General features: G+C 37.7%; 2 protein-coding genes across 3 annotated transcripts; one reads left to right on the top strand and one right to left on the bottom strand.

The window, feature by feature from the left end:
* Positions 1–4,346: 4,346 nt before the first annotated feature.
* On the bottom strand, positions 4,347–25,119 carry LOC104232688 (uncharacterized). Its single transcript, XM_070168594.1, has 5 exons — positions 24,599–25,119; positions 6,599–6,678; positions 5,186–6,083; positions 4,722–5,094; positions 4,347–4,638 (listed from the first exon to the last, which is right to left on the bottom strand). Exons 4-5 carry the CDS (start codon positions 5,037–5,039, stop codon positions 4,546–4,548), a joined length of 411 nt encoding a protein of 136 aa, XP_070024695.1. The 5' UTR covers positions 5,040–5,094; positions 5,186–6,083; positions 6,599–6,678; positions 24,599–25,119; the 3' UTR covers positions 4,347–4,545.
* Positions 25,120–28,252: 3,133 nt separating this feature from the next.
* LOC104232687 (phosphoglucomutase, chloroplastic) lies at positions 28,253–57,183 on the top strand. 2 transcript variants are annotated; one of them, XR_011406178.1, is made up of 23 exons: positions 28,253–28,595; positions 28,692–28,757; positions 28,846–28,890; positions 28,974–29,066; positions 29,169–29,221; positions 29,738–29,789; positions 29,865–29,933; positions 30,149–30,217; positions 30,425–30,547; positions 30,616–30,668; positions 40,501–40,579; positions 40,668–40,732; positions 40,814–40,881; positions 51,557–51,675; positions 51,750–51,824; positions 51,903–52,018; positions 52,486–52,627; positions 52,775–52,856; positions 52,936–52,982; positions 53,064–53,141; positions 53,585–53,690; positions 53,766–53,896; positions 56,894–57,183. XR_011406178.1 is itself a non-coding variant. In XM_070170997.1 (22 exons), exons 1-22 carry the CDS (start codon positions 28,371–28,373, stop codon positions 53,831–53,833), a joined length of 1,893 nt encoding a protein of 630 aa, XP_070027098.1. In that variant the 5' UTR covers positions 28,253–28,370; the 3' UTR covers positions 53,834–54,081. The 2 variants fall into 2 exon arrangements, 1 of the variants encoding a protein (XP_070027098.1); XM_070170997.1 differs by lacking the exon at positions 56,894–57,183 and having other exon boundaries at positions 53,766–54,081.
* Positions 57,184–72,089: the final 14,906 nt, after the last annotated feature.

Below are 72,089 nucleotides of genomic sequence, written 5' to 3'. Positions count from 1 at the left end.
TAACATAGTTTATTAGAATTGCAAGGCAAGGATTAATACTTCTTTTTTCCAAATAATATCATGGGTATCCATTTATGTCTCAAGGCATATATGAAGTTCAGTCCACAGAGAGAAATACTAAGTAAAGCATGCGCAAGCAGTACCGAGGGACGTACGGCCCGATCCAACATAAAAGTAAATTGTGCACTGCCGAGAGTCGAACGGATCGAATGCATCTATTACCCCGCTCGCGAATTTCACGTGCGATGCGGTCAAATATAAATAAGCTCATTAACAAGCAGACAATAATGTATGTATCTGAGGAGTAGTTATTCAGAGGAATGTCCAAATTTTCTTTTAAAATATCAAATAGGATAAGGTTCTCACACTAGTCTCATTTACTTTAATCAACGTAATTTATACGAATCCGATTTTAACATCAAGTTGCAAGAATATCACGTAGAGTATGCTTTTGGGTCTTAGACTACCCGAACTTAACATAATAGTCGCTATGCACGAACTCTCATCAACTAGTACGTACGTTGCCACCACATATAATAGTAATTAATTCAATTATTACACCTATGGGGATAATTCCCTCTTACAAGATTAGAAAGGAGACTCACCTCGCTCCAAAGTGCACTTCCAATACCAAGAACGAGTCAAAGCCCTCAATTCGGAGCCGAACGATCCCAAACTAGTTAAATGAGGTAAGAACTAGTCAATATAGGTTCAAAAGATCAAATTCTAGCTATTTAAGCAATTTTCCAACCTTTAACACAAGATTCCTAAAATCTGACCCCGGGCCCACGTGCCTGGATTCCGAAATTTTTCGAAGAAGTTGTTCTCTATAACCTAAGGATCGATAATATATGATTTCTAATTTATTCCATAGCAAATTTCGTGGTTAAATCTAACTTTTACTAAAACCCTACATTTTTACTCTAACCTCATGATTTCACTTTAATACTAGTGTTTAATCTACCTAAGACATAATTTTTAAACTAGGAATAGGTAGAACACACTTACCTCAAGATGCTAGTTGAAGATCTTCTCCCAAAAGCTCTAAAATCGCCAATGGAAGAGTGAAAAGTGATAAAAATGACTTAGAACCCGTATTAAATGAACCTCACTACCTCAGCGATTTTCGCATCTACGGTCCCGCATCTGCAAGAAGAGGACCGCATATGCGAAAGAGGCTAAATTGGCTGGGACCGCTTATGCGGTATTGAAACCACATCTGTAGAACCGCTTCTGCGGCTTGGGAGCCGCTTCTGCAGTTCCTGGCCTGGCCTGCCCTGGGCCGCATCTGCGATGAAAGGACCGCTTCTGCGGTCTCTCACCTGCGGTCCGCCAACCGCATGTGAGGTTATGACAGAAGCAGCAACTTCAGCTCTTCTCAAAAATTTCCACTTCACTCGAGCCTCGTCCGATTGATGTTTGGGGATCCCGGGCCCCGCCCGAACATGCCGACAAGTCTGAAATCACGAGACAGACCTACTCGAACCTTCGAAACACCCGAAACAACGCTAAATCTAGGATTCACCCCCTAAAACCAAATGAATCAAACTTATGAACTTCAAGTTCTTAATTTTCCTCTAATGGGTCAAAATGCCCTTAAACTACTAGGATTGACTCCAAATTTTACAGGCAAGTCTTAAATGATATTTCGGACCTGTACCGGGCTTCGGAACCAACATACGAGCTTGATACCTATGAAATCAATCACTAATTAGTTTTTTTAAATCCTTAAAACTTCAGATTAACAATTTCTAATAAAAATTCATTACTCGGGCTAGGGACCTCGGAATTCGATTCCGGACATAAGCCTAGGTCCCATATTTTCCCACAGACCCTCCGAGACCGTCAAATCACGAATCCGGGTCTGTTTGCTCAAAAATGTTGACCAAAGTCAAACATAGTCTTGTAAGAAAATTCTAAGGAATCAAATGGGCATATTTCACTCCAAACTCTTCCAAATCCCGAACCAACCGTCCCCGCAAGATGTAAATTAGCTAAAGCAAGCATGTGGAGTTTTATTTAAGGGAACGGGGTTCTAAAAGGTAAAACGACCGGTCGAGTCGTTACAATACTAAATCGCAATTAGAGACTTGAATAATTATTCATAACTATGGGTATGTTTGGTACAAAGGAAAATATTTTTCGTGGAAAGTATTTTCTTAGAAAATATTTTCCAAGAAAAATGAGTGGTTTTATCACTTATTTTCCCTTGTTTGGTTGGTGAGTGAAAAACTTTTTCCGAACAATATTTTCTATTGTTTGGTTAAAGAGTATAAAATATTTTTCGGAAAATAATTTTTTATGCTACTCTCATCAACCCACCTTCCCCAAAATCCCCATGTTTCCTGTACTCCTTCCCTCTTCTCCCTCCCCCCGCCCCCGACTTTATTTTCTTCAAGAATTTAATTATTCTTTTTAAAATTCACACAAACCCAAAGGAACGGTTTAAATTTGAGCTCGATAACTAAAAAGTATTTCGTTGAAAAAAGTATCCTTTCTACAACATGAAAAAGAAATTACTCATTTTGTTGAATGAAAGAAAATACTTTTTCTACATCAAAATTGGCAGCGCGGTGCTCTTTCTACGTCATGAAAAGAAAATACTCAATTTGTTGAAATAAAAAAAAATACTTTTTCTATATCATGAAAAGAAAGTATTCTTTTTTTAAATGAAAGAAAATACTTTTCCTATATCATTAAAAGAAAATACTTGTTTTCTTGGGAAAAAAATACTTTTTCTATTTCAAGAAGAAAATACTTAGTTTGTTGAAATGAAAGAAAATACTTTTTATACATCATGAAAAGAAAGTACTCATTTTTTTGAATTGAAAGAAAAAATACTTTTTCTACATCTTGAAAGAAAGTACTTATTGTTGGGAAAAAAATACTTTTTCTATTCAGAAAAAGAAAATACTTAGTTTGTTGAAATGAAAGAAAATACTTTTTCTACATCATGAAAAGAAAGTACTCGTTTGTTGAAATAAAAGAAAATACTTAATACTTTTTCTATATCCTAAAAAAGGTACTCATTTGTTGAAAAAAAATATCTTTTCTATTTCAGGAAAAGAAAATACTTAATTTATTGAAATGAAAGAAAATACTTAATTTATCGAAAAAGAATTTTGAAAAATGTTTTCCCTTTTGATAGGAAGAAAATATTCCTCAAATTGGAGAAAAATGAGTTCCTGAGAAAAATATTTTTCAAAATATTTAAGCTAACCAAATATGAGAATTGAAAAATATTTTTCGAAAAATATTTTCCTTTGCACCAGACGCACCCTATATCTCCATTTTTTCTAGTAACATTCTGCAGACAAAGGCCATCACAATTCAAAAGTATTACCAAAAAAATGTGTTTAATTGGCTAATAAGCTAACCCCAATAGAACAACGAGTGCTGCGTAGTTTGTTTTTATTTCTATACGGCAGGATAGCCTAAATGACACCTGTACTTCAATCACTTTGTCATGCCGGTTCCCAAACTTAGATATTTGTCAATTGAATACTTATACTCATTCAAAATGTGAATAATAAACGCTTATCCAACGTGGTTGCTCCTATGTGTCATATGTGGCTTCAGTGAGTGATTCACACGCTTGTAAGGGGCGTGAAGACAGCTAAAAAAGCCCTAACGGTAATAATTTAGCATATTTAACAGTTATCTTCTTCTTTCTACCTTATTCTCCATTGTTGAACATTATAGAAGCTAATTTCTATTCAATTTTTGCCATCTCCTTTTGTTTTGAAAGTTGATTTTTTTCTTTTTCTCCTGCAACAAATAAGCTACTGCCACATCTTCTCCTTCAACAATGAAGAAGGAGCCTTTGTGTTATTGTGGATTTGCTGCAGATCTTAAAATGTCACGAACACCCACCAATCCTGGAAAAAGGTTCCTGGGCTGCCGAAGATATGAGATTGGTGAAGGTTGTGGCTTTTTCATATGGGTTGATCCTGCGATTGAGGAAGAACATTACAAGACTCTTCTTGCGGCGAGTGATCGATGCCATTGTCAAAGAAGACAAGGAAGGTCGAAGTTCAGAGTTGTTGCTATTATAATTGCGGTTATAGTTGTTCTAATGTTAACTATTATGTTATTTGTTTAGGATTGATAGTGTAGTTTCTTATTTCCTGGGTTTAGGCAACATATTTTATGTTGATGTAAAACTTTGTTCATGGAATATATTGATAAGGGCTTCATTACAGCAATAAGTACAAATATAATAACATGTGTTATAGGTAGTTAATGAAACATCCAAAATAGGGAAATTGGTTTACAAAATATTGCCAACTATAGGCAGTCAACAAAAACATACATAATGAAGTAGTTTTACAAAATATTGTCTACCACAATCAACAAAAACATACATGATTAAGTCTTCAAAATATATAAATATCAGTTGAGCACTTCAATTAATGTTTGTTGTGGCTTGGCTGCTTGGTGTGGATTGTGTAACTGGTGTGGCTTGAGTGGTTGTAGCAGAGTTTGCCCTTCTGTAACTCTGTTCTTGCAGCTGCCTTTGGGTAACTGCAGATCGACCCTTCCACTTTAGTCTAGGTGGTTTGAACCTAAGTTCAATGTTGGTAGGGCAGAACTTATGAGTGTAGAAGGATTGTGTACCACTCTGTCAGTAGTTTCAGACTGCACAAAAATAAAATGTTGTGAGTGAGGGATTATGTAGTAAACCTTATATGTTGATTTTGTAATTGAGTGGAAATACTTACCCTTTGTGTAACAGTGCCACTTGAATCAAATAGCACACCATATCCTGTTGTCTTTGGTCTCTTAGACCCTACATTTGCACCACCTCCTCTAGGCTCATTGGTCTTCCTTTTTGGACCTCCTGCAACATTAGTTGATTGTTGTGTACTTGGATCAGTGATTGGTGGATTGAAGGTGCCACTTTCCATAGTTGAAGGTGATGTTGCTGATCCAGCTGTTGTTGATGATCCAGCTATTGGTAGATGCACTTCCAACTGTTGCTGATGCACTTCCAGCTGCTGGTACTGATGCACTTCCACCTGTTGCTGTTGATGAAGCATTTTCAGCAGTTTCACCTCCAACTGAATTAGTTCCAGCCCTTCCCCCTTGGTTTCTCTACATACACATAACATAACTATCACTAGTAATTGAATTCTTTAAATATTAGTAACAAAACAAACATTAATACTTAATGCTGATGGACAACCTTTCTTGTTATGTCCAAGAGTCTTGCACAAAGAATATCTCATTTGTCTCCCTATCCTTGTACCCTTCCCACACTTCTTCTTTGGTTTATCAGCAGCTTTTCTCCTTTTTTTCTTTGGCCTTCCTGGCATTGCATTTATAACAGGTGGCTCAATAGCTGGCAGTGTACTTTTTGGCCACAAATTCATACTAGTTAAAGGTTGAATGAATCTGCTATATGCCTTAAGGTAGGTATCCTTTCTATACCAATGGTCAACATATGGCTCAACCTCATAGTTCTTATAATGCATTGCTGTAATTGCATGTGCACATGGAATTCCTTTGAATTGGCATGATCTACAAATACAGGAACACCTCCTAAAGTCAACAACATGTTTATATGGCCCATCCTGGATCTCATACCATGTTTCATCATTAAATTTGACTTCACATTTGGCTGCCCTTTAAGCATTCTCTCCAAGTATTTCCATAGTCATGGGTGATATATCACCTACCCATTTTTCAGAAAACTCTCTTATGATATTCATCCTCTCCATACACTTGATTCTAATTTCCTCTAACATAGTAATGATAGATTTGTGCCTAGCTGCCAATAACCAACTATTGAATGTCTCACACATGTTGTTCTCCACTGCATCACACTTACTATGTTCTTTGAAGTATGCCCTACACCATGTTTCCTTGTTGTATTTCAGTAAGTCTTGAACAATCTCCCCCCAGCTGGTCCATTTCATCCAACTTCTTGCTAAAGTAAACTTCAAATGTAGCTCTTGCACACTGCCATAATTTTTTCCTTCTTTCCTCACCAGGCCAAGTTTGCTTCCAATTACCCAGATTTGTCTAGCACACCATCTCTTCTCAGCATTTGGCAATAACTGAATTATTGCTAGATGAAGACCCTACAATCAACAACATTATATTGTTATAACTTAAACATAAATGAAAACAGATTCTAATATTTGAAGGTGATAGGATGAGAAGTTATTACCTTCACCTTCATCTGATTCTTCTATCTCTTCATTTATATCTGCCCCTTACCCTTATCTTTGTTATTTTCAGTCCTATTTATATCATAGTTGTGAGGTGACACATCAGCCCTAGCATTTAACCCACTGTCATGCCCATCTGTTTGTATAGTGGGGTCTAGTTCAGTTATGTCCTCAACAAGAATAGGCTCACTAATTTTATGGACAATACAAACATCAACAAAGTCACTACCTTTCAATGTATTAAGAAACTTTAACACATCAACACTGTTTTTAAAATGTAATAGCCACCCCTTTTGTTAACTTTGCATCCAAACAAATCTACTTCTAAAAATCCTAAGTCACTAGCAAACTTGTGAAACAACATAATATGTAGCTCATCAACATCAACTGTAGCTAATTGAGGACAAGTTAGTGGATTTGCATACCTTAGGTCAGGGTCCGATACAAAATTACCATTGTGGTGGATTTGTAGGTTAACTAGGCTTGAAGCATTTTCTTTTCATACCTGCAAAGTAACAAAAAAGACAGTGTTATCAATGACTATTTGTTATCAAAAGTTGCACCTTTACACAACTCCATAAACAAACCAACAAAAAAGACAGATTTTTTAAGTAAAAAAGCTTTCAAGATTCCTTTTCCGTCCCTACAATACCTTATAATATTCAGAAATACTCTGGTGGGCCATTAAAAAGGAAGAGTGGACCACTAAAAAGAAAGAGACCCAACAAACTTCACAAAAAAATGCATAAATCTAAGATGAAATTCTACTTTGATAACAAAAATCCAAAACACTAAACGGAATAACCAAATATGCCATTACATGCATGATACTACATTAAAAAGGATTTTCACTCTAACATGTAACAAAACACAACAAAAGCCCCACATATTAAGGGAGAATAAATAACAATTACGACCTAACCCAGCCCTTCCCCTTAAAACCCCTAAACAGAGCAAAAGCCCCATAAATTGAGGTAAATGAAGAACAATAAAGACAAAATATGAACAACAAATGAAGAAACTTACCCCACAAACTTCGATAACAACTATACAGATGAAAATCCCGACAACAACGACGGAGAAGAGAGGAGAGACTCGCTGTTGTTCGATACTATCTAAGCCCTAAGTACGCGGGTAATTGTAAAATGAGTGGAAAATGTGGGTTTGGGGGGGGGGGGCAAATAATCCTTTCCTGATTTTTTATCCTATGTGGCTATAATATATGACTTGGAGCCTATGTGGTTTTATTTTATTGACGTGGCGTCCTACGTGTTGGAGATTGTATTACACGCACTGGCAGCCTCCTTGGATAAGCGTTTATTATTCACGTTTTGAATGAGTATAAGTGTTGAATTGGCAAATATCTAAGTTTGAAGACCGGCATGACAAAATGGTACAAATACAGATGTCATTTAGGCCATTCTGCCATACTTCTTTTTTAAGTTTCACCTGAAAGCTGATTATGCTTTGAAAACACCGAGTACTTGTTTAACGAATTCACATATACTCCCTTGATAATACACAATTTAATTGTTTAAGGAATCTAAGATGTTAATATGAACTTCTTTTATTTACAAGTAGCAATATAAAAAAATATTAAATACAAGGCAGACAGTTAGTTAACATATATAATTGATCGATAAAATAAATCTAACTACTGTAATTTGTAAAGTTGTATTATATTACGCGAACTTTACTCCTATCTTGTCCATCAAGTTGTATAAGACTGTTAAATATTTACGCTGGTGTTCACAACACAATATGTTCATCTATTATGATTAAGTGATCCAATGAAGTGTGTATATACATATATATATACTTACTATATTAAAAGCACGAAGGCCCTTAACGAAATATCGTTCGCCTTTTTTACCCCTTTAAAATATAATTAATATTAGACAAAATAATTATTTGATTATCCTAATATTTAGGACCTAAAAATTCATTAAAATTTGGTTATTAAATCTTTACTTATTTAAATTAGGTACCTAAAATATAGAACTTTAAATTGATTAAAATCTTACCTTAAATAAATAATTAAGAAGTTAATTATTTGGATCATTAATACAAAATTTGTAGCCGTTCTTTTGAAGTAATTTCTATACGCAATTGGAAAATGATAGTACTTTATCATGATGAACAAAATAGTTTTTTAACATCAATGAGTAATTTTTTAGAGGAATTTTTTTTATTTTCACTTAGTATTTGCAACAAATATATTAATATTTTAGTAATTATGTAATAAATAAAAGTAAAAATTACTAAATATATAGGAAAATAAAGTTTCACTTAATTTTGTCTTCTTCAATCAATCCACATTATTATAAAAGTACGAAACTTAAATGCAAAATTAGTCGACCTTTTTATCATATAAAATAAATTTTACATTGGATAGAATTAATGCTTAATTAATATTTTTAATATTTAGGACGTTAAAGTTAACTAAAATTTTAATTATTTTTTTTTTATTTGAACTATATAAGAACTCCTAATATTTAGGAATGTAATCCCAATAAGATTATTTATATAAGTTGATTATATTAATTTTCACAAGAATAGTTAAGGAATTGTTATTTCACCTGGAATAATAATAATCAAGGTGACATTAAAAGTCTTCCACTTCAAGAAACTAAGAGATGAAAACTTAAAGCAAAACTCTGGAGCTCACAATTATTTTCAAATTAGCTAAAATTTTAAAGATATAAGGTGAATAATGTCAAAAATATTAGCTATTTCAAACTATTTTTTTTAAAATGTTAATAAAACATTATTCCAAAGGTGTTGTCATAGAGTTTCATAATTTTTTACCGTGTCGATAAATCTATCTAGCGGATAGATATTGCATGCAATCGCAAATAAATATCAAATTACAGATATATGGCTAATATATATACCTATCATTATTGATCTAAGGAAGTAACGATGTTTATTAGTATGTATAATCTCTCTATCATGATAATGACTGAATTTATCTCTCTATCATGATAAATCTATCCCTGACGAAAGTCCAAATAATAGAGTAGATATGTTCTTTTATTGAGTTAGATTAATGTTCATCATTTTTTCAGGAATTTGAATTTTTTTAATTTTCATTTAATAATCCAGACACTTTTGTAAATAATATCTATGTAATTTTTATAAAATTTGTATTTATTGATATAAAATATGCGCGCAACACACGTACTCTAAGATTGGTATATATCTATATCTATATTATTATAAAAGCATGAATACAATGTCGGTTTATAAAAATAACCTTATAATATTAAGTATAATAACTCATAATAAAGGATACAACCGGAATTCTAGATATAAGCCTTATAATCCTGTTAGTTTTAGGATATAATACTACACGTTAGGAATCCTACATGATTACTGTAACGACCCAGCCGGTCGTTTTGAATAGTACAACCCTGTTTCCCCATTTACTACTAAATTCATGCTTTACAATCGTTAAATGATTCGTCGGGGAAATTGGTTTGGGCCTTGTGTGGTTTTGAAATGAATTGAGACACTTAGTCTCTTAGTTGAAAGCTTAAGTTGAAAAAGTTGACCGGATATTGACTTATGTGTAAACAACATCGGATTCGAATTTCGATGAATCCAATAGATTCGTACGATGATTTTGGACTTATGCGCATATTCGGATTCGGATTTGGAAGTCCATAGGATAATTCGGCGCATTTTGGCGAAAGTTGGGAAATAGATGATTTTTGGAAAGTTTGACCGAGAGTTGACTTTTTGATATCGGGGTCGGAATTCGATTCTGAAAATTTGAACAACTCCATTATGTCATTAATGACTTGTGTGCAAAATTTGAAATCATTCCGGATTCATTTGATACGTTTCGGCACGCGCTTTGTAAAAGGAAAAGTTTGAAACACATAAGTCCGAATCGAGGTGTGAATTGTAGTTTCGACATTGATTGGCATGATTTGAAACTCCGAGTAAGTCGGCATGATGTTTTAGGACTTTTTGATATATTTGGTTGAGGTCCTGAAGGCCTCGAGTGGAGTTTGGATGGTTATTGGGTTTAACTTGGGCATTTCAAGAATGTTTCGATGTCATTATTCAAGAATAAGTGGTATCACATTAAGCAAATGAGTTCCAAATTCAGTTTTGATTGAAGCATTAGATCTGTATCGAAATTTCAGAGCCATAGCAAAAAGAATCGTCAAATTCGGACATCGTATGAGTGCATTTTCGTATGCGGGAAAAATAATTTTCCATCGTCAGCGCCCAGGGTAGTGTCGGGCGCTATCCCTAGCGCCGGGATCTGCTTCGCTACTGGAATCAGCGCCACAGGCAGCACCCGAATTGTAAAAACTCAATAAAAAGGGGGTCTTTGGCCATTTTTGACAAAACCATAGTTGGGGGAGCTCGTTTTGGGCGATTTTCAGAGGCAAACTTCACAAATTGGACTGGGTAAGTGATCTTAACTTGATTTGGTCCCTTATTCATGAATCTAACATTATTTTTAGCACTTATTTCATGATTTGGGGGATTGGGATAGAGATTTTTCCCAAAATTTGATTTGAGATTTGGCGGTCGAGTTGATGTCGGATTTTGGTAAAATTTGTATGGTTGGACTCGTGGTTGGATGGGGCTTCATATTCTGTGATTTTTGTCGAGTTCCGAGATGTGGTCCCCACGGGGGATTTTTGGGTTAATTTCGGATTTTTGTTAGAAATTAGTAGTTTTATATGGGATTAATTCCTATAATATATATTGAATGAATCTAGTTAATTATGGATAGATTCGGGACGTTTGGAGGCCGATTTGAGAGGCAAAGGCACTGTAGAGTAGGATTTGGCTCGGATTGAGGTAAGTAACGGTTATAAATCTGGTCCTTAGGGTATGAAACCCCGGACATTGTGTCGTATGACTATTTTGGAGGTGACACACATGCTAGGTGACGAGCGTGTGGGCGTGCACCGTAAGGATTGTGACTTAGTCCGTCCCGCGAGACTATGAAATTTATTGGCCTACTGTTTAATACATGTTCCCTTTGTTTTCATAGAAATTGACTGTACTTCATGTTAGAAATCATGTTTAGGCCTTATGTGATCACTGTTGAGACCTGTAAGGTCGTGTACTTACTGAATTAGCTGCTAATTGTTGTCTTGTACTCAATCATAGCTTTTATTGCTTATTATGTCTCCGTCTCTTGATGTTCATTGTTGATACATGACATTACCTCTGTTTAGGCTGTTTATATGATTTTTGAGAGCCCGAGAGACTGGAGAGATTGATGACTGAGTGAGGCCGAGGACCTAGTTGTGAGGTTATTGATATTATAGCACGTGCGTTGTCTGTGTAGATCCAGATATTATATTATAGCACGTGAGTTGTCCGTGCAGCACGTGAGTTGTCCGTGCGGATCCAGATACTATATTATTATAGCACATGAGTTGTCCGTGCAGCACGTGAGTTGTCCGTGCAGCACGTGAGTTATCCGTGTGGTTTATAGCGCTTGGGCTGAAGGAGCCCCTCCGGAGTCTGTACACACCCCCAGTGAGCGTAGGTACCTACTGAGTGCTGAGTGAGAGTGCCAAGTGCTGAGCGACTGGGAGAAATGAGTGATTGTGAGGCTAGAGAGAATGGGAGGACAGAGTGGTTGTTATTCTGAGAAAATACATTTACTTCATTATTATTGCATCGCAGATGTCACATCACTGTTTTGAAAATTATTGGAAGATATTATTTACTGCTCAATCAAATTTGATATCTGGTCTATTGAGTACATATTGATGTGACTTAAACTGTTAAATTGAAAGTATGACTACTCTTATTTGAAAGTTATTGAGATAATTGTATTTGCATAGCTCGTCACTACTTCTCAGTTCCTTATTTATTTATGTTACTTACTGAGTTGGTGTAATCACGTTACCTCATATACCTCATGTACAGATCTAGACACTTCTGGTCACGGCGGTTGCTGATTGAGGAGTCAGACTCATGAGACTATTGAGGTAGTTGCATGGTGTTCGCTGACCTTGACTCTCCTTGCCTTTCATGTTGTACTGTTTTATATTTTCAGACAGTGTTTTATCAGTCGGATGTTTTTATCATTTAGATGCCCATGCACTCGGTGACACCGGATTTTGGGGATGGATTGTTTAGTACTTTTGGAGTTATATTCTGTTCTAAAAGGTTTTATTTAATATTAACTGCTTCCGCCTTTATTTAAAAGTTCTACTGTGCTGAGATGTTGAGTTGAGGCTTGCCTTGAACCACGATAGGCGCCATCACGACGGGTGAGATTTTGGATCGTGACAATTACCTTTAGGAATCCTATTAGTATTATTATTTTCGGGAGGTCTAATTCATATAAAAATGAATAAGTAAATATCTTTAGTCATGTAATCCTATTACTATTAGGATGTACTTCTTAAAAATTTCTATTACTAATTTAACTTAAAAACGTATTATAATGTTCTATTACTAATTTAATTTGAGAATGTATTATATTGTCCAAATTTATTTAGAACAAGAAGAGCCTACATTATTATAAAAGTATAAATACAATATTAATATACCAAAATAGCCCTAAAATATTAAGCGAAAAAACTTATAGGGAAAGGACATAACTGTAATAACTTATTTTTTGGACAACAATACCTTCTATGCTAATTTTAACATTTAAAATTTTATCTATTAAATTCTTATTAAAAGTATGTAGGAAAGTTGAATAAAATTAATTTCATATGAATCCTCTGTATTGGCAATACATTACCACCCTATAATGTCCAATACCAAGAAATAATAATAATAATAATATTAAATGGACCGCATAAAGAGTTGAAATTGACAATATTTACCGTGAAAATGGTAACAACAATTAAATTTGTAAATGGAATTCTAAAAATACGTGATCTATTTTTATGCTAGTTGTTAGAGCAGATGATGCTAAGAATATGAAGTTTGACGATAAAATACAAGCTAAAACGGGGCAATGATCAAACCGAGGAGCCTGCTGCCCTGGCTTCGGAATGGTCGATGGAGGACCTCGAGGTCGATATCTAGGCTCGATCTCGAGCTATGGGGGGTAGCCGGGAATGGGATAACAGTTAAGATATGATTAAACAAGGATCTTTATGACCAGTACCAAGCAATAAATGAAGAACAAGTGAGCGAATAATAAAAGCTAGAGTGGCCTCGAGCTAGTAAGAACGGGCAAGTAAGAGAGAAGAAAGAGAGACAGAGAGATATTATTGATCTTGTGGAGGAAAATAGTTGGAGCAACATCCGCCCCTTACAAAGTAGTGTAGGTTCCTTTTATATAGGAGGGGAACCCGGTTATAGTACAACATACATTAATTGTAACGTATGGAGATGGGACGGCGAGATGCGACGCTTCGGCATAGGCTCTGGACAGGACGGCTCTATCAGATTTAGTCGTGTGCCTTTGGAGCTTCCCCTTCTGCTCTAGCCTCGACCTCCATCTTCTTCGAGTTGGGCCTCGACGATCCCCGAGGGAGGGGACTCGGTCGTGGCTCCACATCCTCGGGGTCTTGAGGCATTCTTCCAAAGTGGCTTAATAGAGAGGAATTAAGTCCTCTAATTTCACCGCATACAAATAGTCTCCGCGTTTCCCAGAATGAAGCGATGGGAAATGATTCTGACACCTGACTTCATAAGCTTCTTACGGTGACGTCGTACCAATGACGCAACCTCTGGCATGAGTTTTTGTGGCAACCGGGATGTCCCATGGATTTGTGTATTTTGACATCATTCAATGCACTGTCAATTACCGTCCTCCAAGGTGAATGTACCGCCGTCGATTTGGTTCTTCAAGAATGCAGTAATTGCGCCCTCCAGTCAATATTCCAAAGCCTCGAGTTCTATGATGGCGTTGAAAGCTTCCCGAAGCCTGACTTCTTTTTTGGCAGAGATCCTCGAGGTCGGGCACTACCTCTAGCCTGGAGACAATGCAGTTGACTCCATAAGGCATGACTTCTTGTCGATGGATGCCTCTGGGTTCGGTTACCACTCCAGGATCTGCATCGAGGCCGTTGGCCTTCCGGGGCTTACCATGGATAGGCGAATCGTCGCTGCTTCTTACATATATGTGGGGTGGATTTTGTTTCCTTGGGAGATCTCATTATTCTAGATAGTTGTCCCTTCGCCTTGGCATCGGGTCCTTCATCTCTTCAGGCGCAAAAAGCGTTGGAGCACGTCTTTGCCTTAGTCTGTCAATTTCACCATAGCCATGGCAGCTAGTTCGGGGCCGACCCGACAGGGAGGGGAGAGTCCCACTCCCAGTGTTTATGATCCGCGGGAGTTCACTCTGAAGACTGTGTCTTTGATAAGAGAGGAACATCTGGGGATGGTGAGGAGATACCGGGATGGAGCGAGGGGATCGCGCTGCAGGTGCTTTCCCCGGATGAGAGTATTACGAACTCTGCTGATGGATTCTTGAACGCATACCTATATCACTTTGCATTTGGACCCCTTGACAGGGTCGTGTTTGATTTTTGCTTGGAGTATCGGGTTACTTTGGCATAGATACATCCGTCGTTTTGGCGAGTGGTGTCGATGATGAGGTTCTTTTCAGAGAAGGTTGGGCTTGAATTCACGCTCAGTCACCTCGTCAGGTTGTACCGGCCCTTCCATTACCGAGGCCTGTTAACCTTGCGGTGCCATTCATCTACGCCTTTTATTGTCGATGACGAAGAAGATGGGGACCTAGAGTGGGTCAGTCGATTCGTCCGGGTCCGGACGACTGATATTATCCCCATGGAGCTCTTGACATTTCCCAAAGGATGGAATTACGCGCGTGAGTGGGGTGTCTTGGGCTCCTTTTGATTTGCTCATAGTAAAAGCCAGTTGGATAATCGTGTCTCTTCCTGTTTTGCAGCAACTTTATGGATGCCGGGCGAAGTTCTCGATCTGCCCAGCTGGGTCTGGAGGTTGGCGACCCATTCGACTTGCGATGAGCATAGGTGGTGAGCTGTGTTCCGCGACAAATGGGGAACAAAATGCCAGGGTATGCGCGTACGCTGCTCCTACCTTTGCCTTCATATATTTGGGATGACATTTCCATCTCTTTTATATACCGGTTTTGCCGTTGCAAGTATCGGACGGTTCCTTAGGGCGAGGTTGTGCTCCTCCGGAGAGGGGAAGGAGTCGCCGGCCCCCGAGCTGAGGGATGATGGCGATAAATAGGATTTGCACCCGCAGTGTGATGGAGCTTTGAATGGGGCTCAACGGGCCCGTATCTTCGAGGAGAGGACATTGCCGGAGCCTGATGTACCCGGAATGTTTGACTCCTGAACGGTGGTTCCTTCAAGCAAATGTGCTTTGCCCGGGGTTGATTCTTCCAGGGCCGAAGGGACAGGATCGACAGGGATGTGCTCTGCTTTTGAGGAAGTCCGTCGGCTTCACTTCATGGTGAGTTTCGGTGCAGTCTTTCTGTATTTCGCGCCTTCCTTTCTTTATCGAGTTTTCCTTTTATAGGCCTTTGATAGGATCAGGTCTAAGCTGCTCCATCATGGAGCCAGGCTTCGGAAAGCTCTGGAAGAGGGTGAGTCCCTTAGGATCCTTAACGAGGAGAAAGAGGTTGAGTTGATGCACTGGCGATATGAGGCGTGTCAGAGCTCGAATTACGAGAGCTTTTTGATAGAGCAGGTAACCTTCTGTAGCACACGCTTCGCTCTCTTTGACATGATATCTGATTTTTAACCAGTTAGTTCCTAAGCATGGTTTTTAAGTGTGGTAATGCAGAAATTAAAACAAGTCCTATAGACAGGTTCTCTAAATGCAGAGTTCAATATGTAGATTTTAGGTCCTATAGGCATATTCTCTAGATGTAGAACATACAGAATTTCAATGAAAGTAGATCTTATAGGCATGGTATCTAGGTGCAGAGTTAAACATGCAGAACAACAGATCTTTTAGGCATGATATCTAGATGCAGAGTTAAACATGCGGAATTTTAGGTCCTATAGACATGATATCTACCATTGAGCATGCATAATTACCCAGCCCCTTTTCACTAGCCAAGTCCCAAATATTTATTACAAATTATTACAAAACTGAATAATGAATTACATCAAGGAAGTATAAAAGAAAGAGTTACAACCAGAGGAAGCCTGATTCTTGTCTTCCTCTCTGAGTTATGGAATAAACCACCTCAAATGTCATTGTTTCAAAGCCTTTCTTAGACTTGAGTGTGTCAAAGTTCCCTAAGAGTCTCAAGAGGACCCCGGACAGTGCTCACACCTAAGTTGCATAACCAGATAGAGATGAGTGCAGTGTGGAAGGGCCAGCCCTTATGTGTCCAAGTTTAGAGAGAGCTCATGGGTCCCAAGAAAAGGCTCACATAAGAGGGGCAGAACTTAAGTCTAAGAATATGGTGGAAATGCAGAAGCAGAGATTTGTTTAAAAAAAGGCAGGATTGAGAATAGTAAGGGATACGGGTAGTTTAAAAAAATAGTAGTAGTAAAGCACATTATCAGCAATTGCACATAGGGGAAGGGGTTTGGGAATACATTGTAGATGGCATACGACCCTGAAAAGGGGTTAAATCTAGACATGCACAACAATAAGTGAAGCTGGAATGCCCATAAACCAGCCAAAAGACATAACACATAGAGAGGATATGAAGCATATGTCCCAGGGAGGCTCAGGTTTAGGTCATGCACAACAATGTCTGATGCTAACATGCCCTCAACCAACCAAAGAATACAAACACATAGGGGACGGGGGTTTGGGATTCATAAGTAACTAACAGAGTTCATTTATAAGGGAAATATTAATTCAGAAAAGGAAAGGCAGATTATAGTATGCTTAGGAATGAAACTCGATTAAACACAAGCAGGAAACAGGCAAGAGTGCAGGAAATAGTAAATAAACATGTTTTTGTTGATGCTGAAGATTAATCAGAACATACCAGTAAAGAAGCAAATGCAAAAACAAAAACAGGCAAATTTCCTCAGCCTAGCCTTGGCTTTCAGTCGGCTAGATAAGGCAGCAACACAAGCAGTAACAGAGAAAAGAGAGAGAGAACTTTTAGTGAAGTGTGTGTTCTGAACTCAAGTGTTCGTATTCCTTGTGTTCGTGTCTTTGAAAGAATAGGGGTGCAGGGTATTTATAGCTTTTAAAAACATGTGAGAAATAAGGTAATAAGTAAAGTTCAATACAAATATGGAAATAATCAACAGTCAGAATCAATCAACCAAGTGATTTCCCTTTAATTGAGGAATCACTTGGCTAACAGATTCAAAATAAGGAAAGAAAATCAGTTTGTAGGCGGATTGATTATTGCCATAAAAGAAATAGTAAAATATTAAGTAAGCAATCGAGTCTAAATACAGAACTATACTTATTTTGGGAAAGGATTCAGCAAGGCAAAATAATAAAAGGAATCAATTAACCTTGACAGGCGAGTGAAATTAGAATTCGTAAAAGAAAGGTTTTGAAATCAGTTACGAGATTGAAGATCAACCAAGAAGTAACATGCTTCTGCACTTCAGTATTTAAACAGGGTGAGCAGGGACACCAGACATGCGAGGCCAAATTCATTGGCAAAAGAGACAGCATACAGTAGTAGTACAAAGTTCAGTATATAGCAAATATTCGAAGCATGATAGTCAAATAGGTCAAGTCCAACTGAAGCAATAGTGGAGAAAAATAGTGTATCAGAAGCATGCAATGGTCCCACAGTAACAGATGAGAAACCTTTTGAAAAGTTAGGGTTTCAAGCATAGTCGAGTTTTCAAGATAGTAGAAACCTAGAGTCAGAGGAATCACATAAAGGAAAAAGAGAACAAAGAACTTCAAATTGAGTCACGTATTCAACTGAACAGTTTCAAACCCAAAGACATAGTTTTTCTCAACTATAGCAGAGCTTAAAAGGTGATAAATAAACAAATCAGACAAAACTTATCTAAACAAGTACTCGCTTGACAAACAGCCAAAAGAAATTAGGGTTTTTAGCATGCTAACTCAGATAGAAAAACAACATGAGCAAAACATAGACATGTCAAAAATCAGAGAAGAGATTTGAAATAACTTAACAGGAAAACCCTAATCGGGAAAGATAAAGAGTTTTGAAAGCAAAGGTAAAGAAACTTCGAGAAAAATGATTAAAAGTTCAAAGAAAGCATAGATCTAAAATAGATCTGAAAGAAATTGGAAGGTCTTAGAGATTAGGGTTTCAGAAGAACCCAAAAGCAACGAGAAAGGCCTTGAAAGTTACCGATCTAACTAGGAAAGTCAAAGGTCTGACTCGAATGGCCATGGCTGGTCGGAGAAAGGTCAAAGATGACCAGAGAAGGGCCATGAACTAAAATCGAACGAAGGCTGGACCAGAGTTCTTCATAGTCTGGCCTTGAAACCATAAGGACGAACACATAGGAGCCATGAAAGGCTGGTACAGGTCTCCGATGACCTCAGAAGGCCATGGATTAGGTAGATATCAAGGTGGATTAGGGTGGCGACGGCTAGGGTTTAGGTGGTGTTGCAGAGATAATTGAGATAGAAGGGATTCAGGGGCGACGGTATGTGAGAAATGAATTAGGGTGAAGGGGTCATTTGGGTTAAAAGGGGAAGGGGGTCATAGGAGTCGTTGATCTAAACGATCAACGGCTGGGATTAGGTAGGAGTCCGTGTGGGTCATTTAATTTGTTGAGGGTCGGGTATGAGTAGGAATTGGATCGGGGTAAATTGGGCTTAAATTGGGGTAGAATTAGGCTACAATTGAAATGAAATCTGGCTAGATTTTAAATAGTCATTTTCCCATTTATTTAATAAAAATAGTAAATCAAATTTTGGAAATAAATTGAAAGTACTAAAATGATTTATAACATATAATTATCAATTTTAAAATACTGGATTTAATTTTTATAAATGTAAACGCAATTAAATCCTACAAGAGGCTAATATTGCAATTATATGCAATTTAGCTTTAAAAATACTAAATAAATTTGTAAAAATATGAAAAAATCATCTTGGCTATATTTTAACATATATATAAGAATTCAATAAATGAATCACCAAAAATGATAATTTTGGAAATTATTATTGGGTATTTATGAATAAAATAGGGGAATAAATTGGTTTAAAATCTTTAAAAATTAAGAAAAAATAACAAAACATTTAGTCATATTTATATATGCATGCATATGCTATTTTGAAAGTATTTTACATATTAAAAATATATAGAAAAAAATTGGGTATCAACAACCTTGTTGGGGCTTTATGAGCTCGGAGTTCCGACCCTAGGGTCGTGCGGGTGCCAAGTTGTTGATGCTAAGTCTCCGAGTACTTTGGGACGCATTTGGTGGAGGGATCCCTACCGAGAGTATGCTGAAATCCGCTTTTTGGAGTGTGAGGTGCTTTTGGTGGCAGATATCCTTCGATCCATTGGTGTAGCTGTGTTGTTGTGTTGTATAGGTCTTTGCTAGACCGAGTTTGCTCACTTGGGTTCTTATGGCCTCGTATTTCCAAGTGCGTAGTGATTGGAAACAATCCCTAGATATTTAAGGTACCCTCGATGTTGGTGACACTGGGAAATTTCCACGTTGTATTACCCGAAGGCTTTGTAATTTTGGAGTTTCGACCCGGAGGCCATCTGAGCGGCAAATTGCTGGCGTCAGTCCCGAGTGTTCGGGGCATTTTTGGCGAGAGAATTGTAATATTTCTTTGTGAAGGCGTTTATGACAAAATATATTCTTTGATTGCTTGGTACAATAGCACACGTATTTGCCAACGGGAGCCTGACTATACAGACATGGTTTTATCGACCATTTGGCCTGGTACATTGCTTCCCTTTTTCGAGCTGTAGCTTTCTGGGGGAACACCCCTCATTGCTCAAAAGGTTGCCTACAAGAGGAGACTTGAGTATTTGCGGAGTTTTCCTTAGGCAGCTCGCAGTCGTTGCCTCGTTAAAAACCTTGCCGGTAAAACATCCTTCTTTTGGGACAAAAACTCGGTCGAAGGAAAAGAGTGCAACGGGTGCATTTTTAGAGCCTTTAGGTCTTCAGGTAGTGCCAGTGCTATGATAGCTCCGGCTGGGTGCCTGCACAAGGGTTAGTTCTGAATCCGAAACAAAAAAGAAGATGGTCGTACCTTGAAGTGAGATGCGCTGGCGATGCCTCAGGATTGATTTGTTGTAATTGCCTGAGATGAAGATATGGCATAGACTTCCGCTTTGTTTTGTCAAGTTCGATCGAGAGTGAGACCCGATTCGTCCTTTGGCTTATTTGGGGGCGGAGGCAGGAACGTTGGTACCACGTCATGTATTGCGAACATTTCCTTACCGCATGTCGTTCCCCGTAGACGATTTTGATCCCGTCCTTTGTTGGGAATTTTATCATCTGGTGAAGGGTTGATGGAATTGCTCTCATGCAGTGTATCCATGGCCGCCCAAATAATACGTTATACCTCATGTCTCCCTCGATGACATGGAATTTGGTGTCTTGAGTCGTGTTCGCCACGGTGACCGGGAGGATGATTTCTCCTTTCGTTGTTTCGCTTGCCATGTTGAATCCGTTGAGGACCCGAGTGGTGGGCACGATTTGGTCGAGCAACCCGAGTTGTTCTATTACCCTCGACCTGACAATATTGGTCGAGCTACCTGGATCCACGAGTACACATTTTATTTGAAAAGAATTTACAAAGAAGGAAATTACCAGGGCGTCGTTATGGGGTTGAGACAGGGTCTCGGTGTCTTCTTCGCTGAATGTGAGGGCGTCTTCGAGGATATATCCCCGAGTCCACTTTTCTTTGGTGATGGATATTTTTGTTCTTCTCATTACGGGTTCTTGCGGGGCATCAGTGCCCCCCATGATCATGTGGATGACGTGTTGCGGCTCGTTTGCCTCGTTCTTCTTGGTTGCCTCCCTTTCTCGGAACTGATTTTTGGCTCGATTGCTAAGAAACACTCAGAGATGTCCTTTGTTAAGCAGCCAAGCTACCTCCTCTCGCAGTTGATGACAATCGTCGGTCCTGTGACCGTGCGTGTTGTGAAACTCGCATACTAAGTTGTAATTCCTTTGTGAAGGATCTGACTGCATCGGTTTGGTCCATTTGGCGTCTTTGATCTTACTGATATCGAACACGATGTCTAACACCTCGACGTTGAAGTTGTATTCTGATAGGTGGGGTGCACCTATTGGTACTACGTTTCGATCGATCCTGGCTCTGTTGATGAGCCCTCGAGGGTCCTGTCCTCGATCCACCCTCCGATCGTTGCTGGGTAGGTTGCGCCTCGGGGCGTTCCTCCTATCCTCGAGGTATGGTTGATACCTTTCTTTGTTTGGCTTTGGTTCCTTTTCTAAGAGCCTGTTCAGGTATACTGAGCCCGAAGGGGCTCCCAACTAGTCATCCTCGGCTCTGATCTTCGATTGGTACCAGTTGTGGACGTCCGACCAGGTCACGGCCGGACACTCGATCAGGTTTTGTTTCAGCTATTTTGAAGCCACCGAGCTTCGTTCGTTCAGGCCTTAGGTGAAGGCCTGTACTGCCCAGTTGTCGGAGGCTGGCGGTAGCTCTATCCGTTCCATCTGAAAGCAGGACACAAATTCCCGCAACATCTCGTTCTCTCTTTGCTTGATTTTGAAGACGTCAGACTTCCTTGTTGCTACCTTGATGGTTCCGGCATGCGCCTTTACGAAGGAATCTGCTAGCATGGCGAATGAATCTATGGAATTAGGAGCCAAGTTGTGATACCACATCATAGCTCCCTTTAAGAGTGTTTCTCCGATTTTTTTTAGCAATACAGACTCGATCTCATTACCTTTATATCGTTGCCTTTTACTGCGCAGGTGTAGGCAGTAATGTGTTCATTAGGGTCAGTGGTACCGTTGTACTTAGGGAGTTCCGGCATCCTGAACTTCTTTGGAATGGGCTTCGGGGCCGCTTCCTCGGGGAACGACCTTTGTATAAACTTCTTCTAATCGATGCCCTTGAGGACCGGGGGTGCACCCGGGAAATGATCGACCCTAGAGTTGTAGGTCTCGACCTTTTTATCATTGGTCGCTATCATGTTCTCCCCTGACTCGATCCTTTTGGTGAGGTCCTCAAGCATTTTTATTATGGCGGGGTCGGCTACCGATCCGTTATTGCTCGATCTCTCGGGTACTTGTTCGGTTGGGGGAGCTGTTTCCGGCGTCACTGTGTTGGGAGTCTTTGGATGACTTTGTAACTGAGTGATGGCCAACTATTGTGCTTGCAACATTTCAAAAATAACATGAAGGCTAACTTCCTATTCTTCCCGGGCTGAGATTTTTTGGGCTTCCTATCAGTCGCTATGCCTTATGCTTCTGTCGGTGTGTGAGGTTTCGTCGACCTGTGAGTCCGCGGATGCGTCATTGGGATTCTGCGGTTGCGTTCCGGCAGCCGGGGCAGCCACGTCGTTTTCCCCGTGGTTTTTGAGATTGTCTTTCTCGATTTTGTTTACCGAGCCAGACATTTTGACCTGAAATCAAGAGATCTTGGACAAGAAAAAGTGTGAAAGATAACTTACGTTTTTGTAACGAAACCAGTAAGAAAATAATCACTATTATTTTTAGCCCCATGGTGGGCGCCAAACTGTTTACCTTGAAAATGGTAATAATAATTAAATTTGTAAATGGGATTCTAAAAATACGTGATCTATTTTTATGCTAGTTGTTAGAGCAAATGATGCTAAGAATATGAAGTTTGACGATAAAATACAAGCTAAAACGGGGCAATGATCAAACCGAGGAGCCTGCTGCCCTGGCTTCAGAATGGTCGATGGAGGACCTCGAGGTCGATATCTGGGATCGGTCTCAAGCTATCGGGGTAGCCGGGAATGGGATAATAGTTAAGATATGATTAAACAAGACTCTTTATGGCCAGTACGAAGCAATAAATGAAGAACAAGTGAGAAAATAATAAATGCTAGAGTGGCCTCGAGCTAGTAAGAACGGGCAAGTAAGAGAGAAGAAAGAGAGACAGAGAAATATTATTGATCTTGTGGAGGAAAATAGTTGGAGCAACATCCGCCCCTTACAAAGTAGTGTAGGTTCCCTTTATATAGGAGGGGAACCCGGTTATAGTACAACATACATTAATTGTAAAGTATGGAGATGGGACGGCGAAATGCGACGCTTCGACATAGGCTCTAGACATGCCGGCTTTGTCAGATTTAGCCGTGTGCCTTTGGAGCTTCCCCTTCTGTCACACTTCCTTTTTACACACCCGAAGGTAGATATAAGGGAGTTTTTCCAATTTAAGTGACATTATTCGAAATGAGATTATTTATTCAATTTTATTAAGAGTCGCCACTTGGGATGGTTTGTTTTCTGGTGTCCCAAGTCACCGGTTTTATTTTAAATCCCAAATCGAGGAAAATTTGACTTTCCTTTTGAAGTCTGCGAACCAAAAATTCTGAATAAGGAATTATGTTAACCCGAGGGAAGGTGTTAGGCACCCCCGGATTCCGTGGTTCTAGCACGGTCGCTTAAACCATTATAATTGGCCTATTATCTGATTTTAATACATGTTTAAACCTATGATTCAATTTTAAATTATTAACCGCTTTTAATTAATTTTAGAAAGATTCAATGTCATCTAAAACACGTCTTGAACCACGTCACATAAATACACCCGCGGTCCACGATGCATTTTATCTAACGTTGTTGAGATTTGGATTTGAGTCACATAAATTCACACCCGAGTTTAAGGAAATTAATTTAAATTACATGCCTAAAGCAACTACGTACTTTTGAGTTTGCGAGGTCCATGGAAAATTCAATTAAATGGCACGCCTCGATTTCTAAAGGATTAAAAATAATTAAGTGAGGGCCATGAGTTTTGAGATTTTATTTGACATGGTACGCCTCAATTTATTTAAAAAGGAAGTATTCAACTAAAGCCAACCACGGATGTTCATAATATTTCCTTTCTAAGATAACTTGAGATTATTTCAAGGCCAAGAGTTATGGAATCATTATAAAGAAGCATGAAATAGATTAATCGGTCATGAAATGGTGGGCTAACTACATGTGTTTGAGCAAAATTGGGCCAACATATGCATGAATGTGGATAGGGACGTCCTTATTCTTTTGGCCTTATAGCATCAAATACATCTTAACTTACTCACGAAACAAAATTACTCCTTTTAGCCCAATAAACTAATTGTCCAAGGACTTGACTCAACAGATAACGGTCCATTTCAAATTCTTATAGGCAATTAATACTAACAAATCTGACCAAAGTGAATTGTAGCCATGAGGGATAAAATAAAAAATGTAGACAAAAGAAAAATTACGACGTCATTCATCATCGTTATATGAACAAATATAATCTAAAGAAATCACAAAACATGGAATCTAATTATAAATAAAAGATGTCAAAAGCAGAACATCTTATGCTTAATCAAAATTCAAATATTATTCCAGCTAAAAAAAAGTATTTTCCTGAAATAAAGAACAAGGAAAGGATAGAGAATGAACCTTGAAATTGAATCTGAATCATGATTAATCAATAATTTTGACAAGCAGAAATAGACAAGACCATGGACTAGCCCTCAGACGGAGTATCGAAACTTGCCGGCAAACTCGAAAACGGACAGAAACAAACCAACTCGGAGCTAGCGACCTGCGAACGGGCTTTAACGGAACTCAAACTCAACTGAAACGCCGTTGTTTTTCGACGACAACCAAAGAACGAGCAGAAAAGCAGAAACTCCTCCTCACTGTTGTTGCTCTCGTTTTGGAATGGAGGGAAAGCAGAACGGTGAGATCGTTTTTTGTTGTCAATGGCGCTGAAACTCAGAAACTTCTGAAGCTTTCTTCATATTTTTTTAAGAAGAAAAGACAACCGATGGGGTGGTCTTGTATTGAGAATTTCGGCAGAACTTTTCTTGTACCTCTAGGGCTCTAGGCTAATTTCTTGCCTTAGGTCCCTAGGCTTTTTGGCCTTTTTAGCTTTTTCCTTAGCGTTCTTTTTTGTATTTCAGCTCTTTTTGTGTTTGTATCTTTTTTTGCTTTTTTTTTTATCTCTTTAGAAAATGGCGGATCTCAAGGTCAACAAAAACGACGCCTTCAGCTTTTTCCTTGATTCACTCGATGAAGAAGAACGATTTTAGGCGTCATTTTCTTGGTCTTCTTTGATTTTGGAAGAAGACAAAACGGCGGATCTAATTTTTAGGGTCTCCCCTATTTTAGGTGTTAGATACTATTATATAGGGGTAGGGATTAGGTTAGGGGTATGAGCCTAGGAAGTATGGGCTTGAGAATTATGGGCAAGGTCCAAAATTAGGCCTAAAAATGGGTTGCTCGAGCCCAAGTTTTATTCTTTCCCCGCGAACGAGATTAAAATACGACCTCATTTATCAAAGTCCTACTTAAGTAAGATAATTATTAAAATAAGACTGACTGTTAAAACAAAACTATTTTTGGTATTTTTCAAGATTAAAAATGACTACAAAACATTAATGAAACTATTTTTTGTAATTTTTGTTTTCTTGTAATAAAATAAAGTAAAAGAGTAAAAATGAGTTGAAATAGCTATATTATGCCTAAATTAAATATTTACGTACTAAAATATGAAAAATCTTGGGGAGGGTCAAAAATCACATGTCTACAACGACGAGATGCGACGCTTCAACATAGGCTCTAGATAGGCTGGCTCTGTCAGATTTAGCAGTGTGCCTTTGGAGCTTCCCCTTCTGCTCTAGCCTCGACCTCCATCTTCTTCGAGTCGGGCCTCAACGATCCCCGAGGGAGGGGACTCGGTCGTGGCTCCACGTCCTCGAGGTCTCGAGGCATTCTTCCGAAGTGGCTTGATAGCGAGGAATTAAATCCTCTAATTTCACCGCATACAGAGAAAAAGATACCCCACGTTAATATATTTTTATTTTATATTTAAAATATTTTCCTACTCAAATAATATTTTTTTATCAATTTTTCATGTAATATTGAAAAATACTCAATTATTAAACAACAACTAAGAAAATATTTAAGAATATAAATGTGTGATAAAGAGAAAAAAATAGTTGGTAAGAGTCAATACCACTAATAATTCTACAAATATAACGATCTAAAAGTGAAATGTCATATTAATCTTTTACTCATTGAAAATAAATTTATGGTGGATAAAATTATAATTAAGATTAACTATTTAAAACAAGAGATGAACTAATATTAATATCTGAAACAACATAAAATAAATTATTTTTTATGTTAAAACCAAATAATTAAAATTTTAAAATAATTATTTAGCAAGAAAATCCAATTCAATTATTTTAAATTCATCATATGAGTAAAATTTTTATTCAAGTTTTTTAAAAAAAATCTTAGAATACATAAATGTATTCCATAAAAAGAGCGTTAGAACACAAAGTAAAAAAGATAGTATATTATTAAGAATCAAAATGCTATACAAGTGTCTGAGGAAGCACAATCAAAGCTAAATCCTAATAAGAAACAAGCTTTCAAGACTATATTATAAAGAGTCGACTCTGGTATAACATGATTATTCTTTGTAGATGCCTCCGATTGAATCGAAATAATATTTTTATGTCATGCATTACTTGCAAATATCATATTAAGAGGCATGACACTATTAGCAATAATAGCAAGTGGTATACCAACAATAATTTTATTGTGAGGCCACATACTTTAGATTTGATATACCTTTTCAAATAACTTAAATAACCCTCACAAATTTAAGGAATATTCTTTTAAATTTGTGTGAAAATAATTTTTAGTATGTTTATGTTTTGCAAATATAATAAATAAAGCACAATGACAAACATCCTAAATATGAAGCTATATTTACCGCAATATATTTTCTTGTACGAACAATTGTATGTTGTACTTTCAAGAGGGATATCCAAATCGACAACAAGAGTTCTGGTTAAGGCAGAGCAACCAAAACATTTGGAGGAAACATATACAAAAAAAATTATCCACAAAGAAGTGTTCGTTAAGATATCATTACATTAAATACTATTAAACTATAATACATAATTATCTAACTAACATGACAAAATTGATTATTTGTGTAAGTTTTGATGATGTTCTTTTATTTTAAATTTATGTATAATGTTAATGTAATAATATTTTTTGGCATTTAGATGATTGTTGTATTATTTAACATAAAATTTCTCTCATTAATTAAATTTTATTGTTCCTTCATATAAATAAATATTTAAATCATCACGTACCATTACTAACGTACAACGCACGTTCATAGATACTACTCCCTCCGTTCCAATTTATGTGAACCTGTTTGACTGGGCACGGAGTTTAAGAAAAAAATGAAGACTTTTGGAATTTGTGGTCCTAAACAAGTTCAAATGGGGTCCAGAGTATTTGTGTGGTTATAAAAGCTTCTCATTAAAGGTAGAGTTGTAACTTTAAGCTAAATTGTTACCAAATTTAGAAAGGGTTCATTCTTTTTGGAATGAACCAAAAAGGAAATAGGTTCACATAAATTAGAACAGAGCGAGTAGTATATATATAAATTATATTCAAACACACGCGCATCTATTGAGTTGATATAGCCACTGAGTACGAGTAAGCATTTACCCTAGTAATATCATCATTCATTAGTTGAACATTTTCAAAAATTTGGAACGTTCCCTTGAGAAATATGGTCCGTCTATTAGAAATAGCTCTTGTCCCACTTTAAATAGAAAAAGATTTGCAACGTCTAGCTCAATTGATTTGTAGAATAAGCGATAGGACAATAGTTTATTAAAATTAGATACAAAATTATAATTTAACACACACTTGTGTTTGGACGAAAAAAATCATCATTTCACGCGAAATACTTCTCAAACAAGTTTTTTAATATTTCAAAGTCACATTATTTATAAAAATATTAAACTTTAATATTTGAAAAGCTAATGAATATGTAGGCGTTTGAATATTTGGTTGAAGTTGGAATTTTTTTTGCTCAAGTTAAGGTTAAAAATATAAATATTCATTAAAAAAACTCATCAGCTAATTATTTTCTAATAATATTATAAATATTTCTCGGCTAATATTTGACAATTAGCCTAAAAAGGTCCCAATAATCAGGACAGAAAAAGAGGTAGTTCACGTGAAACGGGTGACATGAACCATAAGTTGTTGTGCCGATAAAGCAATCTGTGGCAGCTATCAATTCCTATGAAACGCACATGCTCCGTATTTTTGAAGTTAGGGAGTAGTATTTTACTTCAACAATAGTCCTGCTTCGCTCTCTTTGCACTGCTTTTTCTCAAACTCTGCAACTATGGAGAGTGCAATTACAGTGACACGATTTTCCAGTCCATTACTTAGTGGGAGTTGCTCTCATCACCTTAAATCCTATTCACTTTTCAACTCAACACTCATTTTTCCCAAATTGTCATCCCTCAAATATTCTTTTGCGACAATTTCACCTGCTCGTTTCATTGTCACTGCCTCCTCTTCACCATCATCTCCTTCTACAACAGTTGCCGAATCCCAGGGTATCGAGGTATCTAATTTGTTCGAAATTTCTATATATAATGTGTTGATTTTATGTATCTAATGGAAAATTGTAGCTTTACTATTTGATTTGCTTGAATCGCAGATTAAATCTGTTCCTACAAAGCCTATTGAAGGTCAAAAGACCGGAACTAGTGGTCTACGCAAAAAGGTGTTTTTTTTCTTTTTCTTTTCTGTTTATTCAAATAATTTAATGCATACGATTCATTCTAATTGCTTTTGCTTCTTTTTTTGTTTAGGTTAAAGTGTTTATGCAGGAAAATTACCTTGCAAATTGGATACAGGTATGGTTCTCTCTGAACTTGTAGTGATACTGAATTCCAGTGTACTCAACTCTGTGTAATTGTTTTACAATGTTTCAATACAGGCATTGTTTAATTCTTTGCCACCAGAGGATTTTAAGAATGGACTGTTAGTCTTAGGAGGTGATGGTCGATATTTCAATAAAGAAGCTTCACAGGTAGTGGTTTTGTACATAATCTCTGTGTTTCATGTGTATCCTGATACCTGAAGAACTATTTGTTGTTTTTTGATCCCTAATGCATCTTAAGCTACAATGCAGATAATCATTAAAATTGCTGCGGGTAATGGTGTTGGTAAAATATTGGTCGGCAAGTGAGTGCCCTAAATTACACTTTTAGCAGTCTACATGTTCATCATAGCATGAATGAATTCTTCAAATTTCACATCCTAGTGATATTATTGCTTGAATTAAGCTTAAACTTTCAAAAAGAGGAACTTTTTAACTACAGTGAGTTTTTTAGCACTAATTTTGTTACTTTTTGTACTGTGAAACTTAATCCTGCCACTTTAATCTGTTTTAATCAGTTCTCTATGTTTTTGTGAAGATGGAAATCCTCTTACTCAATCTTTATGTGCGATATAACTTTGAATTGCCTTGTCTAGATTATAGTCTCCATGAGCCATCTTTTGTTGCAATCCATCCTTATTTGTTCTAAGAGCCCGTATCCTTCTACTTTTTATTTAAGTGTTTGTATATAGCTAGATTGTTTCATTTCTTTTTCCGGGTTCCCTTGTTCCGGCGTATTTCTCTGCTTATTTTTGTGTTCTTATCCAAAAAGTGAAAAGAAAATAGTTGATATGTATATATGAAGAATCTCTGTTTGGCAGGGATGGTATATTGTCCACACCAGCTGTTTCTGCTGTTATACGGAAGAGAGAGGTGACAATTCTGTTTTAATTATCTTATTTGCTTTCTCTTTGCTATTTTTGAATGACACTTAAAGCTAATCCACAGGCAAATGGTGGATTTATAATGAGTGCGAGCCATAACCCTGGTGGTCCTGAGTATGATTGGGGTATCAAGGTAAATTTCTACTCAGCAAATCATGTACTGGAAATTGTTCTTAGCTGTCCCATTGGCTGCTAAAATATACAGTAGAAGTTCGTTATCTTTTTTTTAAAAAAAAAAAAATGGTTCCACATAGAATTTCCTGGATATGACTGATTTCTGATATTCAACCTCTCTAAATAGGCTACTCCAAGAACTTAGCGTTTCTGATTATCATTTTCTTTTTTCAGTTCAATTACAGCAGTGGCCAACCAGCACCTGAGTCTATCACGGACAAGATCTATGGAAACACTCTTTCTGTATGATCCCCTCCGCTTGCGCTAAATAATATGCTATGCTATTTTTTGATTTAAATGACTTCTTGTAGCTGGGATACAACACAAGGTTCTTAGTGCTGTATGTGCAATTATGCATAGACGTGTAGTGTAGGTAACTGAAAGAAACTGTTATGGTTCATTGGTAAATGATTCGGCATCTGAATTCCTTGTTTCATAAGGGCTATGCAGATTTCTGAAATAAAAATTGCCGACATTCCTGATGTTGATCTTTCTCAACTTGGAGTCACAAAATATGGAAATTTTAGTGTGGAGGTGGTTGACCCTGTGGCTGATTATTTGGAGCTAATGGAGGTGAGTGGCTGAATTTTTTTTTAAATGCACTCCATAATACTATCTATAACTTAATTGATAATGTGCAGGATGTATTTGATTTTTCGCTCATTAGAAGTCTTATTTTGCGACCAGATTTCAGGTGTGTCACTTTATGTTTTGCCAGTTATGAAGCATTGTTTTACTTTGTGCTTTTATGTACTTTTACTTTGCTAGATCATATTTCCCCTGGACATTCCTCGGAGTTTGTTCCTCCATAGTTTCATATATTGTTGATTTCTATTAGCCTGTTCCCCAAATAGATGACTGCTGTGGTAGACGCACTTCTCTTCAAATATCTAAACTTATCTAATTTCTTTTGACAAGATGATAATTAACTTCAATCACCTAATATATCCTGAACCCTTTTGAAGCGGTGATGACAATGCAGTATGTGAATCTGGTTCTGCTTCGAGCGTAACTATATCCATAGGTGAAATTTGGAAACCTTAACTTACAGTAAAGGATAATAGGAGTTTTTAGATTCTGCTGAGACATCATAAGTCCTTTGTACGTAATTATCATTAGTCACATGTAAGAGAAATGTAGAATATCGACTTGAATATTTATAAGGCAAAAGTATTTCATAAGCTCTTAGAAACAGCAAAGCCTCGTATTGTTCTGAAAGCAAAGTTCAGTCTTACCATTTTCATCCTGTCTTCTAAGATGGTAAGGGAAATGTAAATGCATGCCATACTATTGCTGCAGTTCTGTCTAGCAGCAATACAAATTATGAATGGTTGTTTGCAGGTTCTACGTTATTCCTACTTAAATTAGTTCACTCGCTGCATTTTTAGTAGGATTGAACTAAGTCATAGCACTACTAAGAAAGAGTTACTTTTTTGTTTTTTGAAGGATCCATCCCTCACTTTGTGTCTGCGGCTTATAAAAGCCTTTCAATGAAAAAAAAAAAGATTAGGAGAATGGTGTCATAGTTTGAATTGGAGGCGATTAGAGGCTAATGGTCATCCCCCTTGATAGTAGGAGGTGATTTTAGTGTGTTGAGATACTCAGAAGAAAGGAGCCACCAGAACTGATTGGTTAGATCCATAAGAGAGTTTTTTGATTTTATTGAGGAAATGCAGTCTATAGATCCCCCTTTGCAAGGTGGGAAGTTCTCAAATTCATTTGGTTCCGAAGGAGAAAACTCAAGGGTGGCTTCACAAATTGACAGATTTCATTTCCGGGTATGTAATGAGGAATTCAAATATGTCAAACAAGCTACACTACCAAAGATCGGTTTCTGATCACTATCCCTTTCAATTAAGCTGCGAGCAAACAAGAACATCTGAACATGTGGTTGGAGGTTGAAAGTTTTGTAGATATGAGGAAAAGACTGGGGATTCATAGAGGTGAGAGGAAGGGCTGATACTCTGTTACAATATAGCAGCACAAGGTTGTCCGGATCTAAATTTATTTGAGTCTTTGCACCTAGTTTTCCTGGTATTTACAGTATGATTACAAACTTAAGCTGCTGAAACAGGATTTGAAGGCTTAGAACCTAAATACATTTGGTGATCCAGAAAGAAGGAAAAAACTGATTCTGGAATAGATATAAGACTCAGGTAGGCAATAGGAAGAAAGTAACTTATCTGCAAAAGAATCCTCATATACACCAAAGCCAAGAGGTAGCCAAGTTTAAAGAGATACCCTGAGGCAAAATGGTAGATCCTTCTGGCTAAACAAGGTGACAAGACCACATGCTTGATTGGCAAAATGCAAATCAGTGTTTAAAAAGGCAAAAACGCAAGGCGAGGCATAAGACCCGAGAAATGGGGCATAAGCCCCATGAATCTCTATTCTTTTTAATATTTTATAAATTTCTAAAATACATAAAAATACAACAGAACATTATTTTTATAAATTCAAAGTAAAAAAAATGATTTTTTGTTTAATATTTCTTTATACGTAGACAACTTTACACTTAAATTAATTTCTAATGGTATATAACATTTTTCACTAGTCTTTTAATTTCTTATCGATATTTTCTAAGAGACGAATTAATTCAGCCAAGATTTCCAATAGGAAAACTGAAAAACTTACACTGAGAAACATCTTAAAGAAAGAAAACAAATTTAAGCAAAGAAACTACAAAAATAAAAATCATTGATGTTACACGTGTTTGTCGAGATGAGCACCATCTCATGTTTAGCCTTTATGACATTGAATCATTGAATGAGTCTTTAGTAGACATTCCAAAAGTCCAAACATAAGAAACGAAAAAGGACAATTGTGGGTTCGGATATTGTGAGAACTCATCTTCTTCCTAAAATTTTCGTTCACTCGTTCAAACCCAAACTCAGAGCTATTAAGTTCCTCAAATGTTTAGAACCCGAGGAGATGCAGTCATCAGTTTGAAATAGCATATGAGAATCGACTGCTACTCACTTCCCTGCTCACCCGCTCTCTTTGCTTTGTGAAAATGAAATGGCACAAAATCAGAACATAAATTCTACTTCTTTTCTGGAATAACATCAGGTCTTTCTATTTCTTTCCTATACCTATTTTCATGTTTGTGGCAAAAAAAACTCTTGATTGTACTTTGATTCTTCTTCTTCTTGCGGAATTTGAACTAATTTGGTAGAGAACTTTGGGGCGTGCGTCTCTCCAGTGAGGCCCAAGGCGCGCCTGAGCGTACGCCCGACCAGTTGGAGTGTGCGCCTTACAGAACTCCGCTCCCCATATCCGCCCAAGGGCGATTTGCCATCGCCTCACCTCAATACGCGCTCCGAAACGCGCCCCTCTAACGCCTTTGAAAACACTGATGCAAATGTTCAAAAGAATTGCAAGCATGTAAAATTGTCATCATTCAGATGATATGGGAGTGGAAATATTCAACTCTTTACTGCAAATGTTCACAAGAATTGCCAGTATATAGAATTTTCATCATCCATAGCAGAGTGGAAATAATCAACTCCTTATTTCCTATTACCAAGAGGAAGTATTGGAGTTCTGTTCTTAAAAGCGTAAACCGCTATATCTTATTTGATTGTGGAAAGAGAGGTACTTTGACATTTTATCATAGGTGTTCGCCAGTGATCAACGGGGATCTTTATGAAAGCGTTGAATGACTTTGATCACCTTTGAGTATTTTTGTTTTATGAAAAATTTTGTGCTACATATATCACATTAATAGGGCTGGAGCCAAAGAATTGAGAGACTTCAGCCACTCATAGAAAGATAAAAAAAGTAATCAGCAAACTAATTGTTGTCACGCAGAATGCTTATATTTAAGGAATACAATTAATAGACACAATGTTGATCACCAGTGAATATCTAGAATCTAAATATAGGAAAGAGACAAGGTATAATTGCATTGGTATGCATCCTTGATCTAGAATAAACTTATGACCACGTTAATTGAGAGTTACTCCTCAAACTATTGAAGAATAGTGTTCTGGAGACAAATGGGTGAAAATCATTAAGTTTTCCATCTCCACTATTATATTCAATTCTGATTAATAGAAGATGGTCTTTTTCTCACTTTCATATTCTTGTTGGTAATGTAAGGATTAAGTAAGATGTTGAACATAGCTAGAGAATAGAACTGGATTGGAAGTTTCTCTATGGAGGTGGACAGGACCAACATTTTTGCTATAATGCACATGTTACATGAAGATGACACTGTAATGCAGGGAGGAACAACTGAAATGTCTCAGAGTAATTTTATTGGAGTTTGAGGCAATTTCAGGACTTAATAACAATAATAATCTGGCAAAAAACTGCCTCTATCTAGTTAATGATCTCTAGAATATTCCAACAGCTGGCGAAATATTGGATTACGAAGTCTGATTTTTCGCCAATCCCCAGTACATATCTAGGACTACCTCTTGGGGCTAAACATAAGGATGCAATTGTTTGGAAAGGAGCGGGGGAGCAGTTTGAGTGTATACCAAATTGGACACAACAATATTTATCTTTGGTGGATTGGTGGAGGACTCACACTTATCGATAGTGTGTTGGATGGTATTCCAACCTACGTGAGGTCTCTATTTTTACTACCTATTGAAGTGGAAAAGAAACCGGACAAGCTTAAAAAGGATTTTTCCAAAAGGAAACAAGGATAGGAAGAGTTTTCCTTGGTTAAGTAGAATGAATTGACTCATAAAACGAATTTGGCGGCTTAGGGGTAGAATTATGAGGTTGCTTAACAAAAATTTGCTATCGAAGTGGTTATGGAGATAGAGTTGGGATCAGAAGAACTCTGGAAGCAGCTTATCCATGCAAGAATATGAAGTAATGAGTTGGTGCACAAGACTAGTGACATGGTGATATAGCATTGGTTCTATGGAAGAGTATAAGAAACTTATCGAAGGAATTCCCTCCAAACATTAGCTTCTCAGTTCTGTTACCATTCCCCCCCCCCCCCCCCAAAAAAAAAAAAAAGAAGAAGCTTCTCAGTAGGTAATGGAAGGAAGTTGAGACTTCGGCTTGATGATTTGATACACCACATACCTCTGAAAGATGAGATCCTGGATTTGCTACTGTTGCTTGGTACAGTTCTACTCATGGATGGGAACCAGATTTTTAAAGAAACTGGGAAGATTAGGAAGTTGAGAGGATAGCTTAGACCTTGAAAAATTTGAAGGACAACGAGTTTCACCAACTGTACCAGATTCTTTAAGTTGAAAACACCAGAAGGACAGGAAGGTAGGGTATAAGCTTCTATCTTTATCTTACATCTCCTCAGTTAAATGGCCTTTCAAATCATTTAGAGAACAAAAGCTCCTCCGAAAGTGGTTGGGTTTTGTTGGATTGAAAAGCATGAGGTGTTTCACTAGCAGCATTAAGATTTATGCCAGATGTTATATGTGTGTAATGAAGATATATACTGATGCATTGTGCAGTGGCAAGGTAGCTGTGCATTTTGTTTTTGATCCTAGATAGGCTGAATCGGGTGATGCAGGGAGGTTAAACTGGTCAGGAAGAATAGTTAACAAATGAAACAGGAGTATGTGAAATACAGTTCCTGCGTTTGGTCTAGGGTAGTTTGGACACAGAAGAGTCGGAGATGCTTAGGTGATGCCAATACATGGTTTTAGATATAAATGCTTGTATATTTTGGCATTTGGGTGTATTTTACTGAATGTATATGATGTAGAAACACCTCTAGAATTCCTTATCTCTCTTAGTGTTCCAGTAAGATGCTCTTTCAACTGAAACCTGTTTCCAGTACGATTCAACAACAACAACAACAACAACTACCCAATAAAATCCCATATAGTGGGGTCTGGGGAGGGTAATGTGTACGCAGACCTTACCCCTGCCCCGATCGGGACAAAGAGGCTATTTCCGATAGACCCTCGGCTCGATAAGACGAAAACAGAGTTAAAAAAAACAAAAACAAGAGGAGAGAATTCATTAGTAAATCCAGTAGAAATCGAAATAGTAACAGAAACATAAAAACCGAAAGATGAATGACATGCAATAACAGTAACCATAATCTAAGGCCCGGGTCTAAGACAAACAACAAGAATAGTGTGGGACCAATATAAACTGCAAGCCATCTAAGACCAACCCTAATCCAACCCCGCCTCACCCCCGGAATGAAGTAAGGAAAGCTTTACTACCCCTATCCTACAACCCTAATGCTTGACCTCCAAGCCTTCCTATCAAGGGCCATGTCCTCGGAAATGTGCAATCGTGCCATGTCTTGCCTGATCACCTCTCCCCAATACTTCTCAGGTCTCCCTCTACCTCTTCTCGAACCCACCACGGCCAACCGCTCACACCTCCTCACCGGTGCCTCGAGGCTTCTCCTCTGCACGTGCCCGAACCATCTGAGCCTCGCTTCCCGCACCTTGTCATCCACAGGAGCGACGCCCACCTTCTTCCGAATATCTTCATTCCTAATCTTGTCTATCCTAGTGTGCCCGCATATCCACCTTAGCATCCGCATCTCTGCTACTCTTATCCTCTGGATATGGGAGTTCTTAACCGGCCAACACTCTGCCCCATACAACATGGCCGGTCTAACTACAGCTCTATAAAACTTACCTTTGAGTATCGGTGGCACTTTCTTGTCACACAAGGCTCCAGATGCAAGCCTCCATTTCATCCAGTCCGCCCATATGCGGTGAGTGACGTCCTCGTCGATTTCTCCGTCCCCCTGAATCATCGACCCAAGGTACTTGAAGCTATCTCTCTTGGGGATGACCTGTGACCCAAGCCTCACGTCCCCGCCTATATCCCTCGACTCAGCGCTAAACTTGCATTCCAAGTACTCTGTTTTAGACCTGCTCAATTTGAAACCCTTAGGCTCGAGAATCTGTCTCCAAACCTCTAATCTCTCGTTAACACCGGCCCTCGTCTTGTCAATTAGAACTATGTCATCAGCAAATAACATGGATCATGGCATCTCCCCTTGAATATGGTGTGTCAAAGCATCCATCACCAAGGCAAATAAGAATGGGCTAAGCGCTGAGCCTTGGTGTAATCCCATAACAACCGGAAAATGCTCTGAGTCGCCTCCCACCGTCCTAACCTTAGTCCTTGCTCCATCATACATGTCCTTGATCGCTCGTATGTAGGCTACCGGCACACCCTTCGCCTCAAAACATCTCCAGAGCACCTCCCTAGGAACATTATCATACGCTTTCTCCAAGTCAATAAACACCATGTGCAGATCCTTTTTCTTATCCCTGTACCGTTCCACCAACCTCTTAATAAGGTGGATAGCTTCCGTAGTGGAGCGGCCCGGCATGAACCCAAACTGATTGTCGGATATAGACGTCGTCTTCCTCACCCTCACCTCCACCACCCTCTCCCAGACTTTCATGGTATGACTAAGTAACTTGATACCCCTATAATTGTTACATCACTGGATATCTCCTTTGTTCTTGTACAATGGTACCACTGTACTCGACCTCCATTCTTCCGGCATCCTCTTCGTCCTAAAAATTACATTGAACAACCGAGTCAGCCATTCTAATCCTGCTCTACCCACACACTTCCAAAACTCAACCGGAATTTCATCTGGCCCTGTCGCTCTACCCCTACTCATCTTACGCAACGCCCCCACGACCTCCTCCACCTTAATGCGCCTGCAATATCTAAACTCTCGGAGACTTTCCGAATGACCCCAAGTCCCCTAGTGCTATTTCCCGGTCCCCCTCCTCATTAGGAGACCATAAAAGTACGTCTGCCATCTCTGCTTAATCTGGGACTCTCCCCTCAATACTCTACCACCCTCGTCTTTGATGCACCTTACTTGGTCCAGATCCCGAGCCTTCCTCTCCCTCGCTTTAGCCAGCCGAAATAACTTCCTTTCCCCGCCTTTCTCCCCTAATTCCTCGTATAGGCGGCTAAACGCTGCATTCTTCGCCTCCGTAACCGCCAGCTTTGCCTCCTTCCTAGCCACTTTGTACCTCTCTCTATTCGCACTCCTCTCCTCCGCGCTTGTGCTCCCTGCTAACTTCGCGTATGCTACCTTCTTCGTCTCCACTTTACCTTGGACTATGTCATTCCATCACCAGTCTCCTTGGTGTCTGCTAGAAAAGCCCTTCGATACACCTAGCACCTCTCTCGCCGCCTCCCTCACATAGTTTGCTGTCGTCGACCACATAGTGCTCGCGTCTCCACTACTCCTCCAAGCTCCCATAGCGGATAACCTCCCCTCCAACTCCTAGGCTTTATCCTTGGTTAAAGCTCCCCATCTAATCCTCGGTCGGCAACGAGCATACCTCTTCTTCCTCTTCATCATAATGCCGATGTCCATCACTAAGAGCCTATGCTGAGTCGCGAGGGTCTCTCCCGGGATAACCTTACAATCCTTGCACAACCCTCTATCACACCTTCTGAGGAGAAGGTAATCGATCTGAGTCTTCGCCGCTGAACTCAGGAAAGTAACCAGATGCTCCTCCCTCTTCGGAAAAGTCGAGTTCGTAATCACCAACTCGAAGGCCTTAGCGAAGTCTAACAGTGAAGTACCTCCTCCGTTCCTATCCCCAAAGCCAAAGCCACCATGCACTTCGCCATAACTACCAGCAGCCGCCCCAATATGGCCATTGAAATCCCCACCAATAAATAACCTCTCAGTAGGTGGAATACTACGCACAATCTCGTCCAAGCCCTCCCAAAAACGCCTCTTAATCTCCTCATCCAAGCCGCCTGCGGGACGTAGGCGCTAACGACATTGAGGGTGCACTCACCGATCACCAACTTAATAAACATTAGCCGATCATTCATTCGCCTAACCTCAACCACAGACTCTCTAAGATCCATATCCACTAAGATACCCACTCCATTCTTACCCCTCACGACTCCAGAGTACCACAACTTATACCCATCCGCATTCCTCACCTTCGTCCTTGCCCACCTGGTCTCCTGGACACAAGCTATATTAACCTTTCTCTTCTGGAGAGTCTTTGCCAACTCAATAGACTTACCCGTCAGCGTGCCTATGTTCCACGACCCGATCCTCAATCTACAAGCTCCCTCTTTCCCCTTACCCTCCTTTCCTCTCGTCCCAACCCCTGACCCCCTCCCCACCCCTTACTCACACCCGGTACCCCTCGAGGACATGACCTTACTCTACCATCCCACACCACAACCACTATACCTACGCCAAACTTCGGAAGACACTAACACGGACCCAAACTATAAAATAACCGGTTGCAACTACAAGAATTCTAATAATATGCTTAAAGTGATGCTAACTAACTAGCCACAAATTAACTAACATAGAGAAAGAGACAAGAAAACGGGAGGTACCAACTCCCGATGGAAAGAACCTGGAAATATGACTTGATGCGCCCGGTGATGCTTCATTCTACTCGCCCGTATGCCTCGCGCTTGCCTGAGTAGCCGCAACAATTCCCGTGAATATAACCCGGGTGCTTTGGAACCCAACGTCCAGCCCTTTGTGACTGCCAAATGGCCTGCTCTGCTTTGCCCGTGCACCTCCCACCTGTCACCAAACAGCCACCAAAAGTGCTACCTGAAACGCACACAACACACCACGGGACCAAGAAAAAGGGGGGGGGGGACTGTCACCGGAACGGTCGCCGGAAAACAGTGCCGGTCCGAGACAGAGTAGTATGGCGAGGAAAGGTTTGAAGAAAGTGAAACACAGAGGAGGGTGGTCTGGTTGGATCGGAACAGCAGTAGGAAGATGAGACGACGCCGGTAGGTCGCCGACCACCGGCCTAACTGCTGCTAGGGTTAAAAGAAAGAAAGAAAGAGGAAGAAAAAGAGGGCGCGGGGAGAGAGAAAGGAGGAAAAAGGATAGAGAAAGAGAGGGACGCGGGGAGAGAGAAGGAGAGAGAAAGGAGACGAATACTCACCTGGGGAGTGCCGTCGGCTTTGTGGTTTGCCGGAGGATTTGCCGGAGAAGATGAAGAGAAGGGAAGGGAAGGTGGAGATATTACCGTTATCGAAGAGAGAGAGAGACTCGCAACGGATCCTTCTTCTCCAGTACGATTCATTACCTACTTAAATTTATAAAAGGAACCAAGTTTATAATATAAGTAAACCTTTACCTCTAGTTTGGCTTCCACTTTAAGAGTACTGTATTTTCTCAGCTCTTCTCTTGAGTTTCAATTTGTTTATGCAAATGAAGTCAAATTACTCTCTGACTTATGGTGCATTCTTCTATGGTGGATGTTCCTCTTGAAATATATTTTGTCGGGTAGTTCAACCTTATCGATTAACTTAGTTACTTTATGACTTTATCTCTATGCCTGTTTTGTCTTTGTAAGGAAGGAGAAATCCTGTACGAAGAAATCACTGTGTAACTGTCTATAGCAATTCAAATGCAATTTTGTAGGTAAATGAATAAACTTTAATAAGTTATAAATTTCTTGCATAATCTCGATACTCAGTAAAATGAGCTTACACTAAAGGACAATATTTATTATTTTGTATCCTTCCCTTTTTCTCTCCGCCGGATGTCTTTACTCATGCATATGCTTATTAATGTCTGATGCTGCTGACAGGTTTACATTTGATGCCATGCATGCAGTTACAGGGGCTTATGCAAAGCCCATTTTTGTTGACAAACTAGGAGCTAGCCTGGTATGTATGCCGTGAAGTTGTTTCTTCAGCTATTGGACTATCTTGCAATTTCTAGGTTGTAGCTTTATCATTTTTGTATGTTATGTAGGAGTCTATTGCAAATGGACAGCCACTGGAGGATTTTGGGCATGGTCATCCAGACCCTAACCTTACGTAAGAAAAGAACATTTTATTGAAGTAGATGTGCTTTAATTTCTTGAAAAGAACTAATATATTTTAGTTATTTTGGTCAAGATATGCCAAGGATTTGGTGAATATCCTGTATGGCGAGAATGGACCCGACTTTGGTGCTGCAAGTGATGGTATGCTTAAAAACCTTCTTGTTCAACACTTCACCAAAAGTTGTCTTTCAATTAACTGGAGAACATATATGATATGCTTGGATGAAGTTCAAAATTTATGAGAACCTTATATGAAAGAAAAATAATTAGAAGAGAATCAATATTAGAAGCCATCAGAAAACATTTAGTTAGATATTCCTCTCTCCTTCCCACCACGCCACCCCAAAGTCTCTGAAATGGAAAGAGATCAGAAAGAAAGGAGCAGGACAATTAGTCTCTCCAAAGATTAAGTGGTCACTTTCTTTCAATTGCATGGTTATACCATTGTTGAAAGCTTAATCACAGCAACTTTGGTTTTTCCTTTCACTAGTTTGTACACATCGCTTTGCACATGATTCTAATGGAGAATGAAAATAAAAATGTCCTGACCATAATCAATTAAATGTTGTAATTTCTAACTTTATTACACATGAGAAGAAACATTATAATGTCTCTGGATATTTCCTTGTATAATTATTTAGAAATGATTCTGAAGAGTTTTTAGAAGACCAACTATTCTACTGTGCTGTTTTTCTAATTTATCCCATTAAGGCCATTTCTTTAGTATTTCAACTGTATCATAATTTGTAGTTCTTGGTTATACTGTCTTAATCTCTCTTGGCTAGTTGGCTTTCTTCCCATGTAATCAAGATGGTTGTTTATGTGCTACATGTATCATTTTTCTTATAATAATGAAAGTGGTGCCAGAGTCACCGTACATGCACTTCAACTATTTCGCCTTGTACCCGTGACTCCTATCAACGTATGTATCGTGTAAATATGACCGCCAAGCTTAGTCAGATAGAAAGAGATCACCAAGGGTAAATGAAGTAAGTGAACATCAAGGGAGTTTAGGGTTCATATCCCAACATAGACAAAAAAGAATGACTAGAAGCCTGTTTGGAAACTAATGTGTAATTACTAGGGATTACCCAATATAGTGATCATAATGATTTGCTTGTTTGCCATTACGTAATTATGACATAACTTTTAGTGTCATGTTTGGTTGACAAGTGCAATTACATAGTTTTATTTTTTTGTATTTTAAATAAAGCTAATTATAAAAAATTAAATAAACTTTTTTTAGATGGACATGGACATGTAAATTAGTTGTAATATATGACAAAGATATGTGTATATAAGAAATATAAAAAAAACGAAAAAAGGAAGAATTTGAAAAGTCATTTGGAATGTAATTACCACCAATTCTTTGCCACCTTTGAGAATTGAAGAGTGTAACTGCTCTTCCTCAAATTCTGCAATAGGAGACAAAAAATTTTTACTAGTATTGTGTTCTTTTTTTCTCTCTCTTCTTTCTTAAAGCTCTCAGGCACACTCCCCGAGGAGCCTGAGAACAAGGTTTTCTGTGAATCCATATACACCATTAAAGCGCCGATCAAATTCCGACCACTCCCCTGAAAATAGCTCCGGTAAATCACACCCACGCGCCCCCACGCGCAGCCAGTCGCCGGCGAGGACAATGCCACGCGCCGGCGCGTGAGCACTTTTCCGGCCACTTTTTCAAAAAATTTCATTTGGACAAGGAATTCCGACCACAACCATATAATCCTTTCTGAATTCCGACAACTTTTATTTTACCGGTTGGTAGGAACCTTCCAGAATTCTGATTCTGGTTTTTTCCTCTTTCATTTCCGAGTTTTTCTAGCTCACTGGGATAACTTCCAAACAAACTTTAACTTTCATAAGCTGAGTAGTTGGTTCAGTACAATATGAGAGACAACAGGATATATTTCAACGCAGGATTCAAATCCTTTGACATCACCAGATGGAACTCTAACAAAGACACATGGTTTGAATGGGTTGAGAGAAGTCGCAACATGATGAGAAGATCATCCATGGGCAGAAAGGCAATGGAATGGATCTGCTTTGCACTTAATGTAGCCTCGACAGATCAAAACAATCTAGTGAAGAGATGGAAGTACAAGGAACAAATGACAGAACACTTCTGTACTAGGAAATATAACGCGCATGGAAGATATATGAGTATTCTGTCACTGAAGGGAGAAGGGAGGTCAGTGATAATACTCCCAGAGTTAACTCTGAACTCTGGCTGGAAAGACATAGCAGCGAAGATAGAAAGATTCATCTATCAGACCACCAGGCAGATTTCCATAGCACCACCCAGAAACAATGTGGAAAATCTCCCGTATGCACAAGTAGTTAAGGAGAGTAAATGGCAGTCCAATACACTTCGAGAGGCAAGGGTCAACACGAACAACGGGGAAATCTCTGTTATGGAACCTACTGGAGGAGAGGATACAGGCCTACTAAAAAGATGCATTATCGGGTCTTTTGGGAAAGAAATCAATGAGAGACCCACTTTAGCAGATATAAGGCGATGGGCGAGTGCTTCATGGAACAAAGCATACGGTGTTAATATATATGAAATGACAGGAAACAAGTTTCTTTTCGAATTTCCAAACAGATTCATGGCAGAGCAGATTGTGCAAGGAGAATGGAGATGGAAAAAATTCAAACTCCATCTGGAATGGTGGAATCATAATGCCGGTTGCATTCCAAACTCACAAATTGAGGAAACATGCTGGATTAGAGCCATAGGGATTCCTTTACATCTATGGTCACAAAAGATCTTCAAAGAAATAGGAGATCTCTGCGGGGGATGGTTAGCTACAGAAGAAGAAACTGATCTCAAAAACCATCTTAAGTGGGCAAGAATCAAAATTGTTGGTGATGGCAGAAAGACTCCCAATGAGGTGGGGATTGAAAGAAACGGTACCAAATTTTTCATCCCAATCTGGGCTGAAAGAAAGACACGGTATGAGCTTAACACTGGTAAAGGAAAGGCAAGTGGACAATTTACACAAGGTTCAACCTCGATGAATCAGGGAAGTAAAGTGTCAAAAGACAAGCTGAAATCCTATGACCCCGATATGGCTGCACAAGTCATTTTTAATGACCTCTCGTGTGAGATATCTGATGATACTGGGCTGAAGCCTTTTACTGAGGAAATGGGAGGACCCTCTTACTCGGGGGCAAAAGAGTACTCTCCAGGGGACCAAATCATTAATGTGAATCTAGAAAGTATGCAAAAGGAAACAATTACCAGTTGCAATCAGTCAGAAGGAGGAGCAGTTTTGGCAAGATTGGAACAGAAGGAAGGGGAGCGAAGCATAAACTCAGAGATGGGGAATGATCAGGTGGGAAGTACTGTGGAACACCTAAAGCAACTTAGCTCTATTCAAGAGTGGGAAATTGAGGAGGTGAATCCTATAGCGGTTCAGCAGCACATTCCATCACTGGATAAAGACATGGATGCAACAATATGGGTCCATCAAAATATGATCAAATTGGGGAAAATGTTTGGAGTAGATTTTCAAGGTCATGAAGAAGAAGCACTGGAGTTGCTAATGCAAATTGACAGCTGCAGAAAGGTAAGAAGGGTGGAGACAGAGTTGGAGGTGAAGAAACAAAGATTCAAAGGATCATTGGAATTAAAAGGGTTAACTTCTTTCGATGTCAAATTCAAGAGTGATGGGAAAAGAAGTAGGGGAAGGGATCTATCAATCATTTCTATATGACGATCAAAGTAATTTCCTGGAATGTAAGGGGATTAAACGATAAGAAGAAAAAGGAGATAATAAAAAGTCAAGTACAGAATTGGAGGGCAGACATTATTTGCTTGCAAGAAACAAAAGTCGAGGGGGATATCGAGGAAATAGTCAGGCAAATATGGGGTGGTAGATGGGTGAGGTATGCATGTTTAGAAGCGAGCGGCACGAGAGGGGGGATTTTGGTGTTATGGGATTGCAGAGTATGGAAAGGGGAGGTGTTACAGACTGGTGCATATACTTTGACGTGCAAGTTTGATGCTCTTCTACAGAACTTTCAATGTCACATAACAGGAGTGTATGCTCCAAATTGTAGAATAGAAAGGAAAAAAGTATGGAGAGAAATTGGTGCAGTGAGGGGATTGATGGAAGGTCCTTGGGCGGTTTGTGGCGATTTTAACGTTACAAGGTACCCTTCTGAAAAACGGGAATGTTCAAGGAGGTCCAGAGCGATGGTGGAGTTTTCGGATTGTATAGAAGATATGGAGTTGATAGATCTACGACTTGAAGGAGGAAAATATACTTGGTTCAAAGGGGACAATCATACAGCGGCGTCAAGAATCGATAGATTTCTCATCTCAGAAGAATGGGATGCAAGGTTCAGAAACATCAAGCAATCTATCCAACAAAGGTTGATTTCGGATCATTCACCTGTGGCTTTAGACTGTGGTGCGTGGGAACAAGCTAAATCATACTTTAAGTTTGAAAATTGGTGGCTGAATGTGGAAGGCTTTGAGGACAGAATTAGAGAGTGGTGGGGATCTTTTGAATTCTCAGGAAGACCTGATTACATTTTAGCTTGCAAGTTAAAAGCCCTCAAGGGCAAGCTAAAAGGATGGAGCAGAAGCTACGAAGGCAATTTGGGAATGCAGAAATCAAATTTGCTAAGTAAACTAGCAGATTTTGAGACAACGCAACAACTAAGAGCGTTGACAGAGGAGGAATCAGTCAGGAAAGCAGCCACTCTAATGGAGATTGAGGTGCAACTCAAGAATGAAGAATCGGCATGGAGACAAAAATCAAGAGCTTTGTGGCTCAAAGAAGGGGATAGGAATACAAAATTTTTCCATCGGACTGCAAATGCACGCAAGAGAAACAACAACATTGACCAAATAATGATTCGACATGAAGTAATCGAGGATCCAGGAAGAATAGAGGCCGAGATCATTGAATTCTACAAGGAGCTTTACACAGAACCTGAACAGTGGAGACCAACAGTCAATTTCGAAAATAGTTCAAGCATTACTGAATCAGAAAGGGAGTCTTTACAGAGTAATTTTGAGGAACAAGAAGTGCTGAGCAGCCTGAAGATGTGTGCAAGTGATAAGGCTCCAGGGCCAGATGGATACACAATGGGTTTTTTCAGAAAATGCTGGGACATTTTGAAGGAAGATATCATGGCGGCTTTAAACAACTTTCATTGTCAGGAGATGTTTGAGAAAAGCTTCAATGCAACATATATAGCTTTGATTCCAAAGAAGACAGGTGCGAAAGAATTGAGAGATTTTAGACCGATCAGTCTGATAGGGAGCTTCTACAAACTACTCGCAAAAGTTTTAACTGAAAGACTTAAGAGGGTGGTTGGGAAAATTGTCGATGCTCAACAAATGGCGTTTATCAAAGGAAGACAAATAATTGACGCAGTGATGATTGCTAATGAAGCTGTGGACTCAAGAATAAAGAAGAAAGAACCTGGAATCTTATGCAAATTGGATATCGAGAAGGCCTATGATCATGTGAACTGGAGCTTCCTTCTAAGAATGTTAGAACAAATGGGTTTTGGGCAAAAATGGATTAGATGGATGAAATTTTGCATATCTACTGTGAAATTCTCCATTCTTATAAATGGATGTCCTAAAGGTTTTTTTCATTCACACAGAGGTCTCAGACAAGGTGATCCTTTATCTCCTTTCCTATTCATCATAGCCATGGAAGGATTGAACAACATGATCAAAACGGCTAAAGTCAGTGGATGGGTTAAAGGCTTTGAGGTAAACAGGAGTGAGGCCAACAATCTAGAGATCACACATCTCCAATACGCAGATGACACTCTAGTCTTCTGTGATGCTGAAAAAGAACAACTTAGATTCTTAAGGATCATTTTGGTCCTATTTGAGGGAGTATCAGGATTACACATTAACTGGAGGAAGAGCAATATTTTTCCTATTAATGAAGTTGACAACATGGGGCAACTGACTCAGATATTGGGAGGAGAAGTTGGGTCCCTACCAACAGTTTACCTTGGGATGCCTCTTGGTGCAAGGTCCAAATCAAAAGAAATCTGGAATTCAGTCATAGAAAAGTGTGAGAAGAAGTTGTCAAGATGGAAATCGCAATACCTATCATTGGGGGGTAGGCTAGTTCTAATCAACTCAGTATTAGACTCGCTACCTACTTACATGATGTCTTTGTTCCCAATTCCAGCAGGCGTTTTACAGAGATTGGACAAACTCCGAAGAACATTTCTTTGGCAAGGCAATAAGGAGAAAAAGGTCTTCCATTTAGTCAATTGGAAGACGATAACAATGGAGAAAAAACAAGGTGGAATGGGGATAAGGAATTTGAAGAACCAAAGCAAGGCTCTCAGAATTAAATGGTTATGGAAGTACTCCAAAGAACCCCAATCTTTATGGTCCAAAGTGATCAAAGCAAAGTATGGTGAAGAAAGCAACTGGGTGTCTAAAAAAGTCAGAACATCACAGGGAGTTAGTGTGTGGAAATCCATCAGAGAACTTTGGCCAATAATGAAGAATCACTCCTCCATAAGAGTGAACAACGGAAGGAACACATCATTTTGGAATGATAACTGGTTAGGAATTGGAAGCTTAAAGGAAAGATACCCAGATATGTTCGGGTTAGCACAAAACCAGCTTAAGACAGTAGCTGAAATGAAGAGTTGTCAAGGATGGGAAATAGCTCTAAGAAGGCAGCTGAATGACTGGGAGATAACAAGATTAACTGACCTCTACAAAGAGCTGGAAGCATTTACAGGATTACAAGAAGGGTTGGATTCAATATGGTGGGTGAGGAACAACAGAGGGGTGTACCGAGTGAAGGATGTATATAAGATTCTGAATCATGACAATCAACAGGTAGACACATGGCCTTGGAAACATATATGGAAAACAAAGATTCCATACAAGGTAGCTTGCTTCACTTGGCTACTAGCAAAAGAAGCGGTTTTAACCCAGGATAATCTCATAAAAAGGGGAATATCACTGTGTTCAAGATGTTTTCTGTGTGGGGAGAATGCTGAGACTGTCAACCATTTGTTTCTACATTGCAAGATTACAGACCAACTATGGAAAATCTTTATTAATCTTAGGGGTATTTCATGGTCAATGCCATACAGGATTAAAGATGTCATTTATAGTTGGGAAGAAACTGGAGCTGAAGCAACTAGCAGAGATAGATGGAGGACTGTTCCGGCATGTATTTGGTGGACAGTCTGGAGGGAAAGGAACACTAGATGTTTTGAAGACAGAAGCAATCCACTGCAGAAGATCAAACTCAATTGTATTCTTCTATTTTGTTTTTGGTGCAAACAGATGTACACAGAAGATACATTGACAATCATAGACATACTAGGATCCTGCTAGGTTTTGAATTAGAATATCTTCAAATTCTCTCAATGTAAATTTGGTTTCCAGTGCAACCTATGTACTGATTTTTATAATATATACAATAGTTATCAATTCAAAAAAAAAAAAAACTGCTCTTCCTCAATTGCACTCCAATTCCAAGCTGGTCAAGTAATTACTTGGCCAGACAAACATGTTAAACCGTGTAATTACACCCAAATCCATTACAAGGTAGCCTTCCAAATAGACATTAAGTGATTTTTTTTTGTCTGCCTAAGCTTTATTGGATAGACTTATTCGAGAAATGTGCTAGTGGGAGGTAACTAATCACCAGTGAAGTAGTCAGGTGCATGACAATTGGCCCAAACGCCATCTATCTTTTTTAAATAGAATTTAATCTAGCTTCATTGACCACTAGGCTACACCGTTGAGTGCGTGCAAAATGTAGCCTCTTGACGTTGTTTGATTATCGTTTATTTATTAGAATGACCAAGAATATTTTAGATGTTAACAGAAAAGGTTAAAACCTATTTGCTTGTCATAAGCTAAATCATGATGTTCTGTTTGCAAATATTTTAACTCCATAAGAGATTTAAAAGCAATTTCCTTTATAAGGAATAATTAGAACAAACCCTGTCATCAAAACATCTCCTATTTCTCTTTATCCAAATGGTCTATGCAATGCACAGAGGGATGGTACAACAGATCTTTTTAATGTCTTTTCTCATTTTTAAGATTCTTTTATTTTTATTTTTCTTGATTGTAAGACTGCTTTAAGTGAAAACTTTTAAAAGAAAGAGATATTTTCAAAACTTTTAAAAGAAAGAGATATTTCCAAAGTATGTCAAAATCATACATAATGAAATTGCTGAAAATCTTTTGTCATCATATTACATGAAAATAGTATCAAGTGGAATATTCAATCTGGAATTTACGAAATTAAGTTAAACTTCGAGTCTCCCCAAGAGCAAGGTGGGAAGTTCTTGGAGGGAAGGATGTCGAGGGTCTATTTGGAAACAACCTCTCTACCCCCGGGTAGGGGTAAGGTCTGCGTACACACTACCCTCCCCACACCCCACTAAGTGGGATTATACTGGGTTGTTGTTGTTGTTGTTTCAGGCGTCTATATAGGGACTTCCTCTTCTTTTAATGCATTCAATTCGAAAGGAGTTGGTGCATTGTCTCTTAGTTTTTCGTTAATATTTCTTAGAAGTTTCCAAATTTGAAAGAGACAAATTCAATTATAAAGTTTTTCTTGCTTTTAACCTATTAGAAAACCCTTTTTCCTTTTACCATGCTCTTTATGGGCTTTAGTATTAGCTCAAATAAATTGTAGCTATTTAAAAATTAGTTACTCTTTGTATAAATCACTTAGACTAAAAATTGTTTCATTGGTGGAATAAAATAGGGTTGACTTTTTTTTATATGTTACCATTCTCAAATAGAGTTGACCTTTTTAATTTAATCTAGTTCTGGCTTTTATTGACGTTAAACACTTTAAAAACAATTGAATATGGAGGAATTCCTAATTTCTATGTTTGTGAAATTTGCAAGAATCTCACATTTGTTGAGTTTTTGGTTTGTAGTTTCCTTATGGTTTTGGATAATCTTCATCTTTTGGCTTTTGGGTTGAGTTAGGCTCAATGCCAATTTTCTTAACGCGGTATTAGAGTCAGATGGGCTGTATTCTCCTCTACTTGAGCTAGCTTTTCAAGTTAAGTTAGACTCAAGGTCTATTTTCTTAACAAAAATTAATTTAAATATAATTTGTAAGTTACCTTTCTTATTATGGGAGGGATTAGGATACAATCTGAGACACCTTTGAGTTCAGTTCCAGTAACAGAATCATAATGAATATCCTGTGGGTAGTATTGGAAAATGGTGCTCTTACTTAGAGGCCTCGCTGCATGTTCCCTTAGATTTGAGGGTCTCAGAATGCTTGCTGGAAAAGGAAATTACACCTATAATACATTGATTTGGGTGTCATCGAATTCAGAGTCTATGAATCACACGGATATTACCTAAGCTTTAGTAGAAGGCGAAGCAATAGTTAGCTCCATTCTCATTGCATGGTTGCGTCACACCAATTCAACCTAACCATCAATATTGAAGCATGCACACAGATTTAGTTGAAGATGGATAGGCTAATACTAAATTTGTCTTTTGATGATTGGTGGTGGAGTTTTGGCTGTAATCTTGTGGTGTGCATCCTTTATTGAAATGGTGAATAGATAATACCAGAAAAGTTCTTTACATAGATAGTAAGCAATCAAATGCATTGTCTTCACCGGCAGTTCCCATAGCACTTCACACAAATGTCCTCTTGCTATTTCAGTTTGCTATGTTATGCATTCTGTTTTTTGCTTGAAATTTTATCTTTTGTTGTTTGAATATGGAGCCTTTCTAGTGGGGCTTGTTATATTCTCTATGCAGTTAATTGTGTAAAATTTCACTGACAAATGCAAAGCAGAAAGATATATTCATATTCCATACACAGGACACCGAAAGACAAATTTTAATTATTCTTAAGGTTTTTGTGTGGGTTTGGGGGGTGTTTCACTTGGAATAATTTCTTAAGGAAGTTAGTACAAATGAAAATCTGATAAGTAGTACTGAAGGTGCATTTTGTTCTTCTTGTTGAAGCTCAATTATAATGAGAAAAAGGAAAGAGTTTGTAGTTCAAACCCAATCAGCATGGATCCAAATTTGACTCAATTTTAATTAATTGTTGTACACATGGGAGGCTCAAGGGTGAGGTTAGTAAAGCGTTTGCTTTAGGCCCGAAGAATTTTTAATAGTAGATTTTATAATTTTATTTTTCATAAAAAAGAGAGGAAAAAAGTACAAAATCTTTATAAAGAAAGTTTAAAGACTATATAAATATTTTAGAACTTTGAATTAAACTACTAAAAATCTTCATATAAGTAAAAAAGTTTCTTATAGCAAGGTCCAAGGTAATGTATTGCAAACACATGGCTAACATCTTATTAATTTGAATGAATCATCTAAATAATGATATACTATTAGATGTTTGTTGTGAACTTAAAGGCTTTATCTCTTGTAAAAATACTACACTATAAACAAGTACGAAAAAAAAGGCAACACTAACTTCTTGCATATATTTGTGTGTATATGTTTAAGACACTTATCAAGATTTGACTTTAGCCACTAATTTTATTAAGTGCCCCTTGGCTGTACATGTTGATAAGAAACAACGTGGAGGATTTTGAGGGACAGGAAGAAACATAATGATGAATAATATACATCAACGACTTGAGCTTCATGTCAGCTTATTTATATTTTTATGTCTGCCTAATTATCTATTTCCTAGCTATAAGTGAAGTTCCACATTAACTTCTTCCTATTGTTCATGTCCTATATAATAAGAAAGTTCATATCGTGTCTATGCTAAGTTAGTTTGATTGTATATTGCAATCTTCTGCCATGTGGAACCAAAGTCTGATTTTCAATTGTACACTTACGCAGGGGATGGTGATAGAAACATGATTCTTGGAAGACGCTTTTTTGTTACTCCATCTGATTCTGTTGCAATTATTGCTGCCAATGCCCAAGACGCTATTCCATATTTTCAGTCCGGTCCTAAGGTAGAAGCACTTGAGTTTTTCATGCACCTTGGCTTTGATCCTTGCACACCACAATTGACACATGTATCTTGTAGGGTTTAGCTCGATCGATGCCCACTAGTGGTTCTCTAGATCGCGTTGCTCAAAAGCTAAACCTTCCGTTTTATGAGGTTTGAACTTGTTTACTGCTCTTTACTTTTTGATGATGTTGCATTCTTTAACTATTCTTTTCTAACTATGCCTCTTAGGTGCCAACTGGTTGGAAATTCTTTGGTAATCTTATGGATGCCGGAAAGTTGTCAATTTGTGGCGAGGAAAGTTTTGGGACAGGTTCTGACCACATCCGTGAAAAAGATGGTATATGGTATGTTTCTATGTTCATCGATGATGAAAACTCCTTTCTTAATTAGTTTGCGACCATCAAATCTGGTTAAACATTAGTTTCAATGTGTTTTTTCCGTTTATCTCATCTGGATGTTGTGGAATAAAGGCAAATAAGAATGAGAACATTTATCTCCTACATTGTTAGTAATACTATGATAGTATTGTTGACTGTACCAATTTACTCAACTCTCATCCGGTGGAACTGTTGTTGGTTTACCCTTCCATTTCATCTTAAATGCCATTGGATATTGCTATATGTCCTTGCTTAGACCCTATGGCCATATGAGAGCTTATTCATCATTAAGAGATTCTTCTCTTAATCTGTATCACCAAAATGAGTTGTTGCTATTTACATTCTCTTCCATGCTACAATTTATACTTTCCCCAAGCCTTAGTATAACAACAATCAATTCTTTTTGTTCTCACTTTTTGAACTTGTAACTATAGGGCTGTTTTAGCTTGGCTTTCAATACTTGCATATCGAAACAAGGATAAAAGATCAGGGGAGAATTTGGTTTCTGTTGCTAATGTTGTGACGGAGCACTGGGCCACTTATGGAAGGAATTTCTTTTCAAGATATGACTATGAGGTAAGCACATTATGTTATGTGATGACTTTCTGTATTTGATAAACATCTTATTACATCTATGTTAGTTGTCTTCCGGGGTGTGTCATGGATTACCTAATTGTTGAGATGATGTTTAATTGCAACAATTTGCCATAATTCTCTAACCAGGAATGTGAATCAGAAGGGGCAAATAAGATGATTGAGTACCTTCGAGATTTGATTTCTAAAAGCAAGGCCGGTGATAAGTATGGTAAGTTATCATTTTTAAGTTAAATTTTCCAAGATTTACAACATCTTAAGTTCTTTAAGTACTGAAGGTTCTCTTGCAGGAAATTATGTCCTAGATTTTGCTGATGACTTCACCTATACTGATCCTGTAAGTTGTGGGATTTCTTAGATATGAGAATGTTTAACTATCAACTGTTGAATTTTTTGATTAGTTGTGTGCATTTCTCAGGTTGATGGAAGTGTCGCATCCAAACAGGGGGTTCGCTTTGTTTTCAGTGACGGATCCCGAATCATCTTTCGACTATCGGTTTGCATTTTTTCCTTATGTTAAATCCCTGAGAATAGGAGTAGTATAACCATCTGTTTCAAATTGAGTGTCATTTTGATTTCATCCCCATTTCAAAAATAAATCTGCTTCCCCCGGGGAACGCACTACCTATTTTACATAATGGGAAGTTCTTTGGTCTCATCTTTACATTTCTGAAGTCTAAATAACTGAAACTAAATTGTAGCTCCACAATCTATTTCCAAACCACTATTTGTGAAAAAATCTATATAGTCTCCAACTCAATAAGCTAGTTTCTATCAAGTTTTCATCTTGAAAAGCATGTTAGGGGGCAAATGAGACATTGAAATTGACGTAGAGGGATTAACATCTTATTATGTTGTGTGGGTTTTTGTCACCATTCCCTTCTATTTTATCCAAAAACTACTCTCTGTAGTTTATCAGTGGAAATCTCAACTTTACAGGGTACTGGGTCTGCTGGTGCAACAGTTAGAATATACATTGAACAGTTTGAGCCGGATGTATCCAAACATGACATGGATGCACAAATTGCATTGAAACCATTGATAGGTTAGATTGTTCATCTACGAGCTTAACTATGTAATATTCCCATTCCTCGAAAATTTAACTAGATATCTTTTGCAGATCTAGCTCTTTCTGTTTCAAAACTAAACGACTTCACAGGAAGAGAAAAGCCAACCGTCATCACATAAAGACATAGATATCTGCAACTACAATTGCTTAGTTGGGGAGCCTTTTTGTGACTGTTGTAGCAGGTTGGATGCTTCCTTTGTTCCTGAATTTTACATGATATATGGTTCGTCCTCGTTTGGTTGCATGTAGACAGTCTTCTGGGACCAGAAATTAGAATCATGTAAATTATCCGATAAAACTAAAACATATGACTGAAGTATCTAATCAATAGAAAGCTGCTGCACTATATTTTAATTTCTTCCTAGAAGCTTTTTTATTTTTTTATTTTACAGTCAACCTTTTTGACTTATGGCATCCTCTTTCCCACATTAGAAGTCAAGATTTCCAACTAACTTATGCATTCTTTTTCTGAGCTATATTCCAAGTTAACTGTGTGTTCTATTAATTAAATAGGTTCCTACTCTGTCGGTAATTATATTGCATGGTTCATAGTTCTGAATGATCTTCCGTGGTAGCTTTGTCTATCTTGGCCAAAATAATTGGGCTGTCTCAGCTACTCTAGACAGCTTATTCCAGTCTATGTGGCCATCCCCGTGCTCGTACTGGCTATTTGTGATGACATATTTGTGGGCTCACTCAAGTTCCTTATGAATTAACTAGTCGATTTTAGGTGGTTTTAATGAGATTTTTGGGCATCTTTCTTTCTGATCCTCATCTTCATAGTTTATATACTAAAATCTGTTTCCTGGTGTTGTTGTGCATTATTGAAGACTATGCCTTGAAAGGTTATCATCCTATATCTGGATGAGCACTTTCCATAAACAATGGCTTTTTATTTTATAAGAAACTGTAAGGATAAAAGGACTTATTCTATTAACTATTTGCTGTTATGGTAGTTATTTTAATGTGTTGGATATAATATATCAGCTTATAGACACTACGAATAACATACTGTTCTGCCCAGCATTTGCGGAAATCTTACCTAAGCACGGGACCTTTGCTTAAAGTAGTCATGTAATACTGCATTAATGTTAAGGTTGAATCTATCTTGGGATAAAAAACTCTCAATTTCCTCACTAAACCTAAATGCTTTCTTTCACGTTAGTAGATGGAATGGAACAAGGATCGCTCATATGAAGTGAGGTTTTCAATGAAGTTTTCTACTATGGATTATCCATATGTTATACTATGGAGCAAGTTCACTTATGGGGTACCTCAAAGTTGTACAAGAAAAATGCATAACACAAAATTGAAGCTGGTCTGGGTGGATAAGTGGTCAAACTTGTCTTCCAAACAGCTCAATAATCTCTTCTTCAAGTAGCCAGCTTCTAAATAAAGGACCACAAGTGAAAAAACGATGAAGGGCGGATCAAAATTAGTAAGCAAATGTCAAGAGATTTTCTTGCTAGAAATCTTGGCTCTATATAGTTTACGAGATTCCATAACTATTTCAGCTCTAACTTGTCCAGAAAAAGAGGCTATATGGAAATGGGGGTGTCATTGTTCATATTGTGCATTGATAGGTGAATCTTGTGACTGGATTTACTCCAGTAGATCACTGTAAGATTGTCAGAGAAGCTTGAAAACATATCCAAAAAGAAAAAAAAGTTATAGAAAAGGATCTTTAGGTTGTCGTGAGGTAAAACAGAGAATTCAATCCTGGGATATTTACAGATTATGTGTGTGCTGGGCAAGTGGGCTACTATAAATCATCTTGCAAGTATGCTAATTCTTTTTCATGAGTTTAGCGTAGAGAAATCTTCAGCTTAATTTGGTTGAATCAAACCCATTCCATGTTCAACCAAAGTGGGTTATTCTCAAATTGGATTACCCTCCACCTTAAAATGATAGGTGCTGGTACTTTGTTTTTATGAAATGTCACAGGAGTAATTTTTTCAGTCGAAAGTTTAGAAATATCATCTCTTGGACCCTCACTATACATAAGAGTAAACTGAGTCTGTATCTAAATATTTGTGCCGGAAGAAGTCATATATTTGGAAAATATGTAGTTTTGTGATCTTAGGAATTCTTAAAATCGAGCTTAAATTGCTTCAGATGAGAGAAATTAAGCTAGAACTAGATAAATTAAATCCTTGTCCTAGTCTGTGTTTGAGAAAAATCTGCCAGTTCCCTTTGCTTTTTAACTTGAGTTCGATAAAAATTTGATGCAGTTCTCTACAATTTTAGGGCATTGAATTTTATATATAGGGAACTTGTGTTTGTAATTACATCGCTTTTGTTATCTTTTCTAATTTAATGATCTTATATTTTCCCTTTTGGGTGGTGACTAGTGAAATCCAAAGCCTGCATAACTGGATGTAGTCATTGGCTCTTCAAGTTAAGGATTTAACTTTATAGTATATATAAACATCATAAAGAAAGTTTTATACTATCACTGTATTTTAACTTGTTGCTTAGAGATGTTACTGTATGAGTCCTCAAATGAAATTGGTTCTTTGAGGACATTGTCCCATCACTTCCAAGATGTTCCATCTCAGGCTAATGCCTGCAGCCTCCTCCTAAAGGAACATGGCTAGGTCCTCATCAGCTGATGTTGTCCTTGCGAGTCTCTTTGGATTTTCTGCGGACCCTGCACTTCTAATGGGAGAGGGTCAATTCAACTGTTGTCTTTTTGTTTATTTTCGTAGTTCCACTATCAATATTTGTTTAATGTTAGGTCCCTACCATCATGAATGTACAACTCGGACAAGAATAAGCCAACCACCACTCTTCTCAATTGTTTCAACAGTTTGTCTTTTAGTCATTTTGAACTCTGAACGGTAGCTTTGACGTAACTGGTAAAGTGCTGCCATGTGACCAGGAGGTCACGGGTTTAAGCTGTGGAAACAGCCTCTTGCAAAGATGCAGAGTAAGGCTGCATACAATAGACGCTTGTGGTCTGGCCTTTCCCAGACCCCACGCATAGCGGGAGCTTAGTGCATTGGGCTGCCCTTTAGTCATTTTGAACTCTAATGTCCTTAAAGACAAACTATGCTAAGACTTCCAATATGTCTAAGTGATATCTTGGTGCAGCATGCATTCACGCACGAACTAGTTCAGAGATATTGTGTCTCCTCGGATCTTTGCTGTTCCTGATTTACTGTCTTATGCTTTTCTAGTAAGGGGCAGCTTTAGATGATGGGATTTTTCTGACCAATTGAAGAAAATATATACGATAGCCATAAGCTGTACTTATAGGAGAAGGTGGGGTGCAATGGACTTATTTTTGAATGGAGAGGACTGTGAAGTATTTGATGTCATCTCAAAATAATCAGACATTGTTCTCTGCTGTTCCAGACATGGTAGTGCCTTTGCTTTTTAGTAACTCTCTTTGGTTCGAGCAGCTTTAAATGATGGGATTTTCTAACCAACAAAAGAATATAATCATAAGCTTAAGTTTATTCTTGAATGGAGAGGACTGTATACCATTTGATGTGATCTCAACAATCAAGTTGCCACCCTTCCCTTGCCCAACTATATTCTTTCTCTAAATTTTATTAAAGAATTTAATCTTGGATTTTGGTAAGAAAACTGAAATATCAAGTAAGCGTGCTTGTTAAATATGCCTTTACAAGCGTAGAAAATATCGTTTCCTCATAGAAACCATTGCTATGCATCCAGATGCTGTTTGTTTAAAACACACATGAATTCTTATGTTAATTTTTTTTCTAACTGAAGTTCTTTTTTTGTGTCCTTATTGTGATATCATGTGAAATTGACATCACCTTATACTTGTTTTAATAATGAATACCTTGTACAAAAGCAAACGTTCTTAAGATGAAATACCTCGTAGAAAATAATTGTCCATGAAAATCTCCCCTCAAGATCGCCTCCCATCGAGTCTAGGGCTCAAAGTATGATAAAATGAGACCGAGTCTCGAAATACCCAACTATAAACAAGTTGTAAATATCGCATTTGCGACTACTAGAAGATCGCAAAAGCGAACTCTATCCAACCCCAGGAAATGTTGCAAATGCGATAAATACTTCACAAATGCGAAGTCAACTATCCTGATTCGAGGTCAAATGCACAAAAGTCAAATTTGGTTAACGCTTCCAACTCTTCAATCCCGAATAGCTCGAAACCGACCATGCATGCAAGACACAATACATCATATGAAGCTACTCAAGAACTCAAACCACCGAACGGTATGTTGAAGTTTAAAACGACCGGCCGGGTCGTTACATGGATTTTCTAACCAATAAAAGAATATAATCATAAACTTAAGTTCATTCTTGAATGGAGAGGACTGTATGCCATTCGATGGAAATCTCAACAATAATTAAACTTAGCCAAGTTGTCACCCTTCCCTTTCGGCCTTGCCCAACTATATTCTTCTCTAATTGTATTAAAGAATTTATACTTGGATTTTGGTAAAAAAAAAAAAACTAATCTATCAAGCAAGCGTGTTTGTTAAATTTGCCTTCACAAGCGTTGTAAATATCGTTTCCTCATAGAAATCAGAATTGTTGCTATGCGTCTAGATGCCGTTTGTTTAAAACACACATGGAATTCTTATGTTCAATTTTTTTCTCACTGAAGTTCCTTTTTTGTGTCATTATTGCGATATCATGTGAAATTAACATCACCTTATACTTATTTTAATAACGAATACTCCTTGTACGAAAGCAAACTCACTTTGAGTAGTGGTGCCTTTGTCAAAGGTTTCATGGGGAAATTAAAGATAGTTTCCGTACTCGGATCTTGGTTAATGAGCCTTGCGACATGTTGAAGAGGAAGTTGTTATGCCCCTTAATAGATCGAACTTCCTTTAACCTTTGATTTTCTCTCGGGGAATAGTATAGGGAAATCTAAATATACATACATAGAGGTTTGTTTCTTTGAAATCAAGCTCTGCTTGTAGCTTCGCATTTTGATAGAAATAGGTGCTTGTTCAGCTCGCTCGCTGTCAACTAAATGAGCCTTCACTGGCCAAGCGGGCGGAAATCAAAATATGCATACATAGAAGCTGATTGCGTCGTATGCAAAGAGAACCATGCAATATGTTACAACTTCCTCAACTTGTAGTGTTTTTCTTTTGTAATTTCCATCCTGCATTTTATTTAAATATTGTTCGATTTATATTTATAAATAGGCAGAAACGGAACAACTTGATTGAATAGGGGACTGCATTATGTGTCGCGTGAGTTATTCATGGACTCTCTGCTTTTCCTTGATTATAATGCATGTTTGTGATAATCAAAAGACTCTAACTGAAATGTCGAACATGTTTGACATCTTTTAAGATGTCCAAGAAATTAAAACTTGATAAAATAAAATTGTGCAGTAAGCAAGTTTAATTAGATATGTCTGTTATATTTAGAGCATAACAATTTGTATACCTAAACTGACCAGTCGGTATGGTCTTCGGTAGTAGTGACAAGGGACAATTTTATTTTTAGTAATTCACAAGTTTTACATGGAAAAATTCCTGCAAAGTAGGGTAGTTGATAAGTTGAATTACGTTGCGATACAAAGGCTTGCAGGGTGGTGTTGATGGGAGTTTTTCATATAATAGGTGCGAATGATTCGCCAGCAAATCACAAAAATCCAAGAATAAAATCAATCAAGATTGTCTATGCTCCCATTTTAATAAAATCAAAGTCCCTGAGGAGACCCACCAACGCATTATAATGCGGAACATAGAGGGGAGACAGAGAGAGGATATAAAGTGAGTCATCTTTTAGTGGATAAAGAGTGGAAACTCTTCCTAATTTAGACAGTTGCAAATACATACATGTACACTTTAGTTTGAAGTAATATATATGTGAAAGGTATAGTTGTAATATTAGAGATCCAACCTTGCAGGGTCTGTCAATTTCATGGGATTTGTTCTTCCATTTGCCCCACCTTTTGTCTTCATGACATTTGTGACCACTCCTCCATCATGTTAGTTGCCTCCTTTGATGGAACTTGTACTTTCCCTTCCTTTACCTAAGTTTTTGTATGTTGCGCTCTTTTCCAGAATCATGTCCTGATAATGGAACTAGACATATTTGCTCTTGTCAACTATAGATCCAAAAAAAAAAAAAAAAAAAACTAGTACTATATGGTGAAAACTATCATTTATAATAACTTAGTAGTAGTATTGGATTTTTATTTGTGATTTAAGAATCTTTTAGTGTCTTCTCATCAATTATGTTAATCACTTTTTCATTGAATAAAACAATTATTATTATTGTTGTTGTTGATGGTGGTGGTATTATATACTAGTTTATTATCATGACACTACACTCGAAATGAACATGCAAGAAGAAGAAATTACTATATATATCATATATGTACTATTCTAGTTTTTTCTAAAACTCTTTTTTTGTGAAGTGTATATTTCTTCAACAAATAACTCATTTTCTTCCCGTTCCTTGTAATCTTGCTTTATCGCTAATAAAGTGGTAAAGTCGCAACTCTCATTAGCATGAGGTTGGTTATGTTTTGACTGGAAAAAAAGGTCCCCTCTTTCGTTAACAAGATGAAACACTACGGTTTTTAGTTAGTTAGACGTTGAATCAAAGTCATAGCCGTAGAGGGTTAAAATTTACAAGAATATTTTCATGTCTAAATGCTTGCATAATGCTGAAGGAATAACTCATTAATATTGCGGTATGCAAGTTTTTCAATCAAGCTAGTAGCTGGCAATTAAGTAGGTGGGTTGGTTTTCAACAAGCTTACAGTTTTATTTTATTTTTACGATTCATGTTTGGTTGTAAAACCAAACGTATTTGGTATTAGGAACCAGCCAATAATAGGGGCCAAAGTACTTGGAAAGATTTGGTTAATCCTTATGGGGACCTTTCTTTTAAGATATTATCTCAAAAAGGTTTCATGTGCACGGTATATGTATTTGTTTTTTCTGTGATATTTTTTTGCATAATCTTGATTTTATTCCAAAATTAACAGTTGATGACTTTGTCACTGGTCTATATTGTATTAACGTTGACGTGCTTAATGAGCGATTAATTGAAAAAGACGAACAAAAGAATTTATAATGATCTCGAGAGGTTTGTCCTCTACTGAAGATACTCATGAATTTAGTGAATTATTTGATTTGATCCTTTTGCATTAGACAAAATGCAATCTCTCAACCAAACAAAAAAAAGCATATTTAATTATTATAATTATCTTAGTGTTTTGTCTATTTCCTGAAATGAAATACTGATGATAATATGATGAACATGCTTTTGTGTGAAAATGAGGTAATAATGCATGTGTTGGAGCTTCTTTTACTTCAAGTAGAGGGGCATGTCACTTTTCCTAGCTCCATTTCGAGAAGCATAGCCATAATTATTTTATTTTGCTTGTTAGAGCAGTATGTTGATTTAATTACTAGGCTGATTGTCTGCTTAGTGCTTAATATTCAGGTCAAGTGAAAACCACTAAATGTGAAGTATACCATCCATCATTTAAATACAATATCATTTTCTAAACTAATTAGTAAGGCTGAAATCTCTCAAATCAGTTATAAGAATATATTTGAATAAGTATGCTAAGAACTGTTTGTTTAAGGATAAATAGTCATTTGTTATGATTTCAAGTCAAAATTTTCTAACCTCACGTCATCTGAGTCAACTTATTCGAACAAAAAGAAAATGCAGAATTTTATGCTTAGTTATATTTATGCTTGTTTCTCAGGCATATATAAAGTTAGAACCCGAAACACTCTGAACCCATAAACAATTTAAGCTGTAATGAGTGTTAATATAACTAACATTTTCTTGGCCCCTCATCAAGAAGATATATATATATATATTATATTATATGGTTCTCATTCTTGATATGGTGGGCGTGCAGTTACAGCTAAAGAAGGTTTTGCCTCGAAAAAGAAGAGCAAACACGAGAGAAGCTAAGAAGAATTTCGACCATTGGCCAATAGAACAACCAATGGCACATCGACACATGTATACATGAAAGTGATGAATACTGTTATGGATAAAGGAATGATAGAAGAGAAACAGCTAAGGGACATTATGTTCCATTAAAATCCACAGCACATTCTATTTTAGTTAATTGTAAACTATATTCCTACTATTTCCGGCTGTTGGTTTATTACTATTTCCAGACACCCCCACATACAATACTCCTTTTTGTGGAGGTGGAACTCCATATATACCTAGTTGACATCACTCCTGTGCTCATAAAGTTGAAGTGGCCACTACTCAAGAGCTAGAAGTTTGGCCCTTAATAATCTAATTATGCTTTTTCTTTTTCCTGTGCTCATAAAGTTGATCTGACCTTTTATTTTGACGAAAATTATACATATAAATAGTGTAATATACTTCAAGTACAAGTAGAGTTCGGATGATAACTGAGAACCCAAAAGCAACACCATACCACAGTATGTGTGCATAACACTTGTGATGCCAGAAGAGATTTTCTTTAGAATTATTTCAGAAACTTTCTGCACATAAAAAAGAAAAATTACATTTGAGTATGTCTAAACTAAAATAAATATTATCTGCTCGGGGCACGGTCCAAGTTAGCCTATGTAAATGTCTAGGCTAAGTATGTAGTTTAGTAACCTGTGTGGCAAAACTTCTTTTAAGGCCAAAAATGCTTTTTCTAAAATAAATTTTTTTTGAAAAAACTTTTTTCTTAACTTGAGGTGTTTGGCCAATTTTTTTGGTTTGAAAAAGTATTTTTGCGGAGAAGCAGAAAAAACTAGGCTCACCCCAGAAGCAGAAGCAGAAGCAATTGAATTTTCTTCCTACCAAAAAAACTGATAGAATTTAAGGGTCCACTAAACTATATAGAGAACCTATTAGTTCTCATAGAAACCACGCACACTGCAATAAGTAAATGACAAGAGGAATTTTACGTGGAAAATTCCCAGCTCAACGAGATTAAAAACCATGACCTACCCTTGTAGGATTTCAACTTCACTACTGAGCAACTTTAGATTACAACCTATGTAACTTAGGAATTAACCTCTTAATCCCTCACTAACTTGTAACACTCTATTACAAGCTACTTTATAATGACTCTATTACAAAGACTTTACAACTCGACTAACTCTAGCCAAGACACAAACACAAGGGTTTATGATTTACAAAGGGTTTCCTACAGTATGCTTCTAAGTAAGCTAAGTAGGAATTACAAGTAAGAGCTTTTACAAAGTTACAACTCAACCAAGGACATACAATAACTTGATATGGGGAACTGGTCCGTAGCAGTGTTGTTCTTTGTTTTTTATGCACTTGAGAATCGTTTGCTGGATGATCAATAACAGTGAGTGTGCTTGAGTGAATTTTCTAAGTGTTCAAGTAATTTATTTTACCGTCCTTGATGTTAATAATGCATTTGTGATATCACTTAGAATGATGTTAGCAAGTTAGGTAAAAGAGATTCCCCATAAAGTTGACTGCTGCACTATTTCTGTACTATAGCATGTGCAAACAACAACTTTACAATTGGGGCAGTTGACTTGTGCAGTTTCCTCGAGAACTGGTATCTATCTGTTCCCTCTGTTGTTCGTTTGACTCTGAAGAGTTGAACTGTGTCCCCAACTAGAGACTTGTTGATCTTTGAGTTCCTGAGGATGTGTATCAGGTTCCTTATCCGGTTCTTTATAGTAAGTTTGTTAGATCATCAAAACATAATAGGGATACATATATAACCTATCAATTTCCTACTTTTTGTTGATGACAAACTTATAATTCAAGTTTCCCCTAAGAACCAGCATTTCCTATTCCCCCTGAATTATTTTTCCCCCTTTGGCATCATAAAAAGATTATTAACAGGCTTTAAGCAAAAAAGAAATCTACCTTGAGTTAACTTATGCCACTTGTGTGCACACAACATGATTAAATACAGAGCATAAAAGAAAGACATATACAACAAAAAAGGGAAAAGCTTCCATTAAACAGTTTGGATTTTAAGACAGGGAGCAGATTCAATGTTGCTAACAACCATCCACAATTCAGAACAAAGAGAGAAAGAGAGTACCACAAACATCATCATAAACTAGCAAAATAAATCAACACTTAGGACTTGACACTGAGGGGACACCATCTAGGGAGCACTGGAAGGAGAGGGCTTAGAGGCAGAGGCAAGGGTTTGGAGGGCTAGATCCATTCGAGCATTCGCCAATATTTGCTCATTGAGCAATCTCTCTTTCAGGTCCTCCACCTATTTTTTGAACTCAGCATTCTCCTTGGTCAGACGGGCAACTTCTTCGCTTTGAGAGATATTGGAACTAGGTGCCTCCTGAAGCTGACTCAATTGACTCTCAAGAATAACATTCCTTGTGTAAGCACGCAATTTTTGACCCGCGCAACTTTTTGAAGTAGTATTTTTAAAATATTTACTTATTTTTATTTTTATAGGATTTAGCCTATTTTTCACTTTTTATATAATAGTAGAACATAAAATTCGAAAACACAAAAAATAGTTTCACTTTGTTTTTTACCTCATTACATATCTTTTTAAAAAATATTAGTATTTTTGGAAGTAATATTATTTTAATTTCGCGTTGATTTTAATCTAATCCTATTTTTTATTTTTGATATTTGAAAAAATACAAAAAAATAGTTTTGTTTTAACGGTTAGTTTTATTTTAATATTTTATTCTACTTAAGTAAGACTAATTAATATTTTGGTAGTATTTTTATCTTTGTTTTATTTAATAGGCAAGAGTTAATATTGGGTTGATAGATTTTTTGTTAATTAGGCCAATTTTGAGCACAAATCTGGCTACCAAAGGCTCAAATTGGAACAGCCCAGCACCGAACCCATTAGCCCACCTAATCTCAGCCATCCATTCTCTTTAATCCAATGGTCAAGGTTCTTTCCCCAAATCATATAAAATTCATAATTTTCACAAACCCCAACCCTAGAGACAAGAAAAAAATTGGCTGCACCTAATTCTTTCATTTCAAAAAATACTCAGCATATTCATCCAAACATTTTGCTGCCAATATCAACAATACCAACTTCCCATTCATTTCCCGTCCTAATTTAGCCTTTGATCTTTGTTCCCTTTCCTTTTTCAAATTTACTTTGTTTCTCTATTTCCTTGTCCGATGTTAATTATTAAATTTTTTAATTATTATGGCATAATCTCCTAAGACCCAGAAAGACACGGGAACGAGAGTGGGAATTGAAAAATGAAACAGAAAAGCAAAAGGGGGCTGGGAATGAAAATCCAAAGAGCAACGAATCTCAATGCTCCATCTCATATTTTCTGGTCCGTTTACAAAAGTAGCGTCTCCTCCCAAACTTTAATTTCCAGTTACTGCTTCATCTATAAGTGTAGCCTTATCGGACAACAGTGTGTCCTCAATTGCTGACAAATCTTTTCATTTTAAAGAGATTTCGAAAAAATGTATATACAAAGGAGATAATGTTTCTTCTCGTCAATTTCAGGCCTTTGGTTTTCAATGGAGTTCGATTGAGGCTGAGTCGTGCGAGATCCATTTGGAGCTGACGAACGCGAGTTCCGTCCAAGGTCCTATTCGCAATCTTTTTGCTTATGAGTTTCAAAGTTGTCCGAGCATTCAAATTTCAGATTTAATATTAAGGTCCATTTCTCTTCACTGATCCCATTTGATTTCAATTTGTGCTTTCTTGTTTTTAATATCTGTTTTTATTTTAATTGCTTCTTTGTGGTTGTTGCGTAAATAATTCATGATTTATAGTTGAGTGAGTGCAAATGATTTCATGTTTTCGCTGGGGATTCAACTTGTATTAGATTTGAAAGTACTACTGTGTTGGGTAAGATAAATGGACAATTGTAAAGTGATTTGTCTTGAATGATGAAATAAGCCGAAGGTTTGGGGCATAAAGTAAAAAATAAAAAATAAAAATTTGGATCTTAAATCTTCATTGCTTTTATTTATAGCTTTATTATTCGTTTACATCGTTAGGAGCATGCTTATGCCGTCATCACATGGGTAGGCAAACTTTAGGATTTTTGTTAGTTTTGAGGAGAGAGGTCGTTCCCTTAATTAAATTTATCCGGGGAATACCCCAAAAAATTTGTATATATTTTATTCCGGGGAATGCCCCGTCATATTCTGTAATTGGAGGCCGAAAGCGAACTCGTAATACCTTTATTCTTATTTATTTTTATTTTTATCTTTTTTTATTAGGTGGGAACGATCTTGAGCCTCTTATGTGTTAATTTTCTCATTTCTGTGTGTCACGGCCCTAGTTCACTAACCGTGAACATGTCATGACAGCACCTAGTCTCCGTGACCAGGTAAGCCTAACAGTTGCGGAAACATAAAAATTGTGGAAAAATAGAATACCATATTTAATTATCTAAAAAGAAAATTGTACTGAATGCCGCTCGGCATATACAACTCAATATCTCAAGACTAAAACAATCCCAAAACCCGGAAACTCACGGGAAAACATAGGCTACAGAAATGTATAGTGAAGCTCCAAACTCCAGAATATCTAACAAACGGAAGGAAAGAGAACTAAGTACTAAAGATAGAATAAAGAGGGAGACTCATCGGTCTGCGGACACAACAGATCTACCTCGAAGTCTCCGTAGTCCTCCTACCTCACTGATAGTGCGCCTGAGTAGAGGTACCTGGATCTGCACATGAAAAATATGTGCAGAAGAGGCGTGAGTACACCACAGCGGTACTCAGTAAGTGTCACGCCTAACCTCGGTTGGGTAGTGACGAGGAAGGTCAGGGCCCTACTGAGGTTATATAAAATATAAAGATGGCAGGATAAGATAAGCAGTACAATTGAGAACCTACAGTAAGAATCTATGCAGGATAATAAGAGTAAAATAACGGAAACAATGATGAAAGCCAACCATAAGGAAAGTAACCGGGGATCTCTAAGTATCCTGAGGATCTCTTAGTATCCTCGACATGTACCAGGGATCTCTTGGTATCCCGAGGATCTCTCGGTATCCTTAATATAAGCTAGGGATCTCTTGGTATCCCGAGGATCTCTCGGTATCCTCAATATATGTGCGGGGGATCTCCCGGAAATCTAACCCGTAGTCCCAAAGTAAATGTGCAGGGGAAATCTCCCGGGAATCTAACTCGTAGTCCCAAAGTAAATGTGCAGGGGGAATCTCCCGGGAATCTAACCAGTAGTCCCAAAGTAAATGTGCAGGGGGAATCTCCCGGGAATCTAACCCGTAGTCCCAAAGTAAATGTGCGGGGGGGGGGGAATCTCCCGGGAATCTAACTTGTAGTCCCAATTTAACACACAGAGCAGCAACACAAGAATATTAAATTAAACGCTAATTTCGTACCACGTAAACATTTACTTCTAGCCTAACATACTTCACATAATGCAATTCAGGCAATTTAAGCAAATAGACAATTAAGTCAACTAAACATGCCTTTCTAGACTAGCAACATGCTAAATTCACAAGTAGAATAAAACAAGAAAAGAACTCAATTGAAATACTTAAGGAAAAACCGGATTTTCAACAATTAGCTCAAGTACGCGCTCGTCACCTCACGTACAGAGCATTTCAATTATTAAATATAGCACATCCTAAAGGGAAAGGTCCCCCACACAAGGTTAGACAAGCCACTTACCTCGAATCGACTCAAAATCAACTAGAAACCATGCTTTTGCCACGAGTATCCGACTCCAAATGGCCCAAATCTATTCAATTCAATTGCATATCGTAAATATCATCTCAAACAAATGATTCTATGTTTTAATTCAAAGCTAATACGCGAAATTATGGAAAATGACCAAAACTCCCCTCGGGATCACGTCTCGAAATCGGTAAAAATTTATATTCCCAGAAACCTCGCACTCTCACGAGTCTAACCATACGAAAATTATACAATTCCGACACTATTTGGCCCTTTAAATTATCATTTTACATTTTTGAAAGGTTTCACAATTTTCTTCCCAAATTCCATCTCAAATCACAAATTAATGATGAATTCAGTGATAGATTCATGTATTCTAGCCAAATCTGAGTTAAAATCACTTACCCCGATGAATTTCTTGAAAAACCTTCGAAACATCGCCAAAATCCGAGCTCTCTAGGTCAAAATATCAAATAAAAACCCAAAACCTCGTATTTATATAGAGTACCCTTCAGGTCAAACTCATGCGGCCGCATCCCACTTCATGCGACCCGCGTCCCTCTCCATGCGGCCGTACGCTATGGTCACGCGGTCCGCGTCAGTGAAGTTCAGAGAAGCTGCCAAACCCATTCGTGCGGCCGCACCACAACTTTGTGCGGTCCGCGCCAGTCTTCATGCGGCTGCATTCCGTCTTTGTGCGGGCCGTACAGCACTCACCGCGGGCGCACCTATTTTTGTGCGGACCGCATGGGTGAGTTCTGGGGCCTGCAACCCCTGTAGACCTGCTACATCTATGATTTTTGCACTAAAACATCCCGGAACCTACCCGGAACTCTCGGAACTTCAAACCAATTGTACCAACACATCTCATGACATCGTTCCAACTTGCTCAAAACTTCGGAATGCTCACAACAACATCAAATCACCAATTTAACATAGGAGTCAGACCTAAGAACTCCAAAAACTCTTAAATTATGTTTTCGATCAAAAACTGTATCAGATCTCGTCCGAATGACCTGAAATTTTGCACACACATCCCAAATGACATGACAGAGCTACTGAAACTTCCGAAATTCCATTCCGACCCTCGGATCAAAATCTCACTACCGGACCGGAAACTTCAAAAATTCAAACTTCGGCATTTCAAGCCTAAATTAGCTACGGACCTCCAAAACACATTCCGAACACGCTCCCAGCCCCAAATTCACCTAACGGAGCTAACGGAACCGTCGGATTTCCATTCCGAGGCTGTCTCTCCACTGTTCCGACTTCGGTCAACTTTCTAACACTTAAGCTCTCATTTAGGGACTAAGTGTCCCAAAACTCCTCAAAACTCAAAACCGAGCATCCCGGCAAATCACATTAGCAGAAATAAACTTGGGGAAAGCAGTTAATAGGGGATCGGGGCATTAATTCTTAAGACGAACGGCCGGGTCGTCACACTATGTTTATCACCTCAATTCGAGTATTTTAAAAGCCAACTAGATCGAGTATGAAACCGTACTAGTTACGGGACTCGGGGAATGCCTAACACCTTCTCCCCGAGTCAGATGAACTCCCTTACCTTGAATCTCTCGTGCAAACTGGTTTAAGAGTCAAATGTATTTTGAAGAAAAATTGTTATTTTCAAAACGGTGACCTGGCACACCGAAATTAAATGTCAGGTGGCGACTCTGAATAATCCTTCGAAACACAAATACTTTATCACTTTCAAAATTGAAAACCCTTTTGAGCTTCCAAATCCTTTTATTATTTTAAAGAGGGTTAGTGAGGAGTGAAAAAAGGGTTGTGACAGCTTTGGCGACTCTGCTGGGGAGTTGCAGGTTCGAGCTGATATTTAATCTTGTTGACTTTTCGGATATTCGGTTGAGGTGTTTGTTTTCTTTATTTTCTTTATTTGTCTTATTTCCTGTTTTGTTGGTTATTTGTTTATCGCTTTTCTTTATGTGTTCACCGCTTTATAACTGTAATCATTTGCATAACCATGTTCTTCTTTCTGCAACAAGTCTTCCGGAGTATGTTTGAGCGTACACTGCCTTTTGTATCACCCGTGTCTTTAGGGGGTGGTGTGGGAGCGTGGAGTGGGCGGACAGCTAGAGCAGCCGCCATCGATCACGTGCCGCCCCGACTTGCCTGGTCTAGTGAACCCCAAACTTAGGTCAGCCTTTAGGTCATGCTTATTTGCATCATGTCATTTACACTTAGCAGGGCTCAGTCCCAAGCACCGTGCCCCTTTATACGAGGCCTATCCAAATTATGTCAAAACGGGCCCATGGCCCAAAAAGATATTTAATCATCCATGTGTGCTACACGCTGCATTCCTTAAGGGTAAATGGGTCATTTGGCGAAACAATGATGGTTGAGAGTAAATGAGAAAAAGAGAGAGTGAAGTATAAAGATGAAGCATGTAGGACCCAGTTATATTTTTGTTTCACAACTTTTTCAAGAAAAGACCGAAAAAGAAATAAAAAAGAAAAATCCAAAAAGATTTTGCACTTTCCAATCATTTTCCGAAAAAGAGAGAGAGAGAAAAAAAAAGAGAAAAATAAAATTCAAAAAAGATTTTACATGTTTCATCATTTTTCAAAAAAGAAAAAAATATTTTCTCCAAATCAGTATTTTTTTAATTCTCTCCCATATCCAATCTGCTCGAACTACGCATACCTGATTCTCGTCTTTGGGGGCGAGATACGTAGGCAGCCCACATAGGGTCTGGTCTTCCTAGTGAACCTTAAGTTCTTGACTTCGGGGGTAGAAGCCAAATCTTTCATGTCTAGTCATTTTTGGCCACATCGATTTTTTTTGCAACAAGCCAGTTTGCGAAAATAACCCTATTTTGAAACTAGGGAGAGAGAAGCTTTTGCCTCGAAAAAGAAGAGCAAACACGAGAGAAGCTAAGAAGAATTTTGACCATTGGTCAATAGAACAACCAATGGCACATCGACACATGTATACATGAAAGTGATGAATACTGTTACGGATAAAGGAGTGATTGGAGAGAAGCAGCTAAGGGACATTATGTTCCATTAAAATCCACAGCACCTTCTATTTTAGTTATTATTAAACTATATTCCTACTATTTCCGGCTGTTGGTTTATTACTATTTCCAAACACCCCCACACATAATACTCCTTTTTGTGGAGGTAGAACTCCATACCTCGTTGACATCACTCCTGTGCTCATAAAGTTGAAGTGGCCACTACTCAAGAGCTAGAAGTTTGGCCCTTAATAATCTAATTATGTTATGATAAATATTATTATGATGGATGTCTACTCTTCTTCTATAATTTTCATCTCAAATACTTAATGACATATTCAATGACATATTTTCTTCACTTTTTATGTCTATATAAAGGCCTTGTAATAGATAGGAAAAGACACACAATTGAAGAAGAAAATCTCTTCCTTCTCTCTTTCTCTCTATATCTCTTAACTTGTTTTTTCTTGTTCTATATTGTTATTTTGAGCTACAATTCTTAACACGTTATCAGCACGAAATTAGACATAAAAGTTGAAGTGTTGCAGCAAAATTTCGTATGGTCTTTCCATATCTCGCCATGAAAATGAAAAGGAGTTATATGTTAGTTTGGAGCGGATGAAACAAGGTAGGACCATCAGATGCTAATATTTGATCCGTTAAATAGCCTTTTAGTGGTTCTATAAATTATAACATAATTACTACAAAAGTTAGACATGTATATAAGGTAGATAATAATTACTACTATATCTTAGAGGTCCCATGAAACTAAATTTCAAGCATGTTAGAGCTAAATACTGTTAATCTGGAAAAAAGTGATTTTCTTACTCATAATAGTTATGTCACATGATCATGTTGGAGGAATGTCCATATTACTTCAAGGATTTTAATATGTTAGTAATACTATGTTAAGATTTTATTCCAATTTTGTTTGGCTTCGTGATGTGGTTCTATTGCTTCTTTGAAAAAGAAAAAAATTTTGCGAGTGAAAAACTGTACACTTAGGTTTCTATTTTGGTAAAGGCAATGTATTCCGTTAATCTTCTGCTTTAGGCAAAGGAAAAATAATGCCAATTATATTATGATCCATACTAATCTAGTTAGATGCAACATGTTTTTTTATGTTGATAGTTGGCAAAGTGATATCATTATGTTGTACTAGTCTATTTTGACATCTTCTGTATAAAAACAGAATATGCTAGCAATAGTTATTACTCATGATTATTTGCTTTATGAAATTGTATATTTAGTTATGTGTTTCAATTCTTGTGTACATTTTATGTAATCATCATGCATTAATTTGCAGTAACACATCATATAGTAATAATGCTACATGGTGACTTTCTGTTTTGAAATGTTTATATGTAAGATAATAATACACGAGTTTGTACTCCATTATATTTTTGTTGATAATAGTTCTTATCATTTCTATTTACTTATTTGTGGCTACATAAAATTATGTTCCATTCCTAAAAGTGAATAAGACAATTTGTGATAAATATTATATGGGGGTAAGAAGATGGGTTCAAGTCTCAACGTACCATAAGGATAAGACATCGAGTTTAAGTCCTGATGCTCCATGATGATAAAAGTTGGGTTTAAGTCCCAATTCATTATGGCATAACATGCCTTTATATGGGTAAGACATTGGGTTTGAGTTTCACTGTACCATATTGATGATATATAATGACTAAAGAAAAATAATATATTTTTAATTAAAGGCATGAAGATTGTCCCACTTGATTTGCTCCATTCTTGAAGTGAATTTGGTAGCAGTGCATAATAAGTTTAAATAAAAGACAAGTGGTTGAACAACGAACGTG

The sequence above is a fragment of the Nicotiana sylvestris genome, chromosome 3 (assembly GCF_000393655.2).
Source record: "Nicotiana sylvestris chromosome 3, ASM39365v2, whole genome shotgun sequence".
In the NCBI taxonomy this organism is placed as follows: Eukaryota; Viridiplantae; Streptophyta; class Magnoliopsida; order Solanales; family Solanaceae; genus Nicotiana; species Nicotiana sylvestris.
The sequence above is the reverse complement of the archived record's forward strand: the minus strand, read 5'-3'. Positions and strand labels throughout refer to the sequence as shown.

Coding starts and splice junctions, on each gene's coding strand:
- LOC104232688 (XM_070168594.1), bottom strand. CDS start 5,039: ATGCTTCATCAACAGCAACAGGTGGAAGTGCATCAGTACCAGCAGCTG. Junction 4,639..4,721: donor GTGGCACTGTTACACAAAGG/GTAAGTATTTCC, acceptor ATTTTTGTGCAG/TCTGAAACTACTGACAGAGT.
- LOC104232687 (XM_070170997.1), top strand. CDS start 28,371: ATGGAGAGTGCAATTACAGTGACACGATTTTCCAGTCCATTACTTAGT. Junction 40,882..51,556: donor CTTTGGTGCTGCAAGTGATG/GTATGCTTAAAA, acceptor ACACTTACGCAG/GGGATGGTGATAGAAACATG. Junction 53,691..53,765: donor TGCATTGAAACCATTGATAG/GTTAGATTGTTC, acceptor TATCTTTTGCAG/ATCTAGCTCTTTCTGTTTCA.